Source organism: Hippopotamus amphibius, chromosome 4 (assembly GCF_030028045.1).
Source record: "Hippopotamus amphibius kiboko isolate mHipAmp2 chromosome 4, mHipAmp2.hap2, whole genome shotgun sequence".
Classification (NCBI taxonomy): domain Eukaryota; kingdom Metazoa; phylum Chordata; class Mammalia; order Artiodactyla; family Hippopotamidae; genus Hippopotamus; species Hippopotamus amphibius.
Window position 1 is genome coordinate 12,040,631 of NC_080189.1, and position 68,162 is coordinate 12,108,792.

The 68,162-nt window shown below is 48.9% G+C and overlaps 2 protein-coding genes and 1 long non-coding RNA gene across 6 annotated transcripts; 1 reads left to right on the forward strand and 2 right to left on the reverse strand.

Moving 5' to 3' along the window:
- Nucleotides 1-25,162: 25,162 nt before the first annotated feature.
- On the reverse strand, nt 25,163-31,146 carry LOC130851560 (uncharacterized). The gene is made up of 3 exons (XR_009053224.1): nt 31,003-31,146; nt 29,781-29,917; nt 25,163-25,720 (listed from the first exon to the last, which is right to left on the reverse strand). It is a non-coding gene; the product is annotated as an uncharacterized LOC130851560 (long non-coding RNA).
- EPHA1 (EPH receptor A1) lies at nt 30,242-45,295 on the forward strand. 3 transcript variants are annotated; one of them, XM_057732055.1, is made up of 18 exons: nt 30,242-30,374; nt 31,387-31,454; nt 35,776-36,057; nt 37,053-37,458; nt 37,698-37,853; nt 38,176-38,520; nt 38,645-38,772; nt 39,013-39,163; nt 39,664-39,760; nt 39,995-40,062; nt 40,881-41,006; nt 41,862-42,047; nt 42,208-42,269; nt 42,387-42,593; nt 42,768-42,917; nt 43,179-43,372; nt 44,733-44,888; nt 44,972-45,295. In XM_057732055.1, exons 1-18 carry the CDS (start codon nt 30,293-30,295, stop codon nt 45,048-45,050), a joined length of 2,943 nt encoding a protein of 980 aa, XP_057588038.1. In that variant the 5' UTR covers nt 30,242-30,292; the 3' UTR covers nt 45,051-45,295. The 3 variants fall into 3 exon arrangements, with proteins under 3 accessions (XP_057588038.1, XP_057588040.1, XP_057588039.1); XM_057732057.1 differs by lacking the exon at nt 44,733-44,888; XM_057732056.1 differs by lacking the exon at nt 42,768-42,917.
- An 81-nt stretch (nt 45,296-45,376) lies between these two features.
- On the reverse strand, nt 45,377-55,176 carry ZYX (zyxin). 2 transcript variants are annotated; one of them, XM_057732298.1, is made up of 10 exons: nt 55,070-55,176; nt 53,939-54,152; nt 53,253-53,452; nt 53,012-53,104; nt 52,358-52,894; nt 48,120-48,240; nt 47,824-47,993; nt 47,539-47,717; nt 46,520-46,640; nt 45,377-45,941 (listed from the first exon to the last, which is right to left on the reverse strand). In XM_057732298.1, exons 2-10 carry the CDS (start codon nt 54,138-54,140, stop codon nt 45,837-45,839), a joined length of 1,728 nt encoding a protein of 575 aa, XP_057588281.1. In that variant the 5' UTR covers nt 54,141-54,152; nt 55,070-55,176; the 3' UTR covers nt 45,377-45,836. The 2 variants fall into 2 exon arrangements, with proteins under 2 accessions (XP_057588281.1, XP_057588280.1); XM_057732297.1 differs by lacking the exon at nt 55,070-55,176 and adding an exon at nt 54,301-54,570.
- Nucleotides 55,177-68,162: the final 12,986 nt, after the last annotated feature.

Below are 68,162 nucleotides of genomic sequence, written 5' to 3' on the forward strand. Positions count from 1 at the left end.
CTCTATCCAACTTCATCCTCTCTCTACTCTCTGAGAAATCCCTTGTGCTCATCTCCTGCAATTTAGGAATCTCCTCTTTTAAAACCTTAATCTTCTTCCAAGTGAAAACTCCTCACATGCTAGCTCATCTCTGCTCCTTTTCTCTCTCTTGCCATAGCTCAGCCTCCAGTTAGCATTATACCATAATGTTTTAGGGTCTCAGCTTCCCAAGATTGTTGGACAACTTACCATAAAAGCAGTTATTTATTTGAAAAGCCTTTGTAACCTCTATTCTATTCTATTGTTTATTACTTTTATTTTGATTAGCTCAGACATATAAATCTGTTAACCATGTGTGGCGCTTTTCCCAATCTCTTCTCATCTCTTGGTCTCCATACTCTTTTATAGTAAACTCCATCAGTTAAAAAAATTATGAACATGAATTCCACCATATGCATATTTATTTACTTTAATTATATGCTTGTAATACTCTACTAATACATTACATACATCATAAAACATCAAAAATTAGGAATTAAAAGGATAAATGGAAATTGAAATTGCCACACTTTTCTTTCTACATCGAATGGATCATTTTGCACACACTCTGGGCTGCAAACACCTTAAATTAGAGACTACCATCCTAGACATAGGCATGTGGGTCCACCACCTGGGTGAGTGGTCAGGAAGAGTAAGATTTTCAAAATTAAGTACTATAGCAATCAAATTGTATGATTTAAATACATGCAGTTTATTGTATGTCAATAGTATCTCAATAAAAGTTCTTAAAGAAAAAAATAAAAAAATAAAAATAACTATAACAAATTTCCTCTGTTTTCCTTTTCTATCTTATGTTGGCCAAAACAGAAGCATTTCCACATCAAATTCCTTTTAATTCAACATACAGCAAACACCAAAATCATGGGCAGGACCTATAGTGGCACAAAACTCATATACGTCCTCAGACTTCCGTGATTCAAAAGGAAGAGCTCCATGGGTGAAACTGGTCTTAAGCAGAACACAAAAGAAGGCACTGGCAAAGAACAGCAGACAAAAGAAAGAAGGAAGTTCCAGATGGGCCAAAAGAGCACAAGAGCATATGGGGAAGACAGAAAGAAGGTTTCCTGGGCTGAAGTAGAGAGACTGAGCTCTGAGAGCAGAGCAGGGATGAGGAGGCCAGTTGATGCGTGTGAGATGGTATGGGACAACCTATGTCACCATTCAAAAGAAAAAGCTTTTGGTTGACCACAGAACAACTGGCAACCGTTACACATCTCTGTAAAGGGCGTACAGGCCAAAATGATGCTTGGAGAATATTATTAGGGCTGCTTGTGTAGAGAGTGAGAGAGGCCTGTGAGGAAATGAGGCTACCATGCTAGTCCAAGGTGGTTTGGGACCCAGAAGAGGGACTATGAGCAGTGGAAGTGATGGTAGAAACATAGAGGGATGGAAAAAGAATTAAAGGGTGTAGAAAGAGTGGGGAAGAAAGAAGGAAATGAAAAGAGAGAAGGACAGCATGCAAACTTCGTGCATTCTTGCCACTTGTGGGCTTGTCCAGTAATGGCAGTTATTGATACTGATAACTCGAGACAAACTGCTCCTTGCCCAGGGCTCTCCAAAGCCTCTTCTTCAGGGCCTTTCTCAGCTTGGGGCTGCTTTGCACCATGACGCTGGAGTGCAGACAGATGCCTGCACAGGTCACCACTTCCCAGGCCCAGTGCCAGTGATTCTGGAGGGTTGGGCTGTTCACAACAGCTATAATCAGGGACAGGAAATATGATGTGTAGATGAGAGAGAAGGCAAGTGGCTTCAGGGCCACGGTGTGAGCCTGGGAGCTGGGATCACTCGGGCCCGGTCTGTGGTCCCTCATCTGCCCCAAGTGCCGGCGCAGTGAGAACATGAGTGAGAGGGTGGAGGCCAGGAACAGGAGGAATGGGACTGAATACATAAGAATTACATGAGGTTGGGACTCCCCTGGTGACACAACGGTTTAGAATACCCCTGCCAATGCAGGGGACACGGGTTCGATCTCTGGTCTGGGGAGATCCCACATGCTGCAGAGCAACTAAGCCCGTGTGTCACAACTACTGAAGCCCATGTGCCTAGAGCCCGAGCTCCACAGCAAGAGAAGCCATCACAGTGAGAAGCCCTAGCACCGCAATGAAGAGTAGCCCCTGCTAGCAGCAACTAGAGGAAGCCTGAGCAGAGCAACAAAAACCCAACACAGCCAAAAATTAATTAATTAAAAAAAAAAAAAGAATTACATGAGGTAGAAAAAAGTGCAAAGAGACAGTCTGCATTCTACCAGGCAGGATGTTGTTTCCATGGGAACTCTGGGCAGCAACCATCTGCAGAAGAATTGTATTCCCAGTGACTGATGGGATGACTACCAGACCAGAAAAGATCAAGGAACCCAGGAGCAGCCTGGGCACTGACCGAGAAATCCTTCACTTCAGCCAAAAGAGGATGGGGTGAGAGAAGAATGAGATCCTCACACAGTGGAATATAGCAAGACAGACAGTAAGCCAGAAAGTGAGAGAGTTGATGAAGTCCCAGGGGATGCTGAAATAGTAAATTTTGGAACAAAAACCAAAGGAGGCCACGAGGTTGTTCAGGAGGGCCATCGCAGGCAGACAGAACCGGGAGGTGGCCAGGCAGGCCACAATCATGTCACCTGAGGGCAGCATCAGGCAACGCACCCACTCCCGACTCAACACAGTAACTGTGAAGCCATTCTGCAGCACTGCAGCCAAGGACTCCAGGGAAAAGATGACCATGAGGATCAACATGAGAGAGGGGAGCATCTTCTCCAGGCAGGCTCTGCTCAGACTCGGCTTCTACTCCGGAGTGCTGTGATGCATCCACAGAGAAACATAGCTTCTCTGGCCAAGCCACACTGTTGAGACTCCAGATTCAGAAGTTTTCTCCTTGGATTCATGCAAAAGTAAAACTACCAGCAAACACCATCAGCCCACCACCTCCCCACCTCCCACACCCCTGTCAATCCTCCAGGATTTGAAAAGAGGATCCCTGTGACTTCCCTTGGTATGCAAATCACTCCCAGCTCAATGACACCCTGTTTCTGTTTGCATAACCTGTATTTGCTTGTTCTTGATTAGAGCCAGATGTAGGGAAATGATAACCGAATAGAGACTCCAAGCGTGATTGAAAATACTCATATTTGGCAGTTTGTTTCTCACTATACTATTTGTTTACTAACTTCTCCTCAAAAGATGTCCTTACCCTTGTTTCCCTCCCATAACCACAAACCTTCCCTGACCCTTCATGTCCCAAGTTAATATTTTATTCCATATTCTGTATATATTATATATATAGACCCACCTTCCAAATGGGTGGAGTAAGAAGTCTTGGAAGCACTAAGAAAAGGTTCCCTTTCTCCGCCAGTGACTGCTCATGCTGCCTAAAATTTCACTGACAGGGTCCATATTGGAGTTTGAGGAATCTCTACTTAGTAAGTGAGTTTCTCTAATGTGTTAACATCAAATCTGTTAGCCATTAACACTTAGGCTTCAATGTGCTTAGAAAACCAGAATTAATCATTTCCTAAGAAGCCTCTGAGGAAATGAGAGAGAGTAGATACATCACAGTGAGAAGGGAAAGACAGAGAAGGGAAACAGGGAGATCAGATCCAGAGCGGACATCACAAGAGGAGCCAGGGGAAGAAAGAGTTGGTGGGATGATAAAAGGAGCTAAGAACAAAGCTCAGGATAAGCCCCCAGGGAGGGACTGGTGTCTGTAGGATGAGCCACATCCTATAACAATGGTTAAGATAATAACAACCAACCTGGGTCTTCCCTGGTGTCTCAGTGGTTAAGAATCTGCCTGCCAATGCAGGTGACATGGGTTCGAGCCCTGGTCCAGGAAGATCCCACATGCCATGGAGCTACTAAGCCTGTGCGTCGCAACTACTGAGCCTGCTCTCTAGAGCCTGAGCCACAACTATTGAGCCCACATGTCACAACTACTGAAGCCAGTGCACCTAGAGCTGGTGCTCCACGACAGGAGAAGCCACCTCAATGAGAAGCCTGCGCACGGCAATGAAGATTAGCTCCTGCTCTCTGCAACTAGAGAAAGCCCGTGTGCAGCAACGAAGACCCAACACAGCCAATTAATTAATTAATTAATTAATTTTAAAAGGCAGGAATGCCTGTGAACGTTAAAAACTGACAAGCAAAAAGGGGAAAAAGGAAAAGAGAAAGGAGGGTATAAGAAAGCAGAGGTGTAGGTGGTGGAAGCAGGGAAGATACTGGAGTCAGGGTCTTCCCCCATGACCACTCACAGATAATAGCCTTGCTTCCCACTTCACATGGTCTCACTCAAGATTCCAAAGGTGAGAGATCTATGTATAAAAGATTTAAAATAAATAAAACCAAAATTAACTATTTATAGTGGAGACCTCGGGAGAAAGAGGTTATGTCACTTGCTTGAAGAGCTGCTTCAATTTTCTCAAAAGATAATCAGAAAGCAGATAATCCAATCTGACCAGTGGTTTTGCAACACAGCTTCATTGACATGATTTAGTTCTTTGCCTGTTTTCTCTAGTTTTTCAAACACAGCAGCAATGAGTGGTTTCTACATGTTTCACAACATTTTGGCTCTTCTCAGAATGCTTTGGTGAAAGGCCAGCTTCATGATGTCATCAAGAAACAAGTTGGGGCCATGGCACACATGCCCTGTTACAGTCACATGTAACCAAGTGCTCCCTGTGTGCTCACAGGCAAACTGCATGTGACTTACACAGTCATCAAAACATACGCTTTGCCAGAAACAATCTTTCCCAAGACTTCCTTTTCTACAGTTAACGACTCTGCAAAGTGAATGTTTTCTCTCATTTTGATACTCTTCTGTAAGAAGCTTGAAAGAGTGCCATTCCTCTGGTACCTATTCATGCATCTCTCAGTGCTCCACTAGACAGGTCTTAGAGAGGTCCCATATCCCTGATAAATGGAATATTGCCTGCCATATCAGTAGACAAAGGATGTCACTGTCATCAGCGATTGCAGCCACCAGCCAACTGAGGAAACTCAGGAAAAGAATACCTGCCATCTAGCAGCCATCAGACTGCAGCCATTCCCCCACGGTGAGCCCTAAGGAAACTCAGGATATAAAAACACAGAATACAGGCACGGATAGCTGAGATTCATTTCAAAGGAATGATCTCAGTGAACCCAGATTCTTGCATCTTCCCATACATAGAAAAGCACTACATTCCTTAACTTGAGATATCTGGTTTTCTTTAATTAACAATAACCTTTTGACTTTCAGACTACCTGCCCTTTGTTGCAAAGCTTCTATATATCCTGATTCCCCCCTCGCCTCCTTGGAGCAGTTCTCTTAGGGTTACTTGAGATGCTGCCTCCTGCTTGAAGTCCTAAAAATTCCCTCTAAATAAAACATAACGCTCAACTTTTAGGTTGTGAGTAATGTTTTAGTCTATATCCCATTCATCGTCTGCCTCCAAAAGATAACACAAGCAGAGCAACTATTTAAGTTGTTTTTGAGAGCCCTTCCAATACACAAAAGCAATCAAAATACCAGGTGTTTCTCACAAGAGTTTAGGTCGTGTTTCTCCTTTCTAAAGGTGTCTCATGCTTGCACATGAAATTTATACATCCTTTTCTGTAGCACAATTGGAAATATTTTTTTACGATGATGCCTGAGTCCTCTGTGAAATGATGCTAGTGTCAAACAAGTAACAGCAGAAGGTCAGATTCCAAGTGGATGATTCTGAAAAGATCTATTTGTACTTCTTTCATTTTGGTGCTCTACACTTGTAAAGGAGTTCCTTGGTTTCTGTTCACTAGTTTGCTTTTTTTGTTTTGTTTTATTTTTTATTACGTTCAAAACTTCATTGAGTCATCTTAGAGACATGAAAATACACATTTTATTTGGCAAGGTTTGTAAATCTTGGTGTCCATTCCCCACTGGACCTTTGAGTGACCTGCAGTGTGCAAACAGTTCCATATTCTTCCATGGTTTCATCAGGTAACTGATGGTCTGTACCACAGAAAGATGGAGAAGGAAGGAAATAACAATGTTTTTAATGGTGAGACTGCACATAAATATGAAGCTAAATCATGAAGAGTTTTAATGATGTTCATACAGAATGAGCTCTAAATAATATTTTGGCCCTACAGACTTCCTCTCACTCTTCTATTTAGGTAAATAATTTCAGATAAAACATTGGATCTGATAGCAATCCAGTATAAAACAGCATTTTAGCTCTCTAAAAGTAATCTGGAAATTTCCAACATCCACAACTATAAAAATGTATGAGCAAGTTAAACATTTTTTTAATATTCAGGTAAATTTATCCAGTTTCCTTTCAAAAAAAAAATAGAAGTTCTATGACTATAAGGTTAGCCAAAGTCCAATTTTATTTCAAATCAAAAATCTTTTAAATAGTTCTTTCTCTCTGTCTTGCACCATTTGAGCAAATTGGAAACAATACAATTAATCTCAAGGAATAAATCAATGCTCCTTCTCTACTGCCATAAAGTTCACTCTACTGGAAAGAGAAATCATGTTCAACAACTTCTAAACCTGTGGTTTACAAGCCATGCCTTCCATGGGCTCCTGCTAGTAGGGAAGGGGCAAAAGAGAACTGAGAAAGTAGAACCACAGCTTCTCATCTTCTCTTCAAACAAAGTAGCTCTGTTTATATCTACTTTCTAGACTGAGCTTCTGCATAAGATCTAAGTTAAAGATGGAACTCCACTGAAAAAACAAATTTGAAATTACTGTCCTAGATCAAAAGTTATCAAGAGGAAAAAAGACAGATTGAGCCAATGCTTCTTTCACTCCCTCCCAAAACTCTTCTAAATTGACTGTAAAGGAATTTTTTTAAAAATTATTTTCAAGGCACCAATTCACAATGACAACACAAACATTTGGGAGGCTGGAAAGTGTGTAGATGGAAGAATGGTAAAAACAGAGCAGAGCTGAGGAAACTGAACTCTGTGCAGGCAGAAGGAAAAGTCAAGAAATAACCTGACTTTTACTCAAGATTTGTGGTACCAGGAACCATCAAAGAAAAAATGATAAAAATTAGCTAAAAGTCAGTTTAAGGTTCAGATTCCCAGATCACTGCTCCCTTTTTGAATAACTGGGCAACCACTCCTGTCTACCTCAGGAAAAGACTGGAGGTATATTCTCTAGAGAGGGTGAAACAGGATCTCTGAGCTGGGTGTATATCAAATACATTTGAGGCAAAGGTATATTGAAAGCAGGGAAATTAGGTGGACAAAAGCTTTTCCCTTACTTGGAGTCCAGAATATTGGCACCCAGACTTTCACCCTCCAGGCAGGAGGTAAGAATAGTCTTTTCTAAGAATTTGAACTTTCCCAGAGGAAGATACCAGAGAGTCCTCTAAAGACACTGATATCAGAGAGTCCTCAAATAACTGACCCAATCAATCACTCTACAGTGAAGCCTATGGTCAACAAGTCCCATTCATGAGCTTGGTTTCCAACCAGCCTTTCCATTCCCTACTCAACAGAGAAGACAGCAAAGAGTTTGAGACATCTGAGAAAAGATGGACGATAAAACCAAAACAAAGAAATAAAATAGCTACTTGGAGGAAAAAACAATGCAAGGTAAAGAAATCTTTCCCCTACCCCCCAATATTCCCAGAGAATTGAGAAAATAGCAAAACCATATAAAATAAGAGAGTGTTGTTTAAAAGGAATACTCAAAATTTTCAAAAGGGGAGCACTTTGTAAATAAAAGTGTATCTGAAATTTAAAACTCAGTAGAAGAGTTGGAAGATAAAATCTATGAAGTGTTTCAGAAAATACAGCAAAAAAAAAAAAAAACAAAAAACATGTAGCTGAAAAACAAGAGAACACCGGTCTACAATATTCAATACCCAACTAACAGGAATTCTAAATAGATTTAATAAGTGGAGGGCAGAAAGCCATCAACAAAATAAGTGAAGAAAAATTTCCAGAACTAAAGGGTATGGATTTTCATATTCAGAGGATCCGCCAAGTATCTGACACATCATCATAAAATTTCAGAATACTGAGCATGAAAAGAAGATCCTACAAGCTTCTACAGAGGGAAAAGAGGGAGGGAGGATACCAAATTCAAAATATTAGAAATTGACTGATTTTAAACTTCTTGAAAGTAATTTTGGAAGCTAGAAGGCAATGCAACAATTATTTCTAACCTACATCCTCTATCTGGATATTCAAGGGCAAGGGCGAAATTAAGACTTCTCAGACAAGCAAGCCAAGTCTCAATAAAAGTTTACTTTCTATATACTTTCTCTAGGAACTACTCCTCCAAAGCTAGAGAGTACACCGTAATAAAGGAAGACATGGGGTACAGGCAATACAAGATCCAAGATAAGAGAGATGCAAAAGACAGAGAATGGACTGGAGAACTCGAGGTATGGGAGGGGGCGGGGGGTGAAGGGGAAACTGAGAAGAAGCGGGAGAGTAGCACAGACATATATATACTACCAAGTGTAAAATAGTCAGTGGGAAGTTGTTGTATAACAAAGGGAGTCCAACTCAAGGATGGAAGATGCCTTAGAGGACTGGGGCAGGGAGGGTGGGGGGGAATCGAGGGGGGGGGGCGTCAAGGAAGGGAGGGAATATGGGGATATGTGTATAAAAACAGTTGATTGAACCTGGTGTACCCCCAAAAAAATAAAATAAAATAAAATAAAAAAAAAAAAAAAAGAGAGATGCAAAGGAATCACTAGGATGATTGAAAAGGCAGATCTTTAAATGAAGGTAGGTGCACCAAGCATGGGGACACATCGTTTAGAAACAGGACAAGAGGCTCCAGGAGAGACTTTCTCAGGCAAATAAAATCTTTGAATACCTAATAAGTCCAAAATTGTTGAGAAAGATTTAAACCACTGATAAAGAGTTTGAGGGACTTCCCTGGTGGTCCAGTGGTTAAGAATTCCTTCCAATGCAGGGCATGCGGGCTCGATCTCTGGTCAGGGAACCAAGATCCCACATGCCCCTGGACAACTGAGCCCATGTGCTGTAACAAAAGATCCCACATGCCACAACAAAGATCCCGTGTGCCTCAACAAAAGTCCTGTGTGCCATAACTAAGAACCAATGCAGCCAAATGAATAAATTAAATACATTTTTTGTTATAAAAAAAAAGTGTTTAAAAAAAAGAATTTGAGAGCAAAAGCAAACAAAACAAGGCAATTAGTAACTGAAAAGAAAGCAAAAATCCATACAGGAAAGGAAAAAATATTGTTTAATACACGGTTTCATCACGAATAACATATACATTTTCATTAAAAGAAAACTTGTTTCTCTACTCACAACACTTTTGACACCAGGTGGGGATAGGGTCTCACACCAATCAATTCTCCAAACTCCATTCATCAACTAGACGTCCCAGAGTTGAATTCTGACACTGACTACTTGAAACTAGTGCAACTCACAGGTTAAGGGCTCAGTCCCACAAAACTGCTCCCCACTTGTCACCTATACTTCTGACCGACCAGCTATAAATTGGGGGTTCCCACACCACCACCTTAGGTTTAATAATTTGCTATGACAACTCACAAAATTCAGGGGAACAATTAACTTATGTTTATGGGTTTATTATAACGGATTCAGGCAGCATGCCATCTAGAAGTAGAAAGGAGCTCTGCTCAGCTATAGAAAAGGAAAGGTTTTTAAAGGTGGAGAGGAGAAGGAAAAAGGAAATCACTGTTAGCAAAAAAAAATGCATTGTTTCAGGCAAATTTGCCCTCCTAAGGGGAACAGAAGAGGCCCATCCAGTGGAATATCTCATTATTACTGTAATTCCAGGTTGACTGGTTAAAGGTTACCTTTCTGGTGGAGGTTGTAACTGCAATTAGGTTAGGTATTTAAGTCTTGGTTTGCTGATGTGGAGCCTTAACACAAGTGACTCTGTTTGGTACCTTTGTTTCTTCTTCACAAGGTGAGGTCCAGAAGGTTTCCAGCAGGTGTATGTGTTCACCAACTGGATGGTCTCTGAATCCCCCTGTTGAGGGTTTTTATGAGGCTCTATTACGTAGGTATGATTGATTAAATATTCCATAGGTGTGATTGATTAAATCATTGATCACCAGTGATTAACTCAATCTTCAGCCCCTCTCCCCTTCCTGAGTTTGGAGGTGGAGTTGAAAGTTCCAGCCTTCTAATTGAGCCTGAGTCTTTCTGGTTACCTGGCCCAGTCCTGAAGCTAGGGCCCCCAGTCACCTCATTAGCATACAAAAAGGCACTCCTACCACTCCAGAGATGCCAAGGGTCTTAGGAGCCCTTTTGTCAGGAATTGGGATCAAAGACCATATATTAGAACAAAAGATGTTCCTAGCACCCGTGATGCTCAGGAAATTACAAGGGTTTAGGAGTTCTGGGTCAGGAGCTGAAGTCAGGGACCAAACATTTATTTCTCATCATGTCACAGTCATAGTATTTCAAACACTATCAATCTAGCCAACATCACAATTAAACTATACTGAAAAGTGAGATGAAGGGGTCTGCCATGGAAATGAACTGAGGAAGAACTATTTCATATTCCATAGAGGAATGAATGCCTGAGACTGAAAAATGAAAAGTAGTAATGCAAGCATATAATTTAGAGACAAAGACAGAAACATACACACACACACACACACACACACACACACACGTCAAAAGAAGTGAAAGTAGTTGCCTTGGGAAAGGGGAGTGGAAGAAGATGGGAGCAAGAACCACTGTTTTTCAAAACAAACTGGTAGAAATATCTGGCTCTTTAAACTAGATGCATATATAACTTTGATTAAATTTTAGGGAAAAATGAGAAAAGGCAACAAGTAAAATAGTTTTAGAGGGCTAAAAACCAAAAATAATTCATTTTTGTAAATGGCAGTGCCTCCTAGAAGCACGGATTCATTTTCCTCTTGCAATTAAGTATTGGGCTGCTGTCCTCCATAAACAGGAATTATAATGATCTAATATTACTCATAATGTTATTAAAATCTTCCAAGTATGTGTTTTTCATAATCATTTGGAGGAAGAAAGGACAGAAGTCAATGAGTCATGTTTATATAATGGCTTAATCATTTTGCTTCAAAAAATCATAATCTAAGATTTCCATTTTTCAAACGGTGATTCTTCTGATTTTTTTCTTTCCAACCCCCTCCATCTTGTGCCTCCTCAGATCCTTGAATACCCCCACCCCCACCATTCAGCATCATACAACTTTCTGGAGCAAAGGGAGTGTTGGTGATAGCAGATTGTGAAACACTTCTAGGGATGAGGCCAAAATCGGCTGACCTATATACCACTATTAGTGGGAACTGGGGGATAAAATAAAGAGGCAAATGAAGAATGGAGCATCCAGTGTGTTCCCACAAGGATGTGGAAGCTCACACATTTCCTCTTAAACTCAAAGGAGAAGAAAAGGAGTTAAAAAAAAAAAAAAAAAGCGTAACCAAGATATGGAAGCAACTGAAGTGCGCATCAAAGGAGGACTAGATAAAGAAGATGTGATATATATAATGGGACATTACTCAGCCATTAAGAAGAATGTTGCCATTTGCAACAACATGGATGCGCCTAGAGGGCATTATGCTAAATGAAACAACTCAGTCAGAGACAGACAAATATTCTATGATTTCATTTACTTACAGAATCTGAAAGATAAAACAAATGAACAGATATAACAAAACAAAGTCATAGATACAGCAAACAAACAGGTGGCTGCCAGAGGGGAGGGGTTGGGGGGAACAGGTGAGGGAGATTAAGAGGTACAAACTTCCAATTACAAAATAAATGAGTCACAGGTACGAAATGTACAACGTGGGGAATGTAGTCAATAATGATATAACCTCTTTGTGTGGCGACACATAGTAACTAGACTTGTATGCTAACACATATTTACGGAATCTAGAAATACGGTACTGATGAACCTAGGGGCAGGGTAGGAATAGAGATGCAGATGTAGAGAATGGAGTTGAGGACACGGGGGGGGGGGGGGGGGAGGGAAAGCTAGGACGTAGTGAGAGAGTAGCATCGACATATACATACTACCAAATGTAAAATAGATGGCTAGTGGGAAGCTACTACAGAGCACAGCGAGACCAGCTTGATGCTTTGTGAAGACTTAAAGGGGTGGGATAGGGAGGTTGGGAGGGAGGCTCTAGAGGGAGGGGATATGGGGATATATGTATACATGTGGCTCTTTCACTTTGTTGTACAGCAGAAACTGACACAATAGTGTAAAGCAATTATATTCCAATAAAGGTTAAAAAATAATAATAAAAAAGATCATTTTGAAATGTATAGAAATATTGAATCACTATGTTGTGGACTAGGAACTAACATAATGTTGTAAGTCAATTATACTTCAAAAAGAAACTCATAGAAAAAGAGATTAGATTTGTAGTTACCAGAAGCGGTCAAAAGGTACAAACTTCCAGTTATAAGATAAACAAGTGCTAGGAATGTAAAGTACAACATAATAAATACAATTAACACTGCGGTATAGTATATATGACCATTAAGAGAGTAAATCTAAGAGTTCTCATCACAAAGAAAAAAGCATTTCCATTTCTTTAATTTTGTATTTATATGAGATGATGGAGGTTCACTAAAGTTAATGTGAACTGTGCATCACTTATATCTCAATAAAAGTGGAAGAAAAAAAAGTATTCCCAACTTTTCAGCTCCTCTTGACAATCCCCACAGAAAATTCCCATCATTTTGTCTGTATCTGCAGAAATGAAGGACATACAGGGATTTCAGTTGGCTGCAGTGGTAGTTTCCAACTGGGTAAACATAGGGAAGGACTGCAGCATGGTGGCAGGAGCACTGGGCGAGTGCGTGTGGAACCAGTAGGGAATGGGCCTCCCAGGCAGGTAGGTTGGCGGATTTAGTTAGTTTTCCCCATCAGACCTTGGTAATAAAAGTAAGAGAAGAGAGAATTCCCTGGCGGTCCAGTGGTTGGGACTTCACACTTTCACTGCTGAGGGCATGGGTTCCAGCCCTGGTTAAATCACAAGTTATTAAATAGAAAGTTCTAGGAAAGAAATATAACCTCAGATTGAACCAACATTCATTGAAAACCTAATCTGTGGCTAGCATTAAGCTAAGCACATTTGCATACAGCATTTTCTCATTCAGTCTTATTTAAGGATGCCATATGTGCTCCAGATTTTGCTCTTTATTATTAGATACACTGTCTATGCCTTTGTTTTTCCCCTCAGGAAAATATCAAGGAGCTCTCGCAACTCTGCCTTTACCCTGGATGGAAAATCAGGAAGCCACGTCGCTTGACCGTGTTTTCCATTGCTTGGTGGGGCCAAAAGAAACCAGCCCTATCTACTTGCCATTTTTCAATGACTGACTCTCAAATTTCTGAGCCAAGATTGTTGTTTGGAGTAACTAATAAGTGTCTTGTCATCTTCCTGTTTCTCCTCTTCCCCATAATATTTCTTATTTACCATCAGGTGGCAATGAATAAATATGCCCAAGCAGGCAAACATTAGGGAGAATCTAAGAAAATATGACATTCCAAAGAAAGTTACAAAAATAAATGCTCATCTTAACAACCTACAAGTTTAAATTAACTTAGAGCCAGTTTGTTGTAAAGGGTACATAAGTTTCAGAAGACTTGAGCTTGGTTTTATTTCTGTCATTTTCTCAACATGTAACCTATGATTAAATCTCCTCCTCTTTTTCAACCTTAGTGTGTACAATTTAACAATAAAATTTTGTCAAGTTTATGAATGATAGACCAGGCAATATATATAAAAATATTTTGTCCATTGCTGAGATCTGTATATTAGTTATTTAGTAAAACAGGTACAACCCAAAAAGACGATGTAGACAAAGCAAAAGAAACAAAATCCAAATTCAAGTTTTCTGTCTATTGTTTTCCTTTTCTGAAGGAAAACATTCCCACAATATTCCTGCTCCAATGCCTTTCCTAATTTAAAAAATAATTGCCTTTTATGTTTCTTACTAATGAACAAATCTCAAATCTTGTAATGGCTTCTTTATAAGGTTCTGAAATTCTGCTTCTTTCTCTCAGAACATTCAGCAGCACCTACTTCATCCGAGACTTTCTAAAGGGGTCTCTCTCGTGGAATGGGCATCAAAAATTCAGATTAAATATCCTCAAAGTTCTCTGCCAGCCTGATAATCCCTGTTTCTGACTCTTCTCTCTTTCCCAGTCACTGTGGGAGAACTTTTTACCTCTTTCTTTTTCATCAGTCTCTCTGGGAAAAAGTCCAACTTTGCCATCTCTCCAAGAAATGCCTTAAAGCGACTCATAATTTTTAATATGCACAATTAAGATACCTTGTTAATCCAAAAATCAATCTAATAATAACAAATTCTGATTATTTTGCTCCTGTTCTGAACCTGATACGTGGGAAGAGTTCTTGGAAATCACGAATGTGCTGTGTCCATTAGGTCAGGTAAGAGCAGCCAGCGCAGAGGAGGGCTGCCTGCCTGGAGATGAAGGGGAGGCCATGGCTCTGTGTTTTCCAGTGAACCAGAACCAGCTCTGATCCACATCTGGGAGCTAACTGGGAAGGAGAAAAAAGTGAAACAGAAAGAGCCATCCTCTAGAGAAGTCACACTTCACACCCCAGCCAACCTGTGAGGGCACCTCAGTTGAAGTCGCTTCGGGATTCATCTTGCCCCCAAGATCTGTTCTGACGTGTGCACAAAAAGGCAAATATGAGGATACTCTTTGCTACTTTGTTTATAACAGTAAAATTCTGAGGATAAAATAAAAGCATAAATGTCCTCATTAAATCATTAGTTCTCAGTGCCACACACCCCCCCCCAAGAGATACCTAGGAAATGTATGCAAGTACTGATGGTCACGGTCTTTGAGGTTACTACTGGTATTTACTGGTGAGGGGCCATGATGTATCTCATGCAGTGAAGAATTTCCCCTAGTCAGCAAGGACTCTGGGTGTCCTGCCCAACTTGTCAGTGAAAAACATCTGAGCCAGGAACTTAACTCCACTATATATAAACACAAAGCAATTTTTGCACATTTTTAATATATGTTGATTCCTAAGAATGGAACCACCAAATAAACTGAGGCACAATGGAACTTTGTTTAGTTTGAATCTTTACCAAGTGTTGTTCATCATCTCGGAAAAATCATGAAGTCGATGGCAATGTCATCCAGGGTACTTAATTCAGCAACAAATAACACCCAAATTTGTCTGCATTTGGGACTGCAGCATTCACTTGAGTCTATATACAGGTACAAGAATCTGTCTGCTTGATGATGTCATCTGCTGCAGTGTGTCCAAGTCATTTGTATATCAAAGTACATGTTAATTTATTATAAATTGTTTGTCTTTATATCTTTATATTACAATTAGAACATTATATTGATTTTTAATCATATTTTAAGTAACTTGTATTATTTATGAATTTCATTTCAGGACAGTATGGGGGTATTCTCCAATGTTTTTATAAAAAGGAGGCGTTGGTCCAGACAGAGTATCTTTAATAAAATATGATACATTATGGAAAACTCTGCAACATTGAAAAGAATTAGCTAAATCTACATATATTGATATGGAAAAATCGCTAAGACAGATAGTTGAGTGAAGAAAGCTGTTTCAAAGAAATTTATACAGCATGTACAGCTGATACCAATTACATAAAAATATATGCACACAAAACCACACTATGTAGATGATATACGTATATATAGAGAAAAATGTGTAGAGAAAACATCTGAAAGTCTGTAAAATAAACTGATAACAAGGGAATGGAATCAGGAATGGTAGCCAAGGTGGACTTCTACTTTATTTGTAATGCTTAAATGTGTACAGAGAATGTATGCAGGTATTCATTACATAATTTAAAACTGCTAAAATTAAAATTTTGAGAAGAATTGCTGGGAAAAAAAACCTATGCTTAAGTTCTCACAGTGGTCACCCCCGTGTTCTTGGCCGTCTGCAGAAGCAGCCTCAGCACAGCTAGGCCACCGTCCCTGGAGCCAGCCCCTCCTGCTGGAGGACCCATGCCAGGCAATCTGAAGGCTCTCTGAGCTCCACCTGTAGTCCCTCAGCACCAATCCACGTCTGGATTCCTGCATACTGCATCCTGCACAGGAGACTGGAATAGAAGACACTTTGCCCCAGGTCCCCACCTAGCCCAGGTGGAGCCCTCTACGGAGCACGGCACCAGTGGGAAATGGGTGCTGCAATCCAACGGTTTGCTACTCCAGGGAACAGCATTTCATTATCACCATCAGCCATAAAGGAGGTCCTTACGCAAGCTTCCTTGCTTTTGGGCTTTACACACAGGAAAGTAAGGCCTATTTCATGCAGCCATCAAGACAGGACTGAGCCAGACTTGGCTCCCTCTCTCTGTTTCAGATCAAGACTCAATGAAGCACTAGGAGACCCCAGCCCCATGACAGGAAGGATACAGGAGCATCAGAGAAGAGAACCCTGGGCCTTCTGCCATCACCATAGGGTCGAGGGCTCAATGTACTCTGAGAAAGAAAGTGGGTACCTGATCCCACAGTGCCATGTGACTAAGTCATAATGATTTCTGGTTATGGTCAGCACAAAGGGCCCCCTCTCTGAAGTTGGCTGGGCTTACTGTCCATATTAAATAAAAGAGAAGACTTGGAACTCACCTTTTGGAAAGGCAGCTACAGCAGTAGAAGAGTACATTTAGACAGCCCAGTTTGGAGGAAGATGTTCTAAACATAACAGATCCATCTGCACACATGGTAACAGTCATTCCCCCAAGTCCCAGCGGCCTGGAGGACAGGTGACGCATCACAATGGCACTAGGCTCTTGTGCCCTGCCAGCCTGCTCTGTGGCTCTCCACACCCAGCCCCCGGGGGCCTCCACACCCACACACAGCTGTGCAGGGTTCTGCTCCCACAGTTGTCAGGCTCCCCGCTGTTGCTGTCCATCCGGCCGCTGCTCTGCCTGCCCATGTCCTCACGTCACCACCACGCCCTGCTGTTCCCAGGGGAATGTTCCTGCCTTGGAGGAACATGCTCTTTCCTTCAACCTTCAACCTTAGACACACTTTAGACAGATAGCTCAGGACCAGAACACCTGAGAATACTTCCCTGATGGCAAGACCAGAGTGCTATGAGAGCTCACACTCCTTCACTCTCCCCAAACCCAGATGGGAGTTCCCTGCCTTCCAGGCATCCAGTTAGGTGACATTCTTTACTGCATCTTTATTTTTTACACCCTAGTCCCCAGAACCTAGCCATCACTAACAAACTCTTCACATATATAAGATTCCTGGTGTCTACACAGATAAGCATTAAATGTGATTTAGAGTATGAGTTCTTGTGTCAGACCCACTGGGCTTGAAGGTCACCTTTACCATCACTTAGTTTGAGCCAGTTAATTTCCTGGATTTCAGCTTCCTCATCTGTAAATGAGCACACAACACAACGTTTCTTCTAAACATTAAATGGCAACATATGTGAGGTGCTTAGCACAGTTCTGATTCATATAAGACTCCAAAAGAGCATCAAGGTTCTGTCCCAGGGCCACCTGGAAAGGAGTGCAGATGAAGCCCCCACAACTTTCCAGCACAGTGAGGCACATTTTAGAGACCTGTATTCTGATGTATATACTGTCTTATTTCTTTAGCACTGTTTTCTTATCTCATAATGCTTCTGTGGAGAATGGGAATTCTAAAATTAAGCTGGACTGTGACTCTGTTTGGGGGACCTTTGAGTAAAGAGCATTTATAGAATTGTTGATCTTAGTACTGAGGGGCCTTCAGAGGTGATGTGGTCCTGCCCCTGACTTCAGGTAAGATCTTATTGGCCCCACCTGAAGCCAAGAGAGCTCAAGAGACCTGCCTAGGGCCTCATAGTAAAGGATGGGAGAATCAAAGGCAGAAGGAAGTTAGGATTTACCCAATAAAATTAGGACATTTGGTCACTTCCATTGTATGTGAGTGTCCATGGTTCTCGGCGTCAAACCCTCAACTCCCTCAGAACCAAGGACATTTCTGTACAGAAACTATGCCCGTTCACTGCTGTCACCACAGGCCAGTTACAATTAGATGTTTCCTCAAGACGTAGTGACAAAAGGGACACTAATTATGATAATAACAGGTTAATGCCACGTTTCTACATTCCTACTGGTTTTCTCTCTAGTTCTGAGAATTGCAAAATGACAGCGAGGGATGTATTTCAAGCTGGAAAAGTGACAAAGGGAGAAGGAACAAAAACAACTCTCACCAAGAAATAAAAAACAAGTAAAGGATGGAGTAAACTTTGGTGCCTCTCGGGACAAATCCCCGCTTCGGGCAGAAGGCCAGGCCCAGGGGGAGGATGTTGAAGACCCGGCCCCAGGGAACAAGCTGGAGAGCAAAGGGGCGGGAGAGAGCGACCTTCATTTTCAATCCAGCTGGACGCTGGGCGACAGAAGCAACACCTGCGTCGCAGAGCAGAGCAGAGGCAGGAACAGGACACATCAGACACAGACAGTACCAGCGCATGGCTGGAACTTCCACGCGCTTCGTTCTCCCACCAGGCGCCCAGCAGCACAGCAAACAAAAGACTGGCCTGCTCACGGCTCCCTGTCCTCGGTCCCGCTCCTCCCGAGGAAACCAGGGTCTGAATCCAAAGCCCCACACGCCGACTTCGTCTCCACAGAGCCGCGCGGGGAGACAGAGGAGGCGGCGCATCCCTGTCACACCTCCCCGCACAGCTTCACAAACGTCCCCCTGAAGCATCTGGGCCGTTTTCAACCAACATTCTGCCCCAGAAGTGTCACCGGTGAAGCCTGTTAACAATTCCCAGGCAATAAAAATAGAATCTGGGTAATAAAATAGCACCTAACCTTTTATTCCCTTTGTGCTTAGTTAGGTTTCACTTGCTCATAGAGGGCCACATAGAGCGGCCTCGCCCTGGGCTCTTCAGACTGGAGTTCCTGGTGCAGAATGGCTGCCGCAGGCACCTCAACTCAGGTGGCCAAGTGCAGAGGTGAGGCGAGCAACACTGCAATCCAAGATGGCGGCCGGGGCCGTGAGCAGGGAGGCTGCACCTGGCACTGCAATCCAAGATGGCGGCCGGAGCCGTGTGCAGAGAGGCTGCTCGTGACACTGCAATCCAAGATGGCGGCTGGGGCCGTGAGCAGAGAGGCTGCACCTGGCACTGCCATCTGGAGCTGTGAACAGCACTGCTGCGCTGGAAGGGGAAGAACTCTGCCCCGTCCCCTCCACTCTGAGGAGATCCCTGTAAAGCAGCCTGTGGGGGGAGTGCTGTGCCCCAAAGCAGAGCTTGCATTTCTCCATTCTTTGACCAGAAAATAAAGCTTTCCTTCGCTTCTGAGCCAAACTCGGTCTAATTCTATCTGCACGAGGGACACAGGCAGGAAGACTCTTGTTGGGGCCAGACTTGAGAGGGAGGGTAACAGAAGGCACCTGCCACATCTCTGCCTGCTCTCTTGTCCTCTCCCGAGCCACCTTCTTCCAAGGCCTCTCTGGTTCTCTGCCAACCCCATTTCTCAGTTTCTCCCGTCAGCGCACCCCCCTCAGCCAAACAAAATCCCCATTAACGACTCAGATTCCAACTGCGGTTCTGTACCCAATTCCTGTGTTTTTTCCCACAGCACCAAGCAATTCTTCAACACTGGCTGATGTCCTACAATTCAACTGAATTCTGACATTATCCACCCCAGGTTAAGGGCTCATTCCCGGACTGCCCCCACTTCGAACACCAATAGCAAGTCTATTGATCAGAGGCTCCCATGACCCCCTCCCCGGGTTGGATTAATTTGCTAGAGCAGCTCACAGAACTCAGGAAAACAGTTTACTTATTAGATTACCGCTTTATTATAAAAGGATATAATTCAGCAACCGCCAGATGGAAGAGATGCACAGGGTTAGGGGGATGGAGGGCAGAGCTTCCTCTCCAGGCACCACTCTCCCAGAATCTCCATGTGTTCACCAACGCAGAAGGCTCCAGACTCTGTCCTTTTGGGTTTTTATGGAGGCTTCGTTATGTAGTCACGATGGATTAAATTGCAGGCTATTAGTGATTGATCCAACCTCTTTCTTCTCCCAAGAGATCAGGGGTGGGACTGAAGGTTCCAACCCTCCAATCACACAATTAGTTCTCCTGGCAACCAGGCCCCCTATCCTTAAGTTACCCAGGGGCTTTCCACAAGCAGCCTCATTAACATAACAAAAGATACGTTTTATCACCCTCCTGGTAAGAAATTCCAAGAGTTTTAGGGGCTTGCCAGAAACAGGAACAAAGACCAAATATAATTCTTATTATAAATCACAATATCACATTGATTCATCGCCATTATCTCTAAAGCATTTAAGGGGGTTGGGAGAGGGAGAGGAGAGCAGACATTCATTCCAGCACACCTACTTCCACACTGAGATATGTTTTTTAAAAATCAAAAATATGCCTCTGTTGGGACTTCTCTGGTGGTGCAGTGGTTGGGAATCTGCCTGCCAATACAGGGTATGCGGGTTCGATCCCTGGTCTGGGAAGATTCCACATGCCCCAGAGCAACTAAGCCCGTGTCCCACAACAACTGAGCCTGTGCTCTAGGGCCTGAGAGCCACAACTACTGAGCCTGCGTGCCACAGCTACCGAAGCCTGCATGCCTGGAGCCCATGCTCCACAACAGGAGAAGCCACCACAATGAGAAGCCCACACACCACAACAGAAGAGTGACTCCCACTTTCTGCAACTAGAGAAAGCCCGCATGCAGCAACAAAGACCCAATGCAGGAAGCTGCTGCATAACAGGAGATCAACTCTGATGACTGGTGATGACCTGGAGAGGTGGGATAGGGAGGGTGGGAAGGAGTTGCAGGAGGGAGGGGATATGTGGATATATGTATAAATACAACTGATTCACTTTGTTGTACAGGAAAAACTGGCATACCAGTGTAAAGCTATTATACTCCAATAAAGAGCTTAAAAAAAAAAAGACCCATTGCAGCCAAAATAAATTAATTAAATACATAATCAATCAATCAACCATTTTTAAAAAGTGGTAATTATTATTAAAAAAATAATGCCTCTATCAATGACTATACAGTTGACCCTTGAACAACACGAGTTTGAACTACCTGGGTCCGTTTATATGTTGATTTTTTTTTTTCAATAAATACAATATTATAGTGCTACACAATCTGAGGTTGGTTGAATCCTTGGATGCAGAATTGCAGATGTGGAGGGCCAACTATAAAGCTATATTTGGATTTTTGAGTGCACAGAGGGTCAGCATCCCCCAACCCCCCATGCCGTTCAAGGGTCAACTGTATATCAATTGGTTAACTTCCCTCACTTCCCTGTTCTACTGGTGAAATGTCCCTCATACATCCTTTCTACTCACTGCCTAAGTTTGAGCCTTGTTATTCTTACCAGGACCATGGTCTCTGATTCATTCCTCCCTCTGCAGTCTTACTTCCATTGGCCACCAGAGCTCAAAACCCTCTCTGATCACATGGCTCTTATGTTCAAAACTGTTGCTGCCTCCAGATTATACGGAGAAGAAAGTTCAGACTCTGTAAGCTGTTCCCCAAAGCCAACACCCACCTGTTCCTGAGCTTGTCTTCTAGTTCTCCCTCCTCACCCCAGCCCAGCCCACCACACCACACTGCAGGCCATTTCCTGGACAGACCGCCATTTCCCACACTGTACACGTATCCAGCTACTGCCTGCCTGGACCAGAAACAACCTTTGCTACACACCTGACTCTCACCAGCCCCTGCACAGCCCATCAACACTCTGCCTCAAGCCCTATCATCTCTCCCTGGGACTAAGACTCAGCCTTGCGACTTAACCCTGTTTCTGCCCTTGACCCTCCTCCCCAACCCCACTGCCATCTATTCTCTGCGCAGTGGCCAGAGTGATCCCTTGAAAAGGTAAATCAGAATGTGCATCTCCCTTAAAGGGAACCCTCCTACTCTGTTGGTGGGAATATAAATTGGTACAACCATTATGGAGAACAGTATGGAGGTTTCTTAAAAAACTAAAAATAGAGCTACCATATGATCCAGCAATCGCACTCCTGGGCATATATCCAGACAAAACTATAACTCAAAAATATACATGCACCCCTTATGTTCATAGTAGCACTATTCACGATAGCCAAGACGTGGAAATCACCTAAATGTCATTGACAGAGGAATGGATAAAGAAGATGTGGTACATATATACAATGGAATACTACTCAGCCATAAAAAGAATGACTGCAGCAACATGGATGGAGATTATCATACTAAGTGAAGTAAGTCAGACAGAGAAAAACAAATATCATATGATATCACTCATATGTGAAATCTAAAAAGTGGTACAAATGAACTTATTTACAAAACAGAAACAGACTCACAGACTTGGAAAACAAACTCGTGGTTACCAAAGGGGGGGGGGGGAGGGATAAATTAGGAGTTTGGGATTAACACAATCACACTACTCTATACAAAATAGATGATCAACAAAGACCTGCTGTATATAGCACAGGGAACTTTACTCAATATTCTACAATAAGCTATACGGGAAAAGAATCTGAAAAAGAATGGATATATATACATGTATAACCCAATCACTTTGCTGGACACCTGAAACCAACACAACATGGTAAATCAACTATAAAAATAAATAAATAGATGGCATTTCCCTTGGCTGACCCCTTCCCTCAAAGGAAAGACGGGTCCCCATCTCACTCAAAGGAAAAGCCAAAAAGTCTTGGAAGGCCCTATATGTGCTGTTCCCTCCCAATACCTCTCTATTACCCCTCTCCCCCTTCCTCACTCTGACCTAAAACACCAGGCTCCTTGCCCTTTCCTGAACTTCTGCACAAGCCTGCCCGCGGCTTCGGGGCTGTGTCCTCTGCGTGGGTTGCTTTCTCCTCCCGTCTGGATCCACCTGGTGCATTCCCTCCCCTTCTTCAATTCTCTGCCCCAAACTCACCCTACCAATATAAAATCAAGACTTCCTGGTATAACGCCTATCCCCTTACCCTGTTTTAATTTTTTTCCCAGGATTTCTCACTATCTTAAAAACATATTTTGTTATTTACTTGTGTATGGTCTGCTTCCTCCCCCTAGAATGCGAGCTCTGTGAGGGCAGGTTGTCTGTTTCTGTTTCCTTGTTTACAGATGTATCCACAGCACCTAGAACCATGCGTCGCTCATAATAGGAGCTCAGTAAATTGCTGTTGAGAGAATGAACAAAGTGCCCTATTGAAGTCACACTGCCAGGCTCAAGCCAAAGTCCACCCTTTCCCCAAATTATTCCTGTCAAAATCAGCATCCTGTATTCCATGGCTGTTTGCTTCCGTCTCCACCTTAGGGCTTACAGGAGCTGCCTTCCACTTGGGGGCAACCCCCCATGCACACACAATAAAAAGCACACAACGAAGTGCTCCTAGAATGTAAAAGAACCATTTGCATGTGAGGAAGCTGAGTCTCAGAGAGGTTGAGAAAAATGCCCATGGCCTTACACCCAGAAGGCAGAACTCCAGAATTCTACTCCAGGTCAATCTGGATCCAAAGGCTACTAAACATCCCTTCCACTAACGCTCTGTGCCTCTCAAACACAAACAGAAATTTTTGAACTAAACACCCAGTGCAATGAGTACAGGTCCTAACTGTAGTCTAATAAACAGCACTTTCCAAGAATTATTTTAAAAGAAAGAAAGAAGAGAAGGAGGGAGGAGTGGAAGAAAGAAAGAAAAAGAAAAGAAACAGTGCTGCTACTTTTGCTTAGTCGGTGCTCTGTCTAGATGATGGGCAGCTTGGCAGCAAGAAGGCTTAAGCAGAGTGAAGCCTCTCTCTCTAGCTTGTATCAACAGACACTTGCAAACAACGGTCGTTCTTTCTTCCCAGCCAGCACCTCCTAGACAATTTGGTTTCCGCTTTTTTGTGTGTGTCTAGAACTGAAGCCTGAAAGTAAGACAAGTCCCTTATCACACCACTGCGCGCCCCTCCCTCTCGTCCTTTCCCCCCAGGCTTTACCTTCCCTGCTCTCGTAGGCTGTCATTAGTGGGATGACACAGGCAAGCTAAGAAAGCTACTTTCTAGCTTAAAACCTACCCATTATCATTATCATAATAATTAGAATTTTTAAAAAATCACTGTCACTTTTACATCATGTTGATGAATATGCGCAGGACATGCTAAGATTTTATAAACAGTAATTATCTGTTGATGGCATACCTGGATTTTGAAGATACAGATGCAGTTACCCACTTTTCTCACCAGGTGGCGCACATATTTTTATGACCTGTGGCCTCGGTACCTCCCAAACTCAGGGATGTATTTGGAGAAGTGTACACTAACTTTTTAACAGAGGTGGTTGGTATCTGTACCTTTCAAACATATATGTTTCTGTGTGTATACATTTATAACAGTAACTTCCTAATTGGAACTTGTTAGAAGTTATAGATGGCTCTATTAGAATCTCTTTATTAAAAACGCACCTTCAAAGCAAAATTTAAAAGGAATCGAATTTATGCTCACTTAATAGGGCCCATACTTATCAAATATGTCTTTTAAAAGACAACAATAAGTATTGCCTCCAGACCATAGGACCAATAAATAAAAACTGTAAGTGTGGCTTTTGCCCATCTACATCCCAGCCCTCTCTAGAGGTTAGTTCCCTAGAACTTCCAGCCTAGGCTAGCAATAAAATTGGAAGCTTCACAAATAAACTCTGTTAACCAAAGCTGACGGTTTATTTTGACTTTCCCCTTTCTCATATTAGCTATACTAAAAATGACTTGGAAACATAGCTAGTTTACCTCTTTCTCTTCTCTTCCTGCAGTCTAACCCGCAAGTGTTTTTTGATGAGGACGAAGCCATCTCTCTTCTCCCAGGGGATTCTGGTTTAACACTTGTCTCAACTTGTTCTTATTAAATTTCTGACATGCCCCAGTTCACTGAGACTTATTTGTTCTCTTCCTTCTCTCCCTGCCTCCTACCTGCCCAAGCACTCACGCAGTGTATTAACTTCTGAGGTCAGCAACATGCTCTTCTCAGGCAGTCAAGCAAGCAAGTTAAGGTGAAACACCACAATTTCTCATGAGATACGTGCACATATTAGCATAAGGAATTTTGAGTCAGGGCTCCTTCATGTGACTGACCCCGCCACAATTTCATGTCACTGCTCCAGACACCAAAGGAAATAATAGGACGATTGTGAATTGGTTTTATTTTTGCTTTGAAGTGAGATCAGTTAAGAATGGGGATGAGGAAGGTGTGGTCAAGCTTGTACCTTAATACGCCCTTGGATGTAATGTATAACCCCAAGAGAATTCCCATTTCACCCCCTTTGTCTCTCCCATCAGCACCAAAAGCAATCTGACTTCCTTCTCTGGGTCTGCTACTGTCCATTCTTCAGCTCAAGTTTCCTTTTCTCTGTGGCCCATGCTTCAGTGCAATGGAGGCTCAAAGCTTCTCCACCACCTTCTTACCTCTAAAACAAACAGAATGCTTTGGAGGATTTTAACATTGCAAAGAGAGACAGGATTTTTTTTTTTTTTTTTAGGTGCAGGGAGAATTGCAATACGACCTGAAAGTGTTATAATGGTATTTATTCCCATGGCGTCTCACTGTCTAAATGGCTCAAGAGTGACATCTCCCAGCTCTTTCTTTATTCTTCTCTTGCCTCTTCTTGAGATCTGAACTTCAACAAAACATCCCTTTTAATTCAGGGGCTGATGCTACTCAGACTCCTCCATCCTTCAGCAGACTTTTCCTTTGATTCTCCCAAATCCATCTTGCAAACAATCCTGCATAGGAGGACACAAAAATGGAAAGGAAGTGTCCTTAATTTATGCAGGGAACCAGGAATATCTGTGTGCACACTTTATCACATTCATACGCTCATTTACTGTGAGGTAGGTGTTCAGAACCAACACCATTACCACCATTTCTTCCAATATGTAGATGAGGAAGCTGAGGCTCAGGAAAGACAGGTGATTTGCCCGAGATCACAGGGCTGTGAAGTGCCAATGTTAGAACCTTCTAGTAGACAGCTTTGCTCCTGACATCTCAGAGAAAACTTCACATTGCCTTTATCTCAAAACAGCCCTACTTCTGGTAGGAAGAGCTGCAGCTACTTAAACAACACCAGGTATTTTCCTCTTGGCAAGGTAACAAGGAAGAGGGGAGGGACATGGAGGGGAGGGTGGAGAGGCAGAGGGGATAAGGGGCCCAGCAGCATTGCTCACAGACCACCTCTTCCTGTACTTAATCAATGTAGGAGCCATGGGGCTAGCAAAAAGTCTCCTTTAAAAGCGGAAGTACCTTCTGGGCAGATGAAGTCTCTTTCAGAGACACCAAGACAAGCCGGATCAGCTTCGGGAGTTGCCCAGTAGAGCAATTCAAGTGTAGTACTTTAACCGCAAGTCAAAAGGTCTTTAAAAATAAGGTGTTCTTTACACAATGGAATACCACACAGCAATAGGAATGAATCAGCACACAACTGCATGAATCAATCTCACCAACAGCAGAGGAAATGAAAGAAAGACACCAAAGAATACGTATCAGATGACTCCATTTTATGAAGTTGGGAAATAGGCAAACCCAATCCATGGTGTTTTAAGGGGTGGAGTGGGGAGTGGGGGCAAGGTAATAAAACAAAATCTAGGTGTCCCCTACCCTCTTTGCTTCTGGAAACACTGAGTAGAAGCCACGGGCCCCAGAGTCAAACAGACCTGGGTTCAAATTCTAGTCTTGCAACGGAGTGATTGTAAACAAGTAACTTAAATCCCTGTGCCTCAGGTTTTTGCATCTATAAAATGGAAATACTAATACCTTCCTCAAAGTGTTGGTGTGAGAAGTAAATGAAATAAGGTATGTGAAATGCCCTGGCAGCATGTGTAGGTGCTGTAACAAATGGTATGTAATAAATGATTATCCTGCCCCTGTTGCTTGATGGTAAAGCAGCATCACAGAACAGATGGGTAACAGCAGAGACAGAAGGAAAAGGAAGGGCCCAGCTAGCCTTGTGATCAAAGATGTGCAGAATCCACCTGAATGCCACACAAAGAGGGCTGTTTCTTCCCTTCCCACGGCCCACACAGTCTCCTGGATTGAGCTGCCTACAAGTGCAGGCCAGCCGGATTCAGCTAAAGCAAAGCTGCTTTGGTCCCATCCACGCTGGCCCTTGCTAGGGACCTGATACTAATCTGATAAACCTATTTCTTGTGATGCTCTCATAGTGGTCGCTGGCAGCTTACTGGGTTACCCTCCTGGTTAAGCTGCATGTTATCCAGAGCCTTATGGATGTATAAGGCCCTGACCTAGGGTCGGTGGACCTCAGGTCAGCAAGGAGCCAGGTGGGATGAGGTAAGGGGGACAACTTCAACAGGATAATGCTAAGGTTGGGGCTGTAGGAGAGAAGCCAGAGCCCAGAAACTCCAGGCTGTAGGGATGTGCAGGCTTCCCTTCCTGACGGCAGAATGAGAACAGAGCCAGATAACTTGGGTTCCCTCCACCTGAAAGGGGTATCCCTCTAGGAAAGCCTTTCAGCTAAAAGGCCTATGGCTCCTGGGAGAATAGAGCATGGGACGGACTCTTTGATTTGCATTTTGTATTGTTAACTGATGTCTTACGCATCCATACAGGAGAAGCAAACTGCTGACGGCCACAACATAGATGGACCCGGGGATGTCACGCTGAAGGGGGAGAGCCAGACTCAGGAGACACGTGAAATTCTGAAGGAGGCAAAACAGAAAGCCTGGGGCCAGAGGTGGGACTGATGGCGAAGAACACGAATGTTTCACGTGATGAAAGTGTTCTGTAGCTTGACTGAGCCAGTGGCTACCAGGGTGTACGCATCTGTCAGAACCCATTGAACTGTACACCTGGGATGGCTGTGATTTATGCAAATTATCTCACAATAAAGTTGCTTTTAGAAGAAAAAAATTGATGTCTTAGTCATCACAGTTATTCCACTCTGGGAGTAACCTGGGAGGCCTGTAGGAGAAGACCAGGAAAGTCCCGGCCTTTATCATCCTCCTACCACATTAATGTTTGCTCAGTGCCTTACAGTTAGTGAAGCACTTTCTCCTCTTTTGATCATCACACCCTCCCTGTGAGGTGGGCATGATTAATCCCATTTTGTAGCTAAGGAAACAGAGACATGGCTAAAAGAGTTGGCCTACTCTTGACTCCATATCCCATCATCTTTCCTGGAAATGGCCTCAGAGATCATCTGGGTCTAAGAAAACTGAGGTCCAGAGAGTGGAAATAACTCCCCAAAGCTGCACTGTTAGTTAAGGACAGAGGCCAGAATTGAAGGCGTGCCTCCTCCCACAACAAAGGGAATGAGGAATTGTCAAATTGGGGTCATCCTGAATGCAGAGGGACATGGACTTCCTCTCCCATTCTGTAACAACTCTAGACCCCGGGACAGAGAAGCAGTCCGAAAACAAAAGCCAGGCTCCTCTGGACTCCACCCCTCCCTGCACGGAGCAGCCCCCACCCCACCCCCTTGAGTCCCAAGGGTCTTGTTACGTTAAGGAACCACAGCACGGAGCACATGCATTACCTCACCACAGTCTGGCTTATTTCCTAGCACGATTGTCCAAAGTTTGCTCCATTTCCCCCCTCTGTTGGCTGTGCACCCTTCGCCCATTCCTCCCGGCTGAAATCACAAAGCTCTGACCGGAGTGAGCCTGCAGGAGCCTCCCCCTCCCTCCCAAGGTCCTTTACTTTAGAAAGAGGCCCCTGGGGCAGAGTCTGTGTATCCTATGGCCCCTCTGTATACAGATTCTAAAAGCATGTGTATGCGTTGGGTGGGGAGGAGGGGGGTTAAAGAGAGACATATATGATGGTGTGGTCACAGGGGAAAACATCCTGGGTGAATCACAAGAAACAATTGATGGTGGGTAACTTTGGAGACAGGAATTGGAGGGTGGGGGGACGGAGGATTCTACTTTCCGTTTTGTTTCTTTTCTGTTCAATGCGAATTTTCCAACCAATGTACTTGGATTACATTTATTTATTTATGCCAGTGAGGCTAGTCTGGGCCAGGAAACTATGAGCCATTTTCTTCTTATACTTATCTGTATATAAAAAAAAGAAACATGGGAAGGATTAACTGTTGAAAATAAAGTAAGGACCTAATATACACCATCTCCCTTCCTCCAGGGTGAACAAAACATGCAACAATTGAAATGATAGAAAAACTATGAATAATTCACCCAGATGAGATGGAGCCATGAGAGGGGTATAGGAAGGACAGGCCCCAGGAGTGGAGCTGGCCACAGTTCCTCAGTGGATGCTCACTCCCCTTGGAGCCATTGTCATCCCTGATTTGTGGCTCTGCTGGAGTCCTCTCCTGCCTGTCATTTTAGCCATCTGTGTTCTTGCTTTACGCCCTAGCTCCCGACACGCCTCACACAAGAGTTCATTTAGGGCAAAGACTGTCCTACTCGTCTTTGAAGCTTTCAGAGCTTGCTGCACGCAGAGCAGAAGCTGAGGAAACATGTACCGAATATACTGGAAGGCAGTCTCCAACAGGTGGGAGGACCGTAGGTCTACACCACTAGATTCTCTACCACTTGTGCTCAGAAGCTTCACCAATTTCCCACGTTGCTCTGTAAAGTGCGTGGTAACGTTCAAACTCCTTAACAGGTTTACCAAGACCTTCCCTGGCCTGGCCCACACCTGCCTTTCTGCCTGGTTCCCAAGACAATCCTGAGCCCCAGCAGTCAAACTGGTCCCTTCACCACTCCCAGAGGCACCTCGAGGCTCCCTGCCTTCAGGCCTTGCTCACGCCTTGCCCAATCTCTGCCACCGAAAACCCGGCTGGCTCGCAGAGCCTACTCCCTGAAGACTCACCCTACGGCCCCCGGCTGGGCTTGCTTCCTCTTCCAACCAACATCGCCTTGCAGTATGGTCATCTAAGCCTCCCCGACGGGAACATCAAGATGCGTCTCTTACCCTGCCTTCCCCGGTGTCTATTACAGTGCTGGGCCCTGAACAAAGGGAGAGGGAGGAATACAGGGTTGTAGTTCAAGTTCGGGGTAGAATTAGGCCAAAGGCTGGATGGAGACAGGGTTCGGTGTAGGGTCAGAATGAGCACCGGGTGACTCAATTCCTCATCCCACCCACTAGGCGGCGCCCGCAGTCACATTCCGGTGGAGATGCCTCCGGTTTTTGAAGTTGATTACCTGTTTTACAAGTTTCCTTCCGGCCCTACTGTCCCTTTAAGAAGGTGATCCAGGTGAGGCCTGGACTCCTCCCCGGGCGCTGGCCCCGCCCCCCGCCCCCGCCCGGCCGGCCCCTCTCGCCCAGTCCTCGCCACCGAGCCCCGCCGTCCGGGCCGCGGTCCCAGGTCCCGGCCCCGCGCCATGGAGCGGCGCTGGCCCCTGGGGCTCCAGCTGCTGCTCCTGCTCTGCGCCCCGCTGCCCCCGGGGGCGCGCGCCGCGGAAGGTACCGACCCCCGCCCCGCCCCGCCCCCTCTCGAGGAGCCGGCATTCCTGAGCAGGCCTGCTCCCCGCGCCCCTCTCCGGCGCGCTTGTGTTGCCGGGCTGCCAGGCGATCGACTGGCCAGGCCAGTCTTTGGTCTTTAACCCCAGACGTCCGCTTTCCCGGGTCAGTCACCCCTGCCCCTTGCCGGCCAGCAGTTTGCTCCTGGGGGGTGGGGAGTGAGTTTCTGGCGGAAGCAGCGTCCAGACTTCCCACCCCAGCGGTCGTGGGGACCCCTCATTCCCAGGCAGTCCCAGCCTCAGGCGCCCAACCCAGAGAGCTGAAGCCTCTGAAGTCTCGGAGGTGGAAGTCGCCTTATGCCAACCTAGGCCGGGAGACAGAGGGACCTGCCGCTGGGGGATGGCCTAGGACTCGGGGTGCAGGGGTTCCTAAATGCAGAGGTCAAGTCTTCCGTGTGGACGCTTGCATGCTCTCCGACCCTTCTACCCCCACTCTCTGGGCTCCCAGCTGTGTCTCTGCCTCCCACTCCACACCCCCAGTCAGGGGCAAGACTGGCCCTTTGCCAGGGGAAGGGAGCCTCCCCACCCAGGACCCCCTTCCAAAGTCCCCTGTCCACGCCCAGCCCACTCACCACCCCCAGAGGCTAAGCTCCTCTCTTGGCCATCCACCCTTCCAGTTCTAGGCTGCACCAGCCCCGCTGAGTGGGAAGCTGCCCATCCTCTCTGGGGCTGCTCTTCCTAAGGCTTCCTGCGTTGACTTTGGTTAAAGGTCCAGCCCTCCAACCCTTGCCCCACTCTGCCTGCCTCCCTTCACACTTGGGAGGAAGACAGACTGATCACTGGAGCTCTTCACGTGTCCTTCCTGGGCCGGTTTCCTCCCCTAAACCTCAGGAGCTCACAGCTGTTAAGAACAGGATGCTGAAGCCTTGGGGCTGGGGGCCCAGGAAGAGGAATGTGGGTTGCACATGTGGGGCCTCCTCCCAGAGATGACAGGCCCCCTTTCTGTCCACCTTCAGTCACACTGATGGATACCAGCAAGGCACAAGGAGAGCTGGGCTGGCTGCTGGATCCCCCAGAGGATGGGGTAAGTGTCAGGGGAGGGAAGGACCTAGGGTGGCACAAGGCTGAAGGCCAGTGGGAAATGGGGTGGTGAGGTGGGTGGAGGCACGGAGAAAAGAGCAGGAAAAACTGGAAGTGTCTCCTCTGTGAGGGGGAGGAGAGAGGAGGTGAGTCAGAACCTCCTGAATGGGACCTGGTGGTGGGGGGGGGGGGCTCAGGCTTCACCCCATGGGGAATGGTTCAATGCCTGGCTCCTCCTCTCCCTGCCCCAGCAAGGGAGGGCTGAATACTTGTGAGGACCTGGGGGAAGATGAGAGTGACACCCCCTGGGAAAAGAATGGACCATCCCTGGGATGGTTGAGAGCTGAGATCCAAACACAGAAGAGTGTCCTCAATCTGAGGTCCATCCTTCCCAATGGAGTTGCACAGATAGGTTTCAGGGCATATTCAAAGTTGTGTAGCTGTATGTGGACACCTTTTTTTCTGGAGAGGAGAGCCAGAGTTTTCATCAAATTCTTCAATTGGTCTTTGACTCTCCCAGAGTGAAAAGCTGCCCCATTAGAGGTCCCTGAGCCCTTGGCACCTCCTCCACCCTCCCCAGCCCCGGCACACCATTCATTCCAAGCCCCTTCCCTCCTTGGATATTCTCAAGAGCCAGTGAGCAGAGGTAGGATCTTGTGAGTCCCAGAGACCACCTGGGAGGAACCACAGGAGCCTCCCCAGGGGCCGCAGCCTCCAGGACTCTGGCCTCAGGCCTCTTCCCTCTGGTCCTAGACCCTGTTCTCCGGGTGTTCCCTTTTCTCTTTCCTGCTCTAGTAGGCATCCAGCCTCTGTTTCTGGGGTTGGGGTTACTTGCTTTCTCTCCCTCTGGGTCCTAGGGTCCTGGCTCCACTCTCAGCTCTCCCATGTAGTGGCCTGTAATTAGCATTAATAGACTAAATCATAATGTATCCTACAGGAGGGGCTGCTCAGAAAATCCTGGATTAGGCCAGCTCTAATAGGCGCCTCATCTCATAAAGCAGCTAATCACTCCACAATGAGGGCTGTAGGTCCATCTGCTGGCTTCCACGGGCCTCCCCTGCCACCCGCACCCAAATAACTCTTCCCTAATTGGGCTGGAGTGGAAGTAAGGCCCCTTTTGCAGCTCAGGCTAAACAGCTTTGTACTGGAAAGGCAATGAGACAGAAGCAGTCACATTCCCACTGTCTGCCTTGTCTCCCTCTACCCCTCCTCATTTTTTCAAAACATAAACACACATACACACATTCAGATCCAGGCTCCCCAGAATGTACCTGTGTAGCAGCCAGCAACCAGAGTGATAAGTGAAAGGATCCTTGTTGCTGATCCTAGGCAGCTGCTTCTCCCCCATCTGTCACTGCTGGGGGGGGTGGGGAGTGAGTTGCAGCTGGGAACATCTGCTGCTCCTGGCTCCAGCCGCAGGCCTGGCAGTCTAGCTTATGAGCTGCGCATTAACCACCTTTCCACCTGACCTCCACCCCAAGCCTTCCACGCAGGCTTCCCCATCACAGCTTCTTCCTGAGAACAGGTGCCTTCCATCCCTGCAACCTGGACACTCCTTCTCCGATCTTAGAACTCCCTAACATAATACAAAATACTTGTCTCACAGCAACATATACTTCTGCCCCTGCCCCACACCACCACAAACTGTAGTTAATGGTGCTTTTTCTTGCCTTTTCCCAAAGATGCGAGTAGCGATGAAAACCCTTGGGAACGTGAACTTTCTATGGGCCTCAGTCTCTTCTTTATAAAATAAGGGGGTTACAACCAAAATATCAATGGAATATTTTATAGAATTTGAGAGCTTCTTAAATTCATCTGGCAGAGAATATACTTAAGAATGTCTGAGAATTCTTTTGAAAAAGAAGAGTAATGAAATAGGAAATTTGTCCTACCAGATATCAGAACATACTATACAGTACATCAATTATAATTAAAACATTTGGCATTGCACAAAAATATTTAGGTCAAGGGAACAGAATAGAAAGTCCCCAAGCAAACCCATATATTTGAGATTTTAGTATGTGATAACACTGGAATTGCAGATCAATGTGGAAAGTATAGGCTCATCAATAAATTGACAATTTGGTGTCCATAATTTAAAAAAAAAAGGGGGAGAGGAAGGTAAAGTTACATCTTCACACTATACACACACAAAAATTAATTCTAGGAAGATTAAAGTCTAAACCTAAAAACCAAACCTACAAGAATATTAGGAGAAATATAGAATATCTTTATAAGTTTGGAATGGGAGAGCTTCCCAAGCAAAATACACAGCGCAGAAAGGAAAGAAGATAAATGTTACTGTGTAAAAATTTTAAAAGTGTCAACATCAAAGACACCATTAGCAAAATTAAATGCGTGATGGAGAAAATATATGAAATATGTGCTTCAAACAAATGATTAATATTTATAATGTAAAAAAAACCTCATTCAAATAAACACTCAAAAGATAACAGAATATTAGGCAAAGTTATAAATATGTAACTGCATAAAAATACAAATAGACAGTGAAAAAAGAGAAATGCACAACCTCCTCCTCAAAGAAAGGTAAAATAAAATGGCCAGAAGCTGTTTTGTCCGTAAGATTGGCCAAAGGTAAAAAGCTCCTTAATATCCAGTGTTGATAAAGTTTTGAGAAAATGCACCCTCCTGCACTGTGGAAGTGTAAATTGATAAAGCCTTTTTGGAGGACAATTTGGCAATATCTTCTTAGAAAATGTATAATATATTTGCCCTGTGATACAGCAGTTCTACAGAAATCTTATAGAAATCTGGACATGTTTACTTAAAAAAATTTTTTAAACTAGATGTTACCTAAATGTCCAACAATAGGTGAATGATTAAATAAATCATGGTACATCCATACAATGGGATACTATTTTACAGATTGCTAAAAATAGTTAGGTAGATCTATACACTCTTGTGGACATCTTTCAAAGACTTTTTATATGTTAAAAACAAAAGGTAATTTATAGAATAACACTTGTAAGTATAAAAAAATTATGTTAAAAACACACGCACACTGGACTTCCTAGGTGGTGCAGTGGGTAAGAATCCACCAGCCAGTGCAGGGGACATGGGTTCAATCCCTGCCCCAGGAAGATCCCACATGCCGCGGAGCAACTAAGCCCGTGCGCCACAACTATTGAGCCTGTGCTCTAGAGCCCATGAGCCACCACTATTGAGCCTGTGTGCCGCGACTACTGAAGCCCACGCACCTAGAGCCCATGTTCTGCAACAAGAGAAGCCATCGCAATGAGAAGCCCGCGCACCACAACGAAGAGTAGCCCCTGCTCTCCGCAACTAGAGAAAGCCCGTGTGCAGCAACAAAGACCCAACACAGCCAATAAAATACATGAATAAATAAATTAATTTAAAAAAAAAACACACGCCCACTAAAATACATTCAAATATTTTTCTAGTGGCACTGAAAATGATCTGGAAAGTTTTACTCCAAGTTGTTAAGAATGGGTGGATGGATGGGATGACTTTTACTTCTTGTCATATGCGTTTTTATTCTGTGACTTTTTATAATAAGCACATAGAGGCATAATGATTAAGAGCATAAACTCTGGAGCCTAGAATGCCTGGTGCACCTCCCAGCTCCTCCTTGTAACAGCTGGTGCCTTGGGCAAGTAAGTTCTTTAACCTTACTCTGACTCAGTTTCCTCGTCTTACGTGCTTAGAACAGTGACTGGCCCGTGGTAAGTGCTATACTAGTGCTGGCCACTATTATTACTAAGATTAAAAATTCTTTTAGTGTAAAAGAAGTTAAGGAGGGTGGACTGGATGATGTCTAGGAGTCCACCTCTTTCCGTTGTAGATTTTGACAGTGGCCATAACTGGAAGGAATATTGGAGAAGGTGAGAGTCCCTGATACAGAAGAGTTCTACGCTTGTTCTTACCCTCCAAAAGTCAGGGGCCTTAATATTAAACGCAGTCTCCTCTTCTCGGAACCGAGAGGCAGAAAGGTTTTGTGAATGAGCTTTTGCTACAAAAATCTGCCTTTGGGATACCTGATAGCTCTGCTGCTGAAATAGGTACAAATGATGTCCATACTCTTGCAGTTGGGGTGAGCTCACTGAAGGCTCCAGGGCTGGCCAGGGTTGTCAGGGGGGTGTCGTCTTACTCGCTATACCACAATGAATCCCCGACCCTAAACACTTAACCTGCTCTTAATGGGCAGGGGGTGGGGAGAGGGCGGGACAAGTAGCGTGAACCTGGGGAGCTCTGACACCAGCTTCCCCACCACCCAGTCTAGAAAGTGAGCATCTGGGGGGCAGGTGTTGGTGACTCCGCGGCTGATGCTCTTTTTCCTCTCGCAGTGGAGTGAGGTGCAGCAGATACTGAACGGGACGCCCCTGTACATGTACCAGGACTGCCCAGTGCAAGAAAGCAGAGACACTGACCACTGGCTTCGCTCCAACTGGATCTACCGTGGGGAAGAGGCCTCGCGCGTCCACGTAGAGCTGCAGTTCACCGTGCGGGACTGCAAGAGTTTCCCCGGGGAGGCCGGGCCTCTGGGCTGCAAAGAGACCTTCAACCTCCTGTACATGGAGAGTGACCAGGACGTGGGGGTTCAGCTCCGGCGGCCCCTGTTCCAGAAGGTGCTTCTGCTCCTCGGTGCCATTTCAGACCTGACACTGATCCTTGGCCCACTCCCTTCCATGACCCTCCTCTCTGCTCGGAAAAAGAGAAAGTGGCAGGAACAGGAAGAGAGTGTAGGTGTGGGATGATGAAAAGAATGTGGAACTAGAAACCAGAAGGTCTGGATTGGAGCACCTTTTTAGCTGTGTCCCGACATGGGGCGTGTCACTTAACCTCTCTGGGCTTTGTTTCCTTGTCTTAAAATAGTGATAATAATATTTTATTATTAATAATATGAGCGCAGCCTCATCTATCTCAGAGGTTTTACAAGCATCCACTGAAGTGAGAGCACGGCATGGTGGACTCAGGGGAGAGGTATTTGGACTTTTTCCGTCCATGCTCACTACGTTCGTGTGTGACACACACCCATGAGCATCCCTAGAGTTGTGTAGGAAGACAGTTCTCTGCAGGCTACTTTTTAATCCCTTGCCTTTCTTTCCTACTCAAGAAAGCATGCTGGAATGCAAAAGAGAAGGGAACATGTTATTATAGGATGCACTCTCATTTTTTTCCCAAAGAGCAGCTGTTGTAAAGTTTGTTATTAGTAATAAATTAATGATGACACACTTTATAACCGATCACCTCATTGGCACTGAGGTTGGGAACACCTTCGAACAGCGGAATTTTTCTGGGCTGCAGCGTCCCACAGCCTGGGTTCCGATCCCAGCCCCACCGTGTAGTAGCTGCGTGATCCTGCCCGAGGTCTTCAGCCTCTCTTAGCCTTAGTTTATTCATCTGTCACATGGGGAAGGTGATGCATCCCACCTTGTAGGATTATTGCACAGACTGGATAGTGCAATGCACATAAGAATGCTTGGCGCCGTAGCCCTTACGTAATCAGCCTTCTGTATGTGGCTGTGTAACCTGTAAAGTATTAAGCTAGCAGTCCCTTCTGTTATGTGGGAATGAAGCACGACTTTGCCATTTTTCCCTCTTCCCCACACCTGCTTCCCAGGTAACCACGGTGGCTGCAGACCAGAGCTTCACCATTCGAGACCTTGCATCTGGAGCTGTGAAACTGAACGTGGAGCACTGCTCCTTGGGCCACCTGACCCGTCGAGGCCTCTACCTCGCTTTCCACAACCCGGGTGCCTGTGTGGCCCTGGTGTCCGTCCGGGTCTTCTACCAGCGCTGCCCTGAGACTGTGCACGGCTTGGCCCGATTCCCCAACACTCTCCCCGGACCTGGCGGGTTGGCTGAAGTGGCAGGGACCTGCCTGCCCCGTGCTCACGTCATCCCTGGCCCGTCGGGTGCGCCCCGCATGCACTGCAGCCCCGACGGGGAGTGGTTGGTACCAGTGGGGCGGTGCCACTGTGAGCCCGGCTACGAGGAAGGTGGCAGCGGTGTCGAGGGATGCCTTGGTAAGGAGACCTGACGAGGCGGTGAGAACCTGGAGGGACCGCTTGGGGGAGGGTGTCCTGGGTGCCAAGGGAGGGAAGGAAACTGATGCTCCATCTCAGTGATGTTTACACTGAGTGTCCAGAGGCCCTAGGGAGACACATGCAGGGGTGTTTCCAGCACGAGCGATTTGGGGGAGGGGTGCGATTCTGCCTGTAAAACACCGGACAGCCTTGGCTGTTCTGTGCCGTTCTCTCTCCAGCCTGCCCGAGCGGCTCCTACCGGGCTGACATGGACACACCCAGTTGTCTCAAGTGCCCCCAACACAGCACAGCCGAGTCTGAAGGGGCCACCGTGTGTACCTGCGAAAGTGGGCACCACCGCACTCCTGAGGAGGGCCCCCACGCGGCGTGCACACGTGAGTCCAAGGCCAGGGCCTGGCCGCCTGTGAGGAGGGGCAGGACCTTGGCTAAGCCCCTGTTGGGGTCGGAACTTTCCAGAGCCTGTCACATTTGGGGGACCATCCAGGGTGCCAGCCACGTAAAGCCCCCAGCCCGCACCCCTGCTCTGCCTGGAAGAATGCAGAGATGCGGTAAAACTACCTTTTCCTCACTAGGAATTGACCCTCCCGGCAAGGGCTTCGGAGGACTTCGAGAATGAGGGTGTTGGGAGGAGGCTGGGGCCAGCAGCTTGGGCGCGGGCGACGCGGCTTCCTAATGATGGCCCGTCTTCTCCCACAGGTCCCCCCTCAGTCCCCCAAAACCTGAGCTTCTCTGTTTCGGGGACTCAGCTCTCCCTGCGCTGGGAACCTCCAGCAGACCTGGGGGGACGCGAGGATGTCAGATACGATGTGGGGTGTTCTCAGTGTCGGGGAGCAGTGCCGGACGGGGGGCCCTGCCAGCCCTGCGGGGGAAGCGTGCGCTTCTCCCCAGGGCCCAGCGGGCTCACCACACCTACTGTGCGCGTGGACGGCCTGGAGCCCTACACCAACTACACCTTTAACGTGGAAGCCCAGAATGGAGTGTCAGGACTGGACGCCTCCAAGCCCGCCAGCGCCTCCTTGAGCATCAGCATGGAGCATGCAGGTGAGGGGCCTGGGGGGCCAGCAGGGCCTGGAGGAGACCGGACAGCATGGGACCACAGGGGTAAATTGATGAACAGGAAGCAAAGAGAAGCTACTTAAGTGATTTCCTCCCTCTGGACTCTCAGAGACCCTGTCAGGCTTGTCCCTGAGGCTGGTGAAGAAGGCGCCGCGGGAGCTGGAGCTGGCCTGGGCGGGGTCCCGGCCTCGCAGCCCTGAGGGGAACCTCAGCTACGAGCTGCAGGTGCTGAACCAGGTGAGGACGCGGCTGAGCACCTGCAGTGTCCGCGGCTGGGCAACCCCAACATCCCTAGCCTGGGGTACAGTGCGGGAGAGAGCTGCCCGCAGTGAACTGCGTGGCTTTCTCAGGACAGAACCCTGTAACGAGCCCTGCCCTGACCACTCCCCAAGCCCTCCTGCATGCTCCCAGCACTGCCCATCTCCTCCACCAGGTGTGGTTTGGCACAGCCCAGATAACATGAGTCCCCATCCACAGGATGAAGAACGGTACCAGATGGTTCTAGAGCCCAGGGTCTTGCTGACGGAACTGCAGCCAGACACCACGTACATCATCAGAGTCCGCATGGTGACCCCGCTGGGCCCTGGCCCCTTCTCCCCTGACCATGAGTTTCGGACCAGCCCACCAGGTAGGTGGGTTACTCTGTGTTCTTTCCCAAACACACACGCACCTGTCATCCCGCTGAGGTGTCTCAGACCCTATTCCAGTCAGTGACCTTCCTTTTTCCTCTACACCACATACACGCACGCGCGCGCGCACACACACACACACACACACACACACACACGCGCGCACGCGCACACAGATGCTGCCTGGGTGGACAGCCCCGTACAGACTCACACCACGCCTTCTCCTCAGACACACGTTCTGATGCTGTGTCCGGCCAGCCAGCCTCCTGTCCGGCCTCCTAACCCCTCTGGTTAGGGTCCGTTGGCAGACAGCCCAAGCTGGGGGTCCCTGGGTGGGTCCCTTTCCACAGGCTGGCTCGCCCACACGCGCACCTGTCTCCCTGGCTGGGGGATGCACGCCCAAGGCCACCAAGAGGCTCCCCCACCAAGTGCCCCGCGGGCCTGCATCACCCCCGTGGGCTCTGAGCACCCCCGGACGTCCTCCCCTGTGTGCCTGTAGTTTCCAGGGTCCTGACTGGAGGAGAGATCGTGGCCATCGTCTTCGGGCTGCTGCTGGGCGCGGTGCTGCTGCTCGGGGTGCTCCTCTTCCGTTCCAGGTGCCGCTCCTCCTCCCGCCCCTGCTGCCACCGCCCTGGGTCCCTTCGCCCGGGCACAAGCTCCTGAATGCAGTCCGACAGCCCTCCCCCACCCCCCAGTATCAAAGTTCCAGTGTCCCCACACCACCCTGCACCCCCACCCCCTGCCGTTTCTGGGGGAATCTCGGCCAAAGTGCCTCTGGGTCCCTGAGGTGGTCCTGGGACCCTGAAGGACCTGGTCCCCAACCCCCACAGGAAGGCGCGGCGGCAACGGCACCAGAGGCAGCAGAGGCAGCGCGATCGCCTCGCGGACAGGGACAGAGGTGAGCCAGGAGCCCCTGTGGGCACACGTGTGTGCGCATGGGTGTTGGGAGGCGCCACTGGGATGGGACCCAGGGACCCACATGTACTGGGACAGCTCTGGGGGCACAAGTGGGCTCTCTTGTCTCTAGGGCTCTTGTGTTGTGCTACTTAATTAACTTTGGTTAATTAACCTTACACTGATAGTTCCTCAGAGTCTCCGTGCAATTACCTGTTCGCTGTTGGTGCCGCTGTACGGACGCCTGGGCTCTGGGCGGCCTTCCCCATCCCGCCCGGCCGGATCTGTGGGCGGAGGCTGGGCGGGGGGGGGGGCGATTGCCCACAGGCTCCCTGAAGTCCTCCCAGGCATGTGGGCTTCCTGCTGGTCACCTCATTAGGTGCCCCAGAAAAGAGGGAGTCTGGGGTCCATCCAAGGAACGGGGCGAGAACGAGGCGTGTCTGGGAATGTGAACGAGGTGTGAGTGACTAGAGGAGTGTGGTGAGCCGTGGAGAGGAGGGATGCAAGGAGTTAGGGTCAGTGAGCCATGGGAAGATTGGGTAACTCCAGGCCGCACACACGCTTTCGGGTCTGGGTTCCAGCCCACTGCTCTGGGCCCTGGATGGTGAGGACACGTGAGCTTTGCGTGTAGACAGCGGGAGGAATGGCTGGGCTATGGAGGCTTCGTCACTGAGGATAGAGACCGTCTTTCCCTTCAGCCAGGACATGACTCCTCGGCAGACAGAAGAATGAGCGCTCTGGGGTCCGCTGGCCCCTCCCTCCCCCTCCCCCAGTCCTCCTGAGCCCTGTAGTTGGGCTGAGGCCTCCCCGTTCTCCTCGCAGAGGACAAGCTGTGGCTGAAGCCTTACGTGGACCTCCAGGCATATGAGGACCCCGCCCAGGGAGCCCTGGACTTCACCCAGGAGCTCGATCCAGGCTGGCTGGTTGTGGACACTGTCATAGGGGAAGGTGAGCCCCGCGTCCCCGCTGTGTGGCGGCACAGAGCGGCCAGCAGGCCCCTTCCTTGCGGCCCTTCCCTGTGGAGCCCAGCTGGCCTCTCCTGTGGCCCACGCGCTCCAGATGAGTTTGCTCCCTGCTCTGCCCTGTGTCCTGGAACCACAGTGTTCATGGTATCACCCCTTATCAGGTGTCCTAGAACAGCCCCCACCTCCTGCACCAGCTGCTTCTGTGCTTAGGGAATTTCTGATAAACAGCGTTAAACACATCATCTTTGTCAAGAGAGGGGTCACTGGGCCCGGGCTCAGGCTATTCTCAGATGGTTCCCAAACGTGGGAGGGATTCAGCGCCTCCCTAGCCCCACATTCCACCCCACCAGGGGCCCAGTGTCCTTGGGCTGCCCTGATCCCTTGGGTCACCAGGGAAAATGGATCTGAACAGAGAACAAAGCTCGGCAGTGTCTTTGCTGATTGTGTGGCCAAGCTGGCCGAGCTGTGACCGGAGGAGCTTGTGGAGGAGAGGCGTCAGTGGTCAGCCTCCCCGGTCACTTGTGTGCTGGCCCTTTGTGATCACCACCCAGTCCCGCTGCACGACCCCCACGCACCCAGCACCTCCTGAGCATCAGAATTCTGCTAACTGGGGAGACAGTGCTCAGCCGTCTGCAGAGCTGCACTCCTGTTCCAGACTCCCAGCCCCTGGCCCTGGGAAGGACAGCCAAGCCCTTGTCTCAGGGAGGAGGGTACACCATGTTTCTGATCCTCTGGTCCAGAGAAGGAAAGGGAACTGGAGGACTGGAGATATGGCTGCCTGTCCCCCTGGGGAACCTGACAGTGCATCTGGCCGTGATCCCGTTTTCTTTCCACCCAGGAGAGTTTGGGGAAGTATATCGAGGGTCCCTGAGACTCCCCAGCCAGGATTCCAAGACGGTGGCCATTAAGACCTTGAAAGACACATCTCCCGATGGCCAGTGGTGGAACTTCCTTCGAGAGGCAACTATCATGGGCCAGTTCAACCACCCACACATTCTGCACCTGGAAGGCGTTGTCACCAAGAGTATGAGGGGTGGTGTCCAAGAGCGCGCAGGGGAGGGAGTGGTAGAGGAGGGGTGAGGCCACCGGAAGAGGAGGGAGGGTGTGCTGTCAGAGGCAGGAAGTCTGGTTCTGGGTGGAGACGGCGTGGGGGCTGCCGTGGTGATGTGTGCTTTCTGTCTCAGGAAAGCCCATCATGATCATCACGGAGTTTATGGAGAATGGAGCCCTGGATGCCTTCCTAAGGGTGAGGAGGGAGAGGACCCGCAGGGAAGGGGATGAGCCACGCAGCCCTGTGCATCGGCTCCAGGTCCGGGAAGAGGAGACCCGGCCCATCCCCTAACATGCCCACTCCCTGCCGCAGGAGCGGGAGGACCAGCTGGTCCCCGGGCAGCTGGTGGCCATGCTGCAGGGCATAGCATCCGGTATGAACTACCTCAGTGACCACAATTATGTCCACCGGGACCTGGCCGCCAGGAACATCTTGGTGAGTCAGAACCTGTGCTGCAAGGTGTCTGACTTTGGCCTGACCCGCCTCCTGGACAACTTCGATGGCACCTATGAAACCCAGGTTAGAGCCTTGTACTTACCTCACACACATGCACACGCACACTCACACGCCGTACATACAGTCGGTACATACAGAGTACAAGATGCATGCTTACATGGACACAATAACCTCCCGTGTCCTGTCCCCTGAAACACATCAGCTTTCTGATGTGTTTCCTCCCACCTGCCCTATTAGGGAGGAAAGATCCCCATCCGTTGGACTGCCCCCGAAGCCATTGCCCACCGGATGTTCACCACAGCCAGTGATGTGTGGAGCTTTGGCATCGTGATGTGGGAGGTGCTCAGCTTCGGGGCCAAGCCCTATGGGGAGATGAGCAATCAGGAGGTGAGCCCAGGTGTTTCCCACACATCTCATCCGTTCCCCAAACCCTCTACGGCCCTTTCCTGCAAATAGCCTTATTTCTTCTTTCTGACCCACAGTTTGTCTGCATTGCTATCTGCTCTGGTCCCCTTCACCTCACGCCCTGTTGCCTTGTCTACAGCCGTCCTGGTCAGGGGGTTTAGAGGCTCCACTGCAAAGATCTTGTATAAACAGAGGCTCCCCGTGGGCTGCCAGGTTCGCTTCCTACCCTCTTCCTCGCTGCAGGTAATGAAGAGCATTGAGGATGGGTACCGGCTGCCCCCGCCCCTGGACTGCCCTGCGCCCCTCTATGAACTCATGAAGAACTGCTGGGCCTACAACCATGCCCGTCGGCCCCCGTTCCACCGACTGCAGGCACAGCTGGAGCACCTACATGCCAACCCCCACTCCCTGCGAACCATCGCCAACTTTGATCCCAGGTAACCACCCTGGAGAGGGCAGGTCTGGGAGAGTGGAAATGGGCACTCAGCCACATCCACCGAGCATTGGGCCTGCCTGTGGCGCTCCCGACAGAGTCAGGCACATAAGGCAGGATCCCAGCCTGCACCTGTGGGAGGAGTCCGCTCTGATGGAGGAGATGCGACGTCTTGCCCTTGATAGCTCTAGTTTGATGGAAGATAGGAAGCAAACACACTGAGATGGGAAGTATTTACATACAGGCAGTTGCCCACCTGATACCTGCTCCAGGGGGCTTGGTCACTTAGAATGGGGTAGGGAAGACAGAGAAACAAACAAGAGCCAGATGGGGGATGCCTGTTGTGACTCAGGGGGCAACCTTGTGGGGTCTGGGAAGGCTCCCGGATCCTGTAGCCAGCAAGGCTTGGGGAGCTTAGGGTGTGCCAGCTGCAAATAGTGCAGGGTGCAGAGAAGTTTGGACTTTATTCGGTGCCTAGAAAACTACTGACCCATTTTTTAAAACTGTCCATGGGAGGAACATGGTCAGAATGGCATTTTACCAAAAACATTGCCAGAATATGGAGAATCCACTTTTTGCGGGGGTAAGATGGGGGAGACGGGCCATGCTTCAAATGCTTTATCACGTAAACCAGCCCTGGCGTGCTGGCCTCTGTATCAAACCACCATATATAACCTTGTTTCTGGGAGAAAATGTGCTCCAAGTTCCAACTTTTGAAACTATCTTTTGGAGCACAACTCCCTCGTACACTGGAGACCGCATGTGCTAATCTTTCTGGAATGTTGGATATTTTTCCCCCAGCAGATTTACTTTACTAATGGTTTTTGGCTCTGGCTGGCTTTAGGACAGGAACACTCATTGTATTGTGGGTGTCAGAGTGCAAGAATAACAGCCGAGGTTGGAGGTGGCAAGCAGGGGGCTTCTCCCAGAACTCCGGGGGTCACCCTGAAAAAAGGCGAAACCACACTGGCCCTCCAGGGCCTCTGCTCTCCTCGTCCTCCTGCTTCCTCTAAGCTGGGATAGTTGATAATACTTCACGTCTTAACCGGCCCCCATCAGTTGCCCAGAGCTGGCCACTGAAGTGCAGATGGGCTAGTGGTCCCTTCTGTTTAGACCTTCAAGGCTGCCACTTGCCCGAGGTCCATCCGTGCAGCAGGACTGTCAGCCTGTCGGGTGCGGTTGCCAGGAAACCGGCCAGGAAATGGGCTCACAGACAATGGCCAGGCTAATCCACAAAGTCTAGATAATCTCTGTGCTCAGACACCCAACTTGAATGCCGCCTGCATATGCACAGAGGCAGAGCCCCAGCTTCAGGAAAGCCCTGCATCCCCCTGCCTGTGACCGAGGTAGCCCATGTCCCCCAGGGTGACCCTTCGCCTACCCAGCTTGAGTGGCTCAGATGGGATCCCCTACCGAAGCGTGCCTGAGTGGCTGGAGTCCATCCGAATGAAACGCTACATCCTGCACTTCTGCTCCGCCGGGCTGGATACCATGGAGTGTGTGCTGGATCTGACGGCTGAGTGAGGACCCTGGGGGCCCTGGCAGGGGAGGGCTGCTGGGGTTTGAGGCCCAAGACTCACCTATTCCCTCTCCTTGCCCACAGGGACCTGGCACAGATGGGGATCACACTGCCGGGACACCAGAAGCGCATTCTTTGCAGTATTCAGGGGTTCAAGGACTGAGCCTTCCCCTCGCCCACCTTGTCCTCAGTGGGGAAGGATGGGACCGTGGTCCCTCCATCTGCCCGACATAGGACTTTGGTGCTGCTCCTAACCACCCTTCCCTGAGGAACTGCCTATGGAGCCACAAGTCTCTTTGTTTTAAAAAGGAGACAGGAAGTAGAACAATAATTGTGGGAGCTGGGGGAGGGTTTAATATATATTATATACATATATATTTTTGTAAATAAACAGAAACTGAATTTTCAACTTTACCCCAGGGTTTTTATCCCTGTCTCCTCCATCTCACCCTCGAGGGCTGTAGGCACAAAAGAGTCGACTACCGAGAATTCTGGAAAACAACGTCTTTTATTTGTAGCTGTAGCCACAACCTGGCAGCACAGGGGTGGGTGGGAATGTCCAGGCTGGTGAGCCCAGCCCAGCCTCCCAGCAGGTCAGGGCATCTCTTGGCCCTCAGCAAGCAGAGTGCGAGGCTGCTCAAGGGCCAGCCAAGGGCATCGGTGCAGCAGTGAAAGCAGCAGCGCTCAGCCTGGTGCCCCCTCAGGTGGGGCACCTGGACGATGGTGGGTGGTCCCTGCAGGATTGGGGAGGACTGGACCCCAGGGCTGGGACTCTGTAGCCCTAGGCCACCTTGGGGCCCTGGATCAGAGCACGAGGGATACTGGGGTGGGGTGTGGTATGGAGGGAGGGGCTGGACGTCAAAAAATAACTGTGGGGGGGGGGGGTCTCACTGTGGGTGGTCCGCTAATGGGGAATGGGTTTGCAGTCAAGAAGGGGGCCAGTCCTCACTCAGGTCTGGGCTCTGGCAGTGTGGCATTTGCGGCAGAGCACGTGGCCATCCAAGGGGAAGCAGCCGTTGTCATCCGCCTCAATGGACAGTGGCTTTCCACAGTCCTGGGAGAAGGAAAAAGAGTGCGCTGGCAGGGAGGCCCCGAGGCACCCCACCTCCCATCTTTAAATTAGGAAGGCCGGGCGCCTCGTGCTCCACCGCGCCCTCACTGTCTGTTCCCCCAACCACAGCCACCTCCACTCCTGTCCCCACCTCTATCACGCACGCTTTCACTTCTGTCCTCCAGGGCCCTTCCCAGGAGGATGGGCAGTGGGTAGAGCTGCTTCCAAGGCCCACCCCGATAAAGGACGCGCGGCCTCTCCCACCTGTCTCACCTCTATTCTGACTCTTCTTTAACCTCACTGAGACCCCCAGCCCTGCCACAACAAAGCAACACCCTTCCCTCCCATTGGTCGGTCCCCTTTCTTGGTTTATCTGAAACTCAGTGACCTCACAGAGAACCCACACCCCACCATCCTGAAGTGACGGGAAAGCATCTTTGCTGGACGGGCGTGGGTACCGCCACTGTCCACCCTCAAAATTGCAGCACTGATCTCCTCCAGGGCCTGGCGTCATGCACCGCTCAGCCAGTGAGCAGCGTCCAATCACCTCCCATCCCCAGGGAGCCGGAGGGATGGCCGACCTCACACTTGTAGCACTTCATGTGGAAGTTCTTGTCCAGAGCAACCACGCGCACGGTCTCCTCACGGCCAGGCTCGGGCATGATGGGCTCTGCGCAGACGGAGCACCTGGGGGCATACTGCCTGCAAGGCAGAAAGCCAGGGTGCGAGTCAGGACGGGGCGAGGGGCACCAGCGCTGCCCCGGAGAGCACGGGGAAGTGAGATGGCAGACTTCATTGCCCATCTTGCCCCACAGATGGAGCAAGGCTCAGCAGAAAGACCTGAGGCTGGCTGCCGTAACTGGCCCTCATCAGGGAATTTCCCACCTCTCCCGTCACCCTCTCAAAGCACCACTGGCTCCAGGAACCTCTGCCACCAAGTCCTTACCCCCACACCCACACTGCAGCTCCTGCAGAAAGCACTCCCAGAGGATTCCACACCTGGGACCCTGTACCTGGACCCCAGACCCTTGCCCATCCCCACCACGTGGGTGCCTCTGCCCAACTGCCGGCGTGCACAGAGGGATATGACGTTCCGGCCACCCAAGGTGGAGCCCTGAAAACGTACACCTCACACGCGCTCAGAGGTGGGAATCCAAGTCTGCAGCTTTCCCGTCCCAGCCCTTTAGCTACATCACGGGATTCTGCCACTGGCCTGAGAAAGCAGCCGCCTTGCAAACCCTGTTTCTACGGGGAAACCCGAGTTCCAAACAGCCGAGCTCCAAAGGAACTTTCAGAATCCAGCCTGCGTATGAAATGAAGTCACACAGTGCTGAATGCAAGCCCACACCCAAAAGAAACCTTGAAGAGCCACCGGCCGGGAGAGGGGGACGAGCCAACAGCGAAGACTTGCTGCCCAGGCCAAAGGCCGCTGGACAGCTAAGTCCAGGAGAACTGGCTTCTGCTGTCTATACACAGAATGTGGGGACAGAAAGCAAGTGCAGAGATCTGGAGCTGTCCTGGGGTCAGGGGCAGCCTGGCTCCCAGGTAAACCATGGTTGGCACCCAGAGAAGAGCCCAGAAGGTGGTGGAGGGTCCTCACTTGTGGTAGTCGGGGACGCAGTGGGGCCGGTTGGCCTGGTCCACGATGAAGGCGGTGCCCTCCAGGGGGCAGGCGCAGACCACGCAGGTGAAGCACTGCGGGTGGTAGGCCTTGCCCGTGGCCCTTAGCATGCGGTCAGTGATGGGCTGCCCACAGGTGTTGCACTTCTCCAGGGTGTCCTGAGGAGGGAGCCGCAGGAGGTTGGCAGGGCACATCTGCCCCACGCTCGCCCCCACCCCCGGCTGAGCCTCCCGGAGGGGGCCCCCAGACCTAAGCCGGACTCACAGTATAGCAGCCCTCGCAGTACGGCGCCCCCTCCAGGCTGTAGAACTGCTGTCCCTGCAGCTGCTGCTCACACTGGTGGCAGGTAAAGCAGGTGATGTGGAACAGCTGCCCCAGGGCACGAACCGCGGGCTGCGCCCGTGCCAGGGGCTGGTGACACCGGCCACACGACTCTGGGAAGGCCAGAGAGGGCGGAAATGAGCAGGAGGGAGGCATCAGCTGGCTGGGACAGGGACGGAGGCACCGACCCCGGGCAGCACAGGAACGGAGGTGTTCCCGCGGGCAGGCGGTGGGCTCACCGTTGACGGCCGCGTGCTGCCTCTGAGGATGCTCCATGTCCTGCATCAGCTGCTGTGTCAGCTGCTCCAGCTCCTCCACCTCTTTCAGAGTCAAAGGTCCTGGGGCCCCAGAGGCGCGCACCTGAAACCCCAGCACTTTCTTCATGCTCTCTCCGGGGTCACACCCTCCAAGAACCCACCCCGGCTGCCTGATCCACTTTCTTCCAAAAAAGGACTAACTCCCCTCCCGTTTCCCAGATACTCAAGTTGGCTGGACCCAAAGAGCTCTTCATCCTCCCTCCCTGACCCACAGGGCCATACAAATAAGGGAAGAGGAGGACCTTTCCACCCACTCTGCCCAAACCACCCCTGCCCCGGGCAGTCACAGGCAGGCCAGAATGACTGAGCGGACGGAGGCCACGCACACAGCAGCTCAGGTCACTGAAGCACCGAACACACCAGGCCACGCGTCACCTGCACAGAGCATGCTAGCACATGGCCCCCACGAAGAGTGGCACGCGACCGCGTGTGCACCCACACGCGCACACACACCTACCCGTCCCGCCGGCTGCCGAGCAGCCCCTGTCAGCGTGAGAATACAACACAGGCGGGAGTCAGGTTAAACCCCAGCGCTGTCTGCAGGAGCCCAGCCCCCAGCTCCCACACAGAAGCCCCGGGGTCCCTCCTTAGAGGGAGTTCCTGGACCACGTGACCCCAGTCCCTCCCCAGTAGTCCTCAGAGAAGGCCCACTGCCTAGGCCAGCCCACACCTCCTGTTAGGGGATCCTCAGACAGCTAGAGACTGGGGGTGGGGGTGAGGTTAGCGGGCCAGTGCCCGTAACCTTGAGATCTCCCAGGACGAGGCGCTGCAGGGACTGTCTGACCTGTAGCAGCATTTCCATGACATGGTCCCACAGGAATGTTGGGTTGGTCTCCATAACTAAGTCCACCCAGGACCATGGCCCCCAACACTGAATGCTCTACCTGCCAATGCCTTCATTCCCATAACACTTGGAACCTCAAAGCCTTCCAGTTTCCTCAGCTCTGGCTCCATCACCCTCACACCTGTCTGCATCCAGAGCTGCATCTGCCCGGTGAAGCACAGGTCCGTAGATGCTCCAGCTCTCAGCCATCTTCCCCAGTCTCCTGCCACCTCCTGCCCATAACTGTGTAAGTCCCCTGTAAGCTCCCTCTTCTATGTAAGCTTCATCTTTTCCTCTCCCAATCATCCTTTCCTGGCATCCTGGGGACAGACGAAGAGGACACAGCCAGCCCTTGCTCTCTGGTGCCACTTAAATGCCTCTTCCATTCTTTGGAAGTACGAACTATTCAGACATCAGCTCTCCCTGGGTATCTGCGCTCCTCCCTGACACACTCACTCCAGCCACTGTTTTCCCTCTCTGCCGGCAAGCACCCAAGTCCCAGCTTCCACATGCACGGCACTCAGACCTCTGCAACTCCCACAGCTCCAAATGTTCCTCCAGCTCAGGCACCTTTCGCCAGGGGTCACCTTGGACCTGAGATTTGCTGGTCTCTATCTCCAAGACCCTGGGCTTGCCCTCCCAACCATCACCTCCTCCCCCTTTTCCCATTCACACCTATGGAATGCAGCTGCTCAGAAAGGCTTTGGTTCCTCTGAGTTCCAACCCTCTCCCATGCGCCTCTGCCTCCAGCCCTTCTGGCTTGCTTCCCCTGAAGCACGGCCCCTTGATCATCAATTTCTACAAGGCTCTCGAGGCCACTCTTGCCACCGTCAGCCACCATCGCTTATCTGGTCCCATGTCAACCCTGGGTCACGCCACAGCCCACTTCCTGTTTCTGCCTCCAAGCTGCAGAAAATAGGTGGAGAGATCACTGAAGGCCGCAGAGGGAGTTCACCCAGCACAGCAGCACCCTCCAGCCCTCCAGCCTCGGCCCGGCTGTCCGGTATTTGGCTCCTGTGGATTCCCAGTCGCCTTCCCCACCACAGCAGCTGTTCCAAACCTTTCCATCTCCTCCAGCCCCCAACTGCTTCTCCCCCTCGCTCTCACAGATGACCTCACCTCCTACGTGACCAAGGAGCTGGGAGCCGGCCAGCTCAAGCTCCCTCACTGCTCCTCCTCTCCACACAAGACTGCGTGTGGCCACGCCGTCCAGGGTCTCTGGACTGGGAAGGCCCTGGGGCGGGGCAGTCACCAGCAGCATGCCCTGCCCTCAGGCACCCCAACCCCTCTTCCATGGGCATCTTCCTCCTGGTTCACACACACACCTGAGCTCTGCCCCCCTAGTGTCAACCCTCCACACACACACACACACACACACACACACACACACACACACAGGCCTTCCCTCGGTCCTTCTTCCCCCTGCCAACCACTGAGAACAGGCTAATCTGGCAAGTCACCACCCATTCACTGTTCAACTCATCACTCTGTCCCCACCACAGGACACAGCTTCCGAATCATCCAATCTCTGGCCTTAGTTTAGTCCTCTTCCTCCTCAGACCTCCACTGAAGAGCTCCCCCATCATTCTTCTCTGAGATGCCACTCTGATCTGTGACTCTCTTCCTCCTTCTGCCATTCTTCCCCCTCCCTCCTGGTCCACAGGAGCATCACCCAAGGTTCTTTCCAGGGACCTGGTGCCTCTCCTCCTGTGTAAGCATCCCCTGGGCTTTGGTATCACCACACACAACCACTGCACACATGCGCACCTCAAGCCCAGGCCCTCTCCTCCACCCAGCTCCCTTTTCTGAGTGACAGTTCCAGGTGAAAGAAGGTCCTCCTAGAACCTGTTGCTCAACATGCTGACAGCTGGACCCTCCTCTTCCCATCCACACCATTTCCCCTTCTGGACTTCTCTATTTTGTCAGCAACAGTCATTCCCCAACACACCAGGCCGTTTTTTTTTAACTCCTCCCCCTCCTCGTCCAACTGTTTATCAGTTACTAAGCCTGGAGGCTCTTCCTTTGTAAGAGCTCTCCTATCTGGGCCTTATTTTCATTTCCACTAATGTTACTGTCGCCCAGGAAGGAACCCCCACACATCACTTACCTCCTGTGTCTAGTCCACACTTCTGCTGGAAAAACTTTCCCAAAAGCTTCCAAAAGCATGGCTGTCACCAGACCTCCCGACCCAGCTACACACCTACTCAAAAACCATTACCGCTACTCCAAGATCCATAAGCTCCCTGGGTGCACTATCTCATTGCCTTCCCCCAGAGGGACCTTCCACTTTCTATCGTCCAGACACTGCTGATACACTTGTGCCCTTGAGTGTTACTCATGCTGTTCCCACCCGAATGCCTTCCCTCTCCTCTCTCGATTCTTAAGTCCTGCCATCCTTCAAGGCACACCAGCACCATGATGCCTTTTCCTAACTTGCCAGCCCCTACCCCACTTCCTGTAACACAGGATTCTGCAAAACTCACTGGCACTTGGCATCTCTTCCTACCCTGTGCCTGCACACACACAGACATCCATGCTGTCAGTTAACTCCATGGTTGGCTGAACTAGATGACTGGCAGGGTCCCCTAAACGCAGAAGGTCAGTCTCCTGAACTGGAAGGTGGGATGGTCAGGCAAGAATGATAACTTTTCTACTCTGGACATTCATGTGCTAGATACAGACCCCCAGCACTTTCCACACATCAGCTCACTTAATCTTCACAACTACTGTAAGAGTAGATAGTGAACTGAGACTCAAAGTTCACCTAACTTGCCTGGGGCCCTGTGAGCCGGGAATTCTATTCCAGGTCCATTGACTCCCTCAGGCTCAACCTCTTTGAGATCTCTTCCCTCCGGACTACAGAGCACAGTGCCTGGCACTGAGCAGAAGCTGGCTGGCTCAGCCAATGTTTACCAATGACTCTTATCACCAGATGGGCCCTTGGGCGGTGAAAGCACTCAGAGGAGCAGATTAACTCAAGAATTCAGGAAGGGGGAAGATCTAAAGTTGGACTGGTGATGATCTCATCCCTCCGCTTCAACTTTCTGGGGCAGGGCGCAAAAGAAGGTCCACCAAATCCCCCTCGTAACTCAGAGCCTCTGCTGTTCCCCCCACCGCCAGTCAGGCCCCACCCAGCCCCAGACCCCACCAGGCTCTCCTCCAGAAGCACTTTCTCTTACCATTGTCCTACCATCCAACCCCAGAGGCTGAGAACGCCTTCTCCTCCACCCCACATCACCCCACTCTCCAGGGCCACCTTCCCCTTCATTCTCCGGTTGCTGACTTAGCCTTGCAACCAGCCCCCTGGTCTCAGCCTGGTCTTCCCACCCTCCCTCACCTGGTTTTGGTTTTGAGCTGGTGGGAGCACTGGGTGCTGCTTCTCCTGCACCTGGGGCTTCTCCTTCTGCTGAGCATAGGTGAAGCTGGGGGGCTGAGGGGAGCTGGTGCCCGCGGAAGAGGGAGCTTCAGGGGGCCCCAACTTCTGACTGGGCTGTGACCCGGGTCCACCTGGGGCTCCAGGGCTGAACTTGGAAGCCACAGGAGTAAACTTGGGAGTCACTGGAGAAAACTTAGGGGCTGGAGATGGGGCTAGGGGACCTCGGGGCTGAGTGTTAGCCAAAGGCACAGGCTGCGGCTGGGCCTGAGGCTGGGGCTGGACATGGAGCTGGACCTGAGGCTTGGCGTGGGGCTGGGGCTGGGCCTGGGGCTGCACATGGAAGTGTGTCTGGCTCTGAGGCTGAGCCTGGGACAGAGGCTGGGAGCTAGGAGGGGACTTCCAGGGGGGCAGGGGTGCTGCGCCCCCAGCAGCAGGCTTAGAACTGGACTTGGAAATGAATGGAGTGGCGACCGGTGGGGGTACATATCCAGATGACACCTGCAAAGGGAGGCGGAGGGGAGAGAAGCGCCTTAGCGGAGGGTGCTGCCTCCTAGTTCCATGCCCACGCCCAGCTTCCCTGCCCTGCCCTGCCTTTCCTCCTCTCCTGCCCCTTACCCGGGCTTTGAAGGGATCATTCTTGGTCATGTCATCCAGCAGCGAAGACAGAGAGTCGATCTCCAGATCAATACTGCTCACCTTCTCCCTAGGCTAGAGGTCAGGGGTCAGAGCACCCATTCCAGTTCTCCACTACCACCCCACCCCCAAGAGGGCTGAGATCCGGGGAGGGCAGAGGACAGGACCCTCCTCTCCTTTCCTTGGGGTGTCCACCGTAGCTGCCCCACGCAGGCCTCCATACCTGTGACGGGAGCTGGGTGGGGGCCTCAGGCCCTCCCTCCTCCGCGAGCGGAGGCGGTGGGGAAGGGAAGATCTCCTCCTCCAAAGGCGCAGGGGGGAACGGCTCCTCGATCGGGGGAGGGGGAGGTGGGAAGGCACCTCCCAGAGCGCCCTCGGCGTCGTCCGCCTCCCCAAGCACCGGAGGCGGCGGTAAGGGAAAGTCTGGGGTTGGAAGGAGACAGAGGGCAGTCAGCTGGGACCGCTCTACCCTTCCTCAAGGTCTCCTCCTTGAAGAAGCAGCTCTACCCCCTACCCCCTGACCCAAGAACTCTCTCGAGGGTCCTGGGGCGTATGGGAAGTGAAGGGGGGGCGGGGGCCGCAGACGCCCTGGGAGTCCTGGGTCAGGAAAGGCCGGGGCTCAGCCAAGGAGCGGTCCATCTCCCATTACACTTCGGAAAACGGACCCAGAGGGGAAGATTCGTGCCCCACATTCCCGCCTCCCACCCCCGGCGGAGGACTTGGAACAGTCCCAGGGGCCCTGGCTCCCAGCCACGAGCTCCACGATGAGGTAAGAACATCTGCTTGGGACTGGGTGGCTGCGCCCAGCCCCCTCCGCTGCAACCTTTCCAGACATCCCCAAATTCCCGAAACCACTCCCCCCCCAGGCCGGCGCCCGCCGCGGTCCAGCCCCCAAGCTCGGCCACATACCTTCTGGGGGTGGCGGGGGAATCTCGCCTACCCGGCCCATCTGTGCGCGTTGGGCCCCAGCGGCCGAGGAAGGCTCGCTGTCCCCGGGCCGGAAAGGATTCACTTTGGGCTTTGGGGCCACCACCGGGCCGAACTTCTTCTGCGGGGCGTAAAACACCGGGGCCGAGACGGAGATGGCGCGAGGCGGGCGGGGGGCCGCCATGGCCAGGCCGGGCTGCGGGGGGTGGGTGGCCGCGTTACGCAGCGCCGAGCGGGTCGGAGGGTCCCCTGGCCCGCCCGGCTCCCCTCGCCGGCCCCGCTCCCCTCGCCGGCCCCGCTCCCCGCCCCCGTGCGCGGCCGCCGGGCGGCTCCTTGCGCCTCACCGCGGGCCGGAGCGTGCGCGCCGCGTCTCGGGTGGCCGCCTCGCAGCCGGGTCCGCGGACTCTGCGTCCCGGTCCCGAGCTGCCTCCAGCCAGGCGGGGAGGGACGCAGGGAAGAGGGAGGGAGGGAGAGGGCGGGGAGAGAGCGGCGCCGAGACCATACAAGGAGCGGCCCGGAGAGGGGGCGGGGAGAGGCGGGGAGGGCGGGCGAGGCAGGAAACGCCCCCAGGAAGGGGTCCTGATCCTGGCCCCCGGCCGAAGGCTGCACCAAGGTCTTCCCGCCCCCGCCCCCCACTCGCCCCCCTCCCGGCGGGCCCCGCCGGCCCCGCCGCCCCCGCCGCCCCGGCCAGGCACAGACCACCCCTCCCCGAACACAGGCCTCTGATGTCATTTCCTGACTTGCCTCCCCTCCCCGCCCGACCCGGGGGTGCCCGGGATCTGACTCACCGTCCCTACTCCAGGCTAAGCCGGCGGAGGTCGGGCGGGTGCCCCAGAGGTGCCCAAGCAGCCCAGTGGCGCCTCCGCCCCGGCCCAGCCCCCTCCTCTCCGGGCCTGCCGTTACCTGCCCCCGCCACCTCCAGCTGCTCCTCCGCCTTCCCACCCAGCCGCCAGCCCCGCGCCCCAAATCCCCTCCGGGTCAGCCCAGACTGGCTGGACTGGGATGGTACTGCGCTCCTAGGCGGACGGGGATGGTGAGTGGGGGCGTTCTCCCTGCCTACGCCCCCCTGGGCCCTCTGTGACCTGGAGTAGGTGTGGGGCTGTGAGCACGAACCTCAAGGATCCTTTGGGGGATCCTAACTTCAAATCCTGGGCAGCTGCTTAAGGCTTCTAGGAATTCTCACCACCCGCGCCCTCGCCTGCGGATCAGCGAAACATTGCAGGAGGGAGAGTCGGGGCGGGTGGGGCCGGGCAAAGGAGGTGGGAGGGCGGGGCGGAGACGAGGGCGGCCAGCGCACTTGGGGCCAAGGAGAACGGACGTGGACGCGGGCGACACATCTTTGCCAGTTCTTCTTCGCCCACCGTGACCCCATCCCTCTAGGAGGCTGTGCGCGGCGCGGCGGCCCTCGGGAGATTCGGAGACTGCGCTCTGTGGAGCCCCCCATTGGTCCAACCGGATTCCTCAGCCTTCTTGTGCCCCGGGTCACAGGAAAGGGACAGACCTGGGTTCGTTCTTTTTCTTTTCTTTTTTTTAAACTGAACGTGGAAACTTACCCGATTGCATTCTGAATTCTTGCACATTCACTACCTACAAACTACGGATTCACGCGGACTCCAGCGTACCACCCTCAGGCGCCTCCTTGTCTTTCCCTCTGTGCTGCCAGCCTTCACTGCCATCTAAGGCAGTGCCCTGTGCACACACTACTCAGTACTTCCAGTCCCTGGCCCTCCGAATCGGCTACACCCTACTGTCAACCAGCGTCAGAGCTATGCTCTAGAGGTTGTCCAGACTCACCCCTTACATTTACCATGAGAAGATAGGCTGGGAACTTAAGGGATGGACCCAGGGTCATGCCCAGTAAGCTGCAGGATCTAGACTAGAACTGGGAATCTCTGAGGGCTCTGATGTCAGAGTTTATTCCTCTCCACCCTGGTGTCGGGTGAAGCAACCCTGGATACAGGAGAGCAGAGTGAGGTGGGGAGGGGGGCAGAGACCCAGCTGGAGTGCCGAAACTAAGGGACAAAGCTTTTCGTTCTCTCCGCATCATTTTCTCCACGTATAAAAGAGTGATGGGACTTGCCTGGTGGTGCAGTGGTTAAGAATCCACCTGCCGAAGCAAGGTTCAGTCCCTGGTCCTGGAATATTCCAAATGCCACGGAGCAACTAAGCCTGTGCACCACAACTGCTGAGCCCTTGTGCCACAGCTACTGAAGCCCATGCGCCTAGAGCCCATGCTCTGCAACAAGAGAAGCCACCGCAATAAGAGGCCCGTGCACCGCAGTGAAGAGTACCCCTGCTTACCGCTACTAGAGAAAGCCTGCATAGCAACAAAGACCCAATGCAGCCCCAAAAATAAAAATAAAAAACAAAATAAAAGAGTGATGATATTTCATCCATGTACCTTATTGTATTATATAGAGAAATAAATGAAATATCTTATCTGAAAGTGCTGTATAACACCCAGTATTGTTATTTAAGTCCCAGTTCTGACAGGTTAACCTAAGGCCGTTTTCCCCATACGTCCCCTTCCAGGTCGCCAGACACATCTCTCACAGGCTTTGGTATATGCATACCTTTTCCTTCCTTCGACCTTATCAAACATTTGATTATACCTAAGACTACATCTTTGTATCCTTCTCAGACCCCACTGATCTTTCTTTTCTCGGGCATCTTATTGCCTTTGTCATTGGTATTTCACAGCCAGAAGCATGTGTAGCCATGTATAATATAAGCATGCAGGGCAGACCTTCTCTGACACATATAAGCTGGTCCTGGGCCTGTCCCTGTGAAGATCTGCTAGAAATTTGATACTAGATTTCCTGTGAGACCAAAAGTCTCATTGCCAGTCCTTCAAAACATACCCACTTAGGAAAGTTAGGAAGATGGTTTCCAGATAGCATCACGAGAGTAAAAGCCATCTGCCCTCTAAATGTCTCCTTAAGGATGTACATGTGCAAAATATAGTATATTTAATTGTTAGGCAGCTGAAACTATTTATAAATCAAGAATAGAAGAGTGCGTAGGCAAGCTCAGTTTTACTGACAACTAGGAGCATTTGGGATGCAGAATATTAAAGCTACAGTTTTAAGCCAGGCATTCTAAATACAGGCAGAAACACACAGAGTATCCCAGAAGGACAGATTCACTAGGCCACAATGTCTCAAGTGGAGTTGCAAGGTCAATGCTTTTAAAATGCACACAACAAAAATAAATAAATAAATAAAATTTTTAAAGTGCACGCAATGAATAGGAGCAGTTCTAATGATTTTTAGGGAATTTTCTTAACTAAGCAAATCTAATTGAGCTCCTCAGATAGTGCGTGTAAAGTGCACATAGGCAGATGTTCCCATCTAATTGTCTCCAGCAACTTGAGGCCAGGCAAGAGAGAGGAAGTAAGAAAACGGGCAGGGACCTTTGCTACCTAAAACATCTCTACACACCTCCAAGGATTTATATCCACCAGATGCCAGAAAGTTTTTTTCAAGGGCACACAACATAAAGTGAGAAGTTAGAAGCAGTAACAAAAAACAAAAAAACAAAAAAACAAAAAAAGGGAAGGAACAAGGGCAATGGCAAAAAATAAATTCTGAAATCACGAGGTTCTTCCCAAATGCTGGCTGCAGACGAACGGAGCTCAGTTCTGTGCCAGGCGCTGGGCTAGGCATACAAACAACAGCAAGAACAGCAGCAACAGTAACAGCACACACTTAGATAAAGCTTACGATGGGCACTGAGCACCATACCTATTACCCCACTTAATCTCCACAATAAACCCGTGAGGAATGTACATTATTATCCCATTTTTCAGTTAAGGAAGCGGACACGACGCCAACTGCATGTTAGATTTTCCGTCTCCTAAACTGCAAACACATTTTTGCAATGCAAGTATTTTATTATTTGAATATGCCCCTACCTCCTACTCACATCCTTGCAGTGCACCACCTGCTCCCTCCCTCCCTTCTTCCATCACATCATACCATCAAATTGTGTCTATCTGTCTCTCTGTCCATCTGCGTATGTGTATGCACACACACGTTTTGTATATGTGAGATATATACATATATATAATATATTTGTATAATAGAACATTTCCAGAGCCTTCTCAAAGAACTAACAGTGGTTGATGTTAGAATACATAAATTGGGGGAAGGCAGAAGTCTTTTATAACTGTCATTTTCTCCGTGAACATGTATTACTCTTATTATTTTAAAAAAGGGAAAGAAAGGAGAGTAACGACAGAGCCACAATCTCTTTCTCCTTCTAGCAGAATGTTTTCTTGCACTGAGTGCTGGGTGCACGTGGTCTGCAGCTTTCCCACTTCCTCCCAAATTTATTCCCCTCTTAGGCCCACTTGCATTTGTTTCTCAGGACAAAAGAATCTCTCATCGGTGGGACTGCAAGCATGATGGAGGGTAGGGTGGGAGTGGGGGTGGGGGAAGGGGAGGCACCCAGCAAGACCCAGGGATCTTTGTGGCAAAGCCAAGGGAGAGCAGCTTCCGGCTCCGCCCAGGGGCACCCACACGCAACGCCCCACCCCTCCACCCTACCCCCATCCCCCACCCTACCCCCACCTCTGCAACGGAAGGGATGAACTTAAAACCACAAATACACCCCTTTTCCTCCTTTCTTTCTGACATCAGAACATCATCCTCTGTGCACTTTTCTCTGCCATTCCCCACCCTCAGTTCAACCAATACTTACCAATAACGTCTATATTATAGGCACCCAGGATATAAAGATAAATAAGCCCAGTTCTTTCCTTCAAGGTACTCTTCATCTAGAGTAGAAACACTTAAGTAGCTATTTTAGTATAATAAAGTAAGTGCTAAGATTAGATTACAAGGTTTTCACCCACCCAATAGTGCTGGCTTGAGGTGGCTCCACTCATTACAATAGCTGAGTGGCCTTCTCACTATTTAAACCTCATTAATATTATCCCACCAGGTCTGAAGCAGCAGTGAGGATTCCAGAACCAGGGGAGCAAAGCCTCCATAGTGCGTTTAGGGAACAGAGGTCAGAGGAGGCACCGAAGTCTCCGTACATCCCGAGGTCTGAGCCAGATGGAAACTCAAAGACCCTGCAAGCATCAGCCAGGCAGAAATGTGTGGTGGTTGTCGGGGGCAGAGCAGGGCAGATGGTCAGATGGCGAAGAGTCAGCAGCCGAGGGAGCCGGGAAGGGCAGACAGGAAAAGGGACCCAGGGCACCAACAGCAGCACAGGCAGGTTGCTGGCACGGAGGCTGCTGCTCGCAGAGCATCTGCTGTCCTCCTTCTCCCTGAACCCAGGGGAAGCCAAAAATGAGAGAGATCCACGGCTAGAAGCTAGATTGCTTGTCATTGAAAATAGCCGACTAAGTCAGTACAGGAAGTAAACATGTCAGGGAGTGGAGATGTTAAATATAGATAGATAACCTAATTGCTTGAGATGAGAAGTACTTATTTTTCTCTGGTTGCTCCTGCCACACACACACCGCTGCCCCCCCCCCCCGCCCCGCACTCCCTTTAATAATGTGGTCTTAATGTAAAGCGACCCCCCAGGCTAGCCTGACGCAGGAAGTGAGTGCCCCTGAGCCAACCCTCAGAGCTTGCTCAAGCTTCCTCAGGCACCTTCCTGCCACCCACTTAGCTGTTACTGTCCTTGCCATCCAGCTATGTGGTGAATGTGGCAACTGGACACTCAGTCTCAGAAAGAGGGAAGGGGACCCACCCAGAACAGCAGATGGCTTCCTACCGAGGATTCTCAACATCCTTGAGAAAGCTGGAGACAGGCCTTCTGTCCCCAAGTGTGAGATGCTACTAGAGGACACTTAAACCACAGAGCAACCTACCCATTTCCAGCAAAGTTATTATCATGTGCACCCTTGTAGCATAGCAGAGGAGGCCTAGCACGGTGCCTGCCACCAAGCCAGGGCTCATATACACTTACTGACTGAAATAGAATTCCAGAACCATTGAAATCTCATAACAGATCAAGGGAGATCCTTCATTTGGTAAAGCTTAAAGGCTTTTTATAACATCTTGGATCATTCATTTGTTTACTCAACAAGTGTTTATTGAGGATCTGCTAGGTGGGATACTTTGTTAGGTGCCGGAGATATAATATCAAGAGAAACCAGACATGATTTGAAGCTCTCATGGAGGGTCCATGCCCTTGGGGAGTTGACCAGGGGAGGTATTCATCAAATAATCACAAATAAATTGTAAAACTGCCAGTGTTACAAGAACCTCAGGAGAAAGATGGATGATGCAAGTGATAGAGCATGTAACTGGGAGATGGGTCCTGGCTGGGGAGCTCAAGGGAGGGATGTCCAAGCTGAGATCTGAAAGATAAGGAGGCCTTACTTAACCAGGCAAAGTGCAAGGGGAAGCATTCCATGCAGAGGGAGTAGCATTTGCAAAGCCCTGTGATGGCTGTGAGCACAGCCTGCCCCGTGCTTGCACTGAGGGAGGCAGGCGTGGCTAGGGTGTCAGAGTGAGGTGTAGACATGGGTTGCAGAAGAGCTGGAGAGATGGCTGTGCAGAGATGCTGATCACGTTAAAGGATTTTGACTTTGTCCTGAGAACAGTGAGGAGCTGCTGCCGAGTTTCAGGTTGAAAAGAATGACATGAAAAGGCTTGAGAGCTTTGAAAATCTCCCAATATTGGAAATCTTGGGACAAGGAGGAGAATAACAGGACAGATATGGACAGACCAGTTCAGAGGCTACGGTACAGCTCTAGGTGCAATGGGAAGATTTGTGGAGATGGACAAAGTGGATAGATGGGGGGGTTATTTAGGACATGAAATCATTGACGGAACCTAGTGATGGAATGAATTTGAGGCAGGGGGTTGGTAGGCAGGGAGAAAGAGACATCACAGATCCAATGCAGCTTCAGGCTCAGAATTCAGCGCTCTCTGCTGAAAGGAGCAGGTCTGGGAGGAAGACTGTGTGTTTTGTTCTGTATGTGCAGAGAAAGAGAGGGTGTGTGGTAGGCAGTGGGATATCCAGGTCTAGAGCAGAGAAAAGAGGACTGTACCGAGAATCCACATTTATAAGTCATCTGCCTCCAGGTAGTCATTTGAATCTGTTATTGGATGAAAGAGTCACCTAACGAGTATTACAGGAAAAGTTGAGAAGGCTTAGGATGGTCTTTGATAGATGATAGCATTTGACGGACAGTTGGAAGAGGGAGGCCTGACTCTTAGCATGAGGAAGCCCTTTGGCAGGCTCCATAGACGGCACTTTCCCGACCTCCATGTCTCCTCCAGCAGGAGTGAAGAAAGGACCCCTCTTCCCCCTAATCCTCTTACACTCACCACCTTGCCTCCCCATGCCCTGTCCCGAGACCACCAGAACTAAATGCATTAAGCCCCTTAACGCCGATATGTCAGTCACTGTAGGAAGCCCCTGATTCCCTGCTCACCCCACATCTTGCTCCCTGCCCAGCTCCTGAACCCATCGCAGGTAACCTCTGGAGCTCAGAGACCTACTGCCCATCCTGTACAGCCATCTGTTGCCTGGGTTGTTCATCCTCATTCCTCAAACATTGTTACATCGTAGCTCAGTGGCCCTCTCTCCAAAAGGACTTTACTATTAATTCTTGGTGATTTCGGTGCCGCACAGATGATCCTTCCTATCCCCTGCTTCCCTGCCTTCTCTCCTCCCACGACTTGGCTGTACCTTAACCACTGTTCCTGTGGAAATACCTCAACCAGCGCTGACAAATGGAAATACAATGTGAGCCCCACAAGTGATTTTAAAAGAAACTAAAAAAAGAAACTAGTAATTGTAATTTTAATAATATATTCAACTTAATAGATCCAAAATATTATCATTTTAATATATAATCAATATTTTAAAAATTATTGATGAAATATGTTACCTTTCTTTGGTGCTAAATTGGGAATTTGGTATGAATTTTACCCTTAGAGCACATCTCAATTAGGACTAGTCCCATTTTAGGTGTTCATTGCTTGCTACTGGCTACTGCATTGGACCCAGTTCTGGACGGACCTTGTACCACTCCTTCACAATCTCAATTTTAAGTAACTTTCTCTCCAACCAGCTCCTTCTATCTTTCCAGCTCACTCCCTTCCTTTACCTTAACTCTAACAACCCATTAGACCCAGTGGGAACTACACTGCATGTCAGTTTCTCTCTCTACCTTCCCCATCATATCCTCCTTACCCAGTTTAAATTCCTTGGGCAATCAAGAGAATTACTCCCTTGAATCTGTGCACAGCTCCTTTGTGCCTCTCTCTCACTCTGTGGTACTCACTGGGCAAAACTCAAACCTGGGTTCAACCCCACTCTACCAATCCCGCACCTGCACCCAGGCAGTTCAGCGGGGCTGGAGAAAAACACACAGCCCTTCTGACCAGCCTCATTTGAAATTCAGGACAACTTTCAGCAGCCACCCAGCAAACCTACTCCTAGTAAACATACAAATTTCTCTTGTCCACTCACTTCCCACTCTTTCGAAAGACCTCTCTTTTCAACTTCTCCTTCCTCATCCTCATACATAGCCAATGACCTTGCCTCCTGTTGCACTAGGAAAACTAAGGAACTGAAAAGACTGCCTGGGCTCCCCTGACATCCTCCCTCCCACCTGAGTGTGCATTCCTGCCCTCTGGCTTTCTTCCTCTTACTGTAATATAACAAACTACCCATAGTCCTATTTAAAGCCTCCTCTGCCACTCTTGTACTACATTCCATTCCCTCTCATCTGTTGCAGGAGGTTGCTCCAGCAGTTAATGCACTCCCTTGAATTTCAGTCTTTCCTTCTCACTAGATCCTTCTGATAAGTATACCAATATGCTATTGTTTGCCCCACCTTAAAAAAAAAACAAAAAAAAAAACCCAAAGCTAAAACCCACTTTCCCCTCCAGCTACCACTTCATTTCTCTGCTTATTTTTGCAGCAAAACTTCATGAGTTTTCTATACTTGCTATCTCTGATTTCTCTTCTCCCATCTTCTCTTAGCTTGCTGCAGTCATTCTTTTGCCCCTACCTCTTCACTGGAATTACTCTTCTCAAGGTCATCACTGACCTCCCTATAGCTATACTCAATGGACAACTGTCAGTTCCCACTTTTCTTGACATATCAGCTATATTTTATTCCGTTGTTTGCTCTCTCCTTTGTGAAACAGTTGTTGCCTGACTTTCTGCACATCACATACTTGTACTGTTTTTTCAGCTTCACTGGCCCATATTTCTCAGTCTCCTTGTTTGTCGCCAGCTTATCTGCTCAGCCTGGTGCCCCAAGGTTGAGTCCTAGTACCTCTTCTCTTCTGACTTTACTCTTTCTTTGCTGATTATACCCAGTCTAAGCCTCTAAATACCGTCTCTGTGCTACTAATTCCCAAATCTATATCTCTGTGTTGGATCTTTTCTATGACCTAAAAGCACATATATCCAAACTCTTACTCACAATTCCCACTTGGTTATTGAATAGACATTTCAAATTAAACATGTCCCAAACTTAATTCCTACTCTTTCCCCCAAAAACCTGTTCTACACATACTCTTCCTCACGTCACTACTAGAAGTTCTATTCTTGTCTCAGGTCAAAAACTTTGGAGCCATCATCAATATCACTCTTCCTTTGCCACTGCAAATCCATCACATCCTGCTGACTCTGTCTTCAAAACATTTCCAGAATCTGACCACTTCTCACCATTTCCACCACTACCTTTTTGGTCAAAGACTCCATCATCTCTCCTGATTTATTGCAATAGCTCACCTACCTACAATCTACTCTAAATATAGCAGCCAAAGTTATCCTTTCATCGTATTTCAGAGCATGTTATTCTGATCAAAACTCTTCTTCCCTATTTCACTCAGAACGAAAGTCACAGTTCTTTTTTATAATATAATGCCTTTTTTCGTTTTCATTATTTTGGAAGTAATGGGTATGCATAAGTGTTTTTATATTTTTTTCTATAATATACCTATGTCATATATATTAGCACGTATATAAACGTGTGTGTGTATGTTTGTGTGTGCGTGTATATATATGGAGTAAATATCTTGAGTATGATTCAAAATTTCAATGTCTGTTTTAAATCAACTGTGATTTCTTTCCTTACCTTTTGACCTCCTTCACCCTTTTCTCCAACTCCCCACCCACCACCTCTGGCAACCATGAATCTGTTCTCTGTATCTATGAGCTGGTTTTTTTGTTTGGGGGAGGGGTGGTTAGATTCCACATATAAGAGAGCTCATGTGGTTTGTCTCTCTCTATCTAACAAATTTCACTTAGCATAATGCCCTCAAGATCTATCCATGTTATCACAAATGGCAAGATTTCATTTTTTTGGCTGAATAATATTCCATTATATATATATGTGTGTGTGTGTGTGTGTGTGTGTATACACCACAATTCTTTATTCGGTTATCCATGGATGGACACTTAAGTTGTTTCCATATCTTCATTATTATAAATAACGCTGCAGTGAACATGGGAGTGCAGATATCTTTTCAAGCTAGTGTTTTCATTTTCTTTGTATAAATACCCCAAAGTGGTATTGCTGGGTCATATGGTAGTTCTATTTTTAATTTTTTGAGGAATTGCCATACTGTTTTGCATGGTGACTACACCAATTTACATTTTCACTAACATGCTCAGGGGTTTCCATTTTTCCACATCCTCTCCATCACTTGTTATTTCTTGTCCTTTTGTAATAGCCATTCTAACAGGTATGATGTGATATTTCATAGTGGTCTTGACTTGCATTTCCCTGAAAATAGTGTTGATAATCTTTTCACATACCTGTTGGCCATCAGTATGTCTTCTTTGGAAAAATCTCTATTCAGATCTTCAGCCCACTTTTTAATTTTTTTGTTTTCTTTGCTATTGAGTTGTATGAGTTCTTTATATATTCTGGGTATTAGACCTTTTCAGATATATGATTTTCAAAGATTTTCTCCCATTCCATAGATTGCCTTTTCATTTCGTTGACTGTTTCCTTTGCTGTGAGATGTTTTTTAGTTTGATGTAGTCCCATTTATTTATTTTTACTTTTGTTGCTTTTGCTTTGGGCGTCAGATTAAAAAATCATCACCAAGACTTAAAGAGCTTACCACCTATGTTTTCTTCTAGGAGTTTTATGGTTTTAGGTCTTACATTCAAGTCTTTAAATCATTTTGAGTTAACTTCTGTGTATGGTGTAAGATAGTGGTTGAGTTTCATACTTTTGCATGTGGATGTTCAGTTTTCTCACCACCATTTATTGAAGAGATTGTCCTTTCCCCATTGTATACTCTTGGCTCCTTTGTCTGAAATTAATTTGCCATATATTGTTGGACTTATTTCTGGGCTCTTTATTCTGTTCCATTGATCTATGTGTCTGTTTTTATGCCAATAACATACTGTCTTAATTACTATAGCACTGTAATATAGTTTGATATCAGGGACCAAAGTTCTTATAACAGAGTACAAATCTCGCCCCAAACTAGCCCCACCTATTCTCTGAGCTCATCTATGACTCATTCTACTTCAACCCCTTGGCCTTTCTGGCCCCGCAATGTGCAAAGCACATTCCTACCTCAGAGCTTTGCACTTGCTGTTCCCTCTGCTTGGAAAGCTCTTCCTTAGACATCTGCCTGGATCGCTCTATTATCTCCTTCATGTCCTTCCTAAAATGCCACCTCTCAGTGAGGTGTCAACTACAATTGGCATTCACCATTGGCATTTGCCATCTACCTCTACAAAGATTACATCATGTGCTGCTGCAGAAGCTGACTGTCAACGATGCCTGAAAGGTGTTCAGGGTGGAGGGCTGAAATGAGACACTCTGTGCTCTGTGAAAAACTGGCAGAACAGGTCATTAGATAGTTAGATATTTTCAGGAGCCAACTTTATGGGCCCAATTCTTCTATCTCCTCATATCTAGAAAAACACGAAAATCCTTCACGGTGACAACTGCTCCTTGTGACTAGCAGTAACCTTCTGTAAACAATATGTGTTGATTGCATGTTTTTCCCTTTCACCAAAACCATATATATACTGAGCTTCCCCCCCTGCCTCTTTGGAAGTTTCTCAGAGCTAACTGGGATGCTGTCTCCTGGGCTGCAGTCCTAATTTTGCCCCAAATAAAACTTAACTCGCAACTCTCATGTTGTGCATTTCTTTTTTAAGTAGACAGAGGCCATCCCTGACCACCCTATGCCAACACCTTTATTGGTTATCCTACATATACCAACTACATATACCAACACCCTTTATTGGTTATCCTCCTTTTCTTCATTTTTCTTCATATCATTTATCACCTTAAATATATTATATCATTCAGTCCTGGGTTTCAGCACCAAAAACCACCATATCACCTATTTAATTTGTTTATTGCTGTCTCCTTCCCACTACTTCTGACTACACTATAAGCCCCATAAAGGCATGAGTTTCAGCCCCCACCACCTAGAATAGTACTGACATATAGTAGGAGCTCAGTAAATACCTGTAATATTGAATGAATGAATGAATGAATGAACAGAATGAACTAACAAGGAAGATAGAGAAGGAGCAGTCAGAAAGGCAGATAGAAAACCAGGAAAGAGTGTTTGAGGACAAGGGAGTCGTCAACAGTATGGAACACTCCTGTTGTGCACAGATTAGAAATGAACAAAGTCTACTGACTTGGAGGATATAGGAGACTCTGTGTGAGCTGTTTCAGGAGACTGAAGATGCCAGATTGGAGTGGGATAAGGACTGAATGGAGATGAGGAAATGAAAATGAATGTCGGCAGCTCTTTCAAGAATGCTGGCTATGAAGGAGACTTGAGAGATACAGGGAGAGAAAGATCGAGTGCCAAATTCCAGCTCTTACCTTAGAATGCAGAAAATACTCCTACCCCACCACTAAACCCCGTTTGCTGATCACTGAGGCTAGAGAAAGCAAATGCCTGGTGTTACCTATTTGATTCATCCTTTCTCTGCCAGTGGCTCTGGGATTTATGGGTGCTGAGAACTCAGTCTCCGAAGATCCCATCTGGTCCAGCTCTCTGGGATTGATGAACTCCGGTTTTGATTGTCTACCTGGCCTCTGACTCATGGTTGCCCAAACTCTAGGCCTGCTTCCTTGGTCCTGGCATCCTGCCTGGTCTGCTGCTGCCTGTGACCAGGACATGACGATGGTACCCTGAGCCCCTGCACATGCTTTGGGCCAAGAAGCAGCGGTAGAGGACTGACACTGTTCCAGGCCTTCTGGACCAAACCCTCTCCTTCTCTGAGAGAGATGTAGGAGCCCATCAGCCCAGAACCCCTGGCTTGGCTTTTCTCATCAGAATGTTTGAATAATACACCAAAATCTGAAGTAATTCTGTTCCAGACTTTCCCACAGTCCTGTTTCTCCAAGAAAAGACAGGGCAAATGCATTCCCTTGATAATCTGAAGAATAGACTATTAGAGTCACCAGGGAAACATTTGTTCAAGCATTCTTCTCTGCTGAATGGTAACCACAGGATCCTTCCTGCGAAATGTGGATTCAGTCATGCTGACCTGCCCCTGGAAGGGGTCAGGCTCGTGCATGGAGGTATGTGTCTGGGGACAGCACCAAGGTGGGCAGGGGTGAGTGGGGAGCTTGCCACCACTGCCCAAGCGACTAAGCCTCCTTATGGTACTTCACACTGGAATGAGCTCACCTTAAATCCCTAATATTTTGCAAAGGTTTCAAACCTCACCTAAAAGTCAAAAGCACAATAAGCTGTGCTGGTGTAAAAGGTTTTATCTTCCTTGGTGTCCAACGGAGCAGAGATTGGTCAAATGAGGCCTTTAGGTTCATTTGAAAACAGAGAATTTCTGCTATGGAACTTGTGAGTCTATATAACTAGCTGCCCTGAGAAGTCCTTCCTTCCTCAGCAAACTTGCTCTGCCCAGGAAACCCCCTGCCCCAGCACAACAGCCAGGAATCTCAACTACTAATTACACTGGGAATCCAGCTGACAGTGGGCATGGGAAAGAGAGGGCCACAGACCACCAGCACAGATGCTGTGGCCACTTCCTACTCTGTGGAAACACAACTTACACACTACTAACACTCCACCGTGGGCCCACCCACGACTGAGGTCTGAGTCTGCCTTCGTGTGTCAGGGACCCAACCCCCAAGCCTCATTCTTTGTCTTCCTGTTCACTGGGTATTGAGGAAATTAACCCCTTTTAAAAGAATACAGACCTCCATCACCTTTCTCAGACTCTTCTGATTTCCACCTAGACCTCATGCTATTCCAGGTAA

Bases quoted from the DNA above. Each gene is read 5' to 3' on its own strand.
- ZYX (XM_057732298.1), bottom strand. From the start codon at position 54,140: ATGGCGGCCCCCCGCCCGCCTCGCGCCATCTCCGTCTCGGCCCCGGTG. The intron at 46,641-47,538 runs GTGAGGACCCTC...TCTGCCTTGCAG, and splicing joins TGCGTCCCCGACTACCACAA to GCAGTATGCCCCCAGGTGCT. The intron at 45,942-46,519 runs GTCGGCCATCCC...TCCTTCTCCCAG, and splicing joins TGAAGTGCTACAAGTGTGAG to GACTGTGGAAAGCCACTGTC.
- EPHA1 (XM_057732055.1), top strand. From the start codon at position 30,293: ATGGAGCGGCGCTGGCCCCTGGGGCTCCAGCTGCTGCTCCTGCTCTGC. The intron at 30,375-31,386 runs GTACCGACCCCC...GTCCACCTTCAG, and splicing joins GGGGGCGCGCGCCGCGGAAG to TCACACTGATGGATACCAGC. The intron at 39,164-39,663 runs GTAGGTGGGTTA...GTGTGCCTGTAG, and splicing joins GTTTCGGACCAGCCCACCAG to TTTCCAGGGTCCTGACTGGA.